The following is a 71,707-nucleotide window of genomic DNA, read 5'->3' as shown; positions in this document are numbered from 1 at the left end:
AATGATCTTTACTCTTTGGAGAGATTAACATAAGGAATTCTAGACCATGTAGGATGACATAGTGAGACCCTGTCTTTTGTGTTTTTTTTTTTTTTTGTTGTTGTTTTGAAACAGGATCCATGTAGCTCTACCTGTCCTGGAACACTCTATGTAGAACAGGCCTTGAACTCACACACAGAGATCTGCTGTTTTAACTTCAGCACAGTAGCTGTGCCTTAATCTACTGCTATTTCAGCCAGCAATTGTGAATCCACAGTTACTGGCCCATTTCTCTGGCCTGGTTGCTCAGACTGCAGCCTGGCAGGAATTCTGTTTCTGTAGGCACCAGCTTTGCCACTGCCACTAACGGTAGCTTTCACTAAATCTCTATCATTCTATTTATTAAAAAGTTTTGAGATTAAAGGCTGGGGTGAAAACCTGCTAGCTCAGAAGGTTGAGGGGCAACCAGCTTACCTTCTCTCCTGTGGGTGTCTCCCAAAGAGTGTGCAACATTCTGCTCCACCAAACAAAACAGTTATGCCACTCCAAATCCCTCCCTACCCCTTCCATGCATCTATCTCTTCCAGATGCTCTCTGATGCTCTATGATCATTTTCTGTCAACTAGTTGCTAACTCAGCCTCCTGACCCAAAATTAATTTTATTTAATGCAAATGCAAACTCTGATTGAATATCCCCCAACAGAGATCTCTCTGCCTGTGCCTCCTGAGGGCTGGTATTAAAGGAGTACACCACTACACTCACCCATCCATGAGACCCTGTCTTTAAAAAATAAAAACTAGAAAACAGTTATGTATAGCTGTCTACAGCAGATCTGAAATAAGACTGGGCCTATCAACAGTCACCCATGGATTGGGGAAGGACTCACAGGTCTCTACCCTCCCTGCTAAATTATTGACTATTGGTGGATCTAGGGGCAGATGCCCTCACATGAACTTAGAAACAAATGGTTAATCAAGGAGCAAGGAGCACCCAGGAACAACCTGTTACCCACAGCTCCACACGTCCTTTCCCAGTCCCTAGGCCCAGCACAATGAAGACCCCAGTGTTCTTACTTGGGGGAGCCAGGTGGATCACATATCCATCACCGACATAGACGGCCCAATGTCTGTATATAGGACGGAAAATCTCAATCAGGTCTCCAGGCTTTGGTTCTGGCTGCAAAACCAAGAACAGGACTATTAGTGATGACGTGAAACCTTGAGAGCAGGGCAGGCTCAGTTAAGGAGGTGCAGCCCCTAGGTCCCATCAATCAGTCCCAGTAGGCAGGCCCATGTGGATGCAGGCCCTGCAAGTATGACGCTGGTTTGCCTCACAAGGCCATGATCCAGGCCTGCAGGAAAGATACCATCCCCCACACCCACCTACATATGCCATGATTAAAAACTGCAAAATGGGAGCTGGAGAGATGTCTCGGCAGTTAAGAGTGCTTACTGCTCTGACAGAGGACCCGGAGTTAGGTTCCCAGCACCCACATGGTGGCTCACAACCATCTGTAACTCCAGTTGCCAGGGTATACTATGTCCTCTTCTGACCTCCACAGATACTGCATGAAGGTGTTACGCTGCATACATGGTGTAGGAGGTCCTTCTGTTTGTGTGTTGCTTTCATTGGTTAATGAATAAAGAAACTGCCTTGGCCTTTTGATAGGGCAGAACTTAGGTAGGTGGGGAAAACAGAACTGAATGCTGGGAGGAAGAAAGCAGAGTGAAGGAGAGAAGCCATGGATCCTCCACCTGAGATGGAAGCTGGTTAGAATTTTACCTGGTAAGCCATTGCCACATGGCGATACACAGATTACTAGAAATGGGTTAAATTAATATATAAGAATTAGCCAATAAGAAACTAGAGCTAATAGGCCAAGCAGTATTTTAATGAATACAATCTGTGTGATTATTTCGGGGCTAAGCTAGACGGGCGGCTGGGATGAACAAGCAGGCTTCTCCTTACAACACATACATCCATGTAAAACACGAATACACATCAAAATAAATCTAAGAAAGAAACCTATAATATGCATGATACTGTAAATCTGATCAAAAGTACATTGCTCAGGTCACAGGCTCTAGTAGGGGACCTACTACCGTTGTTTTGATAAATGGACAGACACACCGTCAAACTTCCTTCCAAATACTTGTGTTTATACACATAGAGGCTCCTTCTGCTGCAGGCAAAAGTCAATGCAGAGACTCATAACTTGGCAAAGTGCTGAGAATAAGCAGCTATTGAGTGCTCAGCTCTGATGGGACATCTACGTCACCACTGACCCACCCACCCAAGGTTCAGGGAATGTGGCAGAAGAACCAGAGGATGGAGAAGAGTGCTGATGTCTTCTGGACGTGACATGGCTGTAGCACCCAGGATCACTACAGCTATGGTCACCTGTATAAGACTTACACAAGAGCAAGAGACCAGACCAGTCAGTATTCCAGCAGTTGGATTCAGCAGGTTACAGAAACCAGAGAGGAGAGACAGAAGAGGCAGAGAGAAGGAACATGAAGGTATGAAGGTGAGAAGGGGTTATGATGGAATGGCCAGATGAAACTGGAGGTGGATTATGATCAAGATACATTGTATACATGTATGCAATTAATTTTTTTTGTGTGTGTGGTTTTTCAAGACAGGGTTTCTCTGTAGCTTTGGTGCCTGTCCTGGAACTAGCTCTTCTAGACCAAGCTGGCCTCGAACTCCCAGAGATCCGCCTGCCTCTGCCTCCCAAGTGCTGGGATTAAAGGCGTGCGCCACCACCACCCGGCCTTAGATTTATTTTTTATGTATGAAGGTACTTTGTCTGCATGTGTGCTTGTAGACCAGAGGGAAGTATCAGATTGTGAGCTGCCATGTGAGTGCTGGGAATTGAACCTGGGTCCTCTGGAAGAACAGCCAGTGCTCTTAAGGGCTGAGCCATCTCTGCAGCCCTGTTATTTCCTATTTTCATGTCTCCATTTTGTGCAGGTGCCATACAAGGGTTCACAGCTACTGTATGATCAAGACATGCATGATGCAGTGGCCAAGTCCTATTCAGAAGACAGTGCCCCAAAACACTCTTCCCCATCCTCTGGCTTTTTCTGTCTTTCCAGCCCTTCTGCCTCGGTATTCCCTGGTTCTGTGAGAGACATAGCTATCCCATTAGGACTGAGCACCAGCAGTCCTTATCCTCCCCGTTTCGACCAGTTCTGCATCTCTTCCTTGACTTAAGGCTGTGAGTGCATCTGCTCTGCCTTCCATTAGGGCAGTGGTTCACTTGTGCTTATCAAAAGGGAACTACACATTTTAAAAGGTGAATTATATAATAAATTTGGGGTTTGAGGCAGGGTCTCACTTAGCCCAGGCTTGCTTGAACTTGCTATGTAGCTGAGGACAACCCTGTACTGGTTTCCTACACCCACCTCCCAAGTGATAGAATTTCTGGTGCGCATCACTGCAGCCGGCCCTCTTCATTCTGGGGTTTTTTTTTGTGTGTGTGTGTGTGTCTTTTTTTTTTTTTTTTTTTTTTTTTGTTTTTCGAGACAGGGTTTCTCTGTAGCTTTGGAGCCTGTCCTGGAACTAGCTCTTGTAGACCAGGCTGGTCTCGAACTCACAGAGATCCACCTGCCTCTGCCTCCTGAGTGCTGGGATTAAAGGCGTGTGCCACCACCACCCGGCTCTCTTCATTCTGTTTTAACTGAAGTTATTATCTTTCCCATATTATTTCCTGGTTAAATTACACATTAATTTTTAAATTTAAAAGTAAAAATTAGCTGAGTGTAGTGCCATACACCTTTAATAGCAGTACTTGGACGGTAGAGTCAGGAGGACCTCCATGAGTTCAAGGTCAGCCGGTCTACAGAATGAGATCCTGTTCCAAAAGCAAACTGAAGCCAGAGAGGAAGCAATAAAGAAGAGCTAGAGTGACTGGGTGGTTAGAGCAGCCACTGCTCCTGCCGATAACCCAGTTCCAGCGAGCAGCACCCGCATCAGGCAGCTCCCAGGTGCCTGTAACTCCAGCTCCAGGACCTGACCTTCTTCTGGGCTCCACAGGCCCTAACCTGCGACTTCACAAGGCTTTGTACACTTTGTCTGCAACAGAGAAAGGGTAGCCTAATCCTAGAGTGTTGCGGACTGGAAGATAGCTCAACCTGTAACCCTGGCCTCGTCAGGCATCTGCACTCGTGCCACAAAGACACACAGACACACATACACAAACACATATATGCACACAGAGACACACTTAAAAATAAAATAAATCTCTTAAAAATAACCTAAAGTGTTTGTTTTCTAACCTTGTACAGAAGAAAAAAAGCCAATCTGATGGACCAGCTTGATTCCATCTTAAAGTTAAGAACTATTTTGTTATAAGGCCAAAATAAGTTCATTTCTGTTTGCTGCAAAATTCAAGTTAACCATGTTTTTAACCTGTTTCTGGAATTTAGTATACTCCCCACCCTGTGAAGTTTGACTCACACCTCAGACACACTCTAGCCTGATAAGATAGATGTTCTGGCTGGGCAGTGGTTGTAAATGCCTTTAATTCCAGCACCTGGGTGGCAGAGGCAGACAGATCTCTGTGAGTTCAAGGCTAGCCTGGTCTACAATTGCTAGGACTACACCGTTAGAAGCTCTGTCTCAAAAAGACAAAAAAAAAAAAAAGTTTTGAGGAACTTTGACAAAATTTAGCCTCCTATAACTAAGCAGGATTATGATCATCCTATCACCAAGGACTGCCTCTGATCCTTCTGTGAGCTGCAGTTGCTCACTTTCAGTGTTGGATGGCCCCCAGAAGCACCTTCAGCTCCCAGGTAGCCTGGGCAGTGTTCCTGGCCACCCAGACCAGATTAGGTGTAGTCTACCCTGGGCAGAGGCAACATCCAATCTGCCCCTATGGACGAAGGTTTGTATGTTCCGAACGGGCAGTGTGGCCAAGCCCTAGTCATAGCAAAGAAGACTCTCTAGAAACCCTTGTCTGCGGACCAAAAGCCCTCCAAAAATCCTGTCCTACAGGCCTCTCAGGAGGACCCTGTCCTTGCCCCATGCCTCCCCTTTATCTCCACTGCCCCCACCTCTCCTGAGCCTATTACCTCCTCCTGCTTCTCCCTCACCTCAGCCTCTCCAGCACTCACCCTACTCATCTACTCCCTCTGTTCCAGCTGCCCCGTGGAGCTACCTTTGGTCCTTTCCCCTCCCATATCTGTCCGGGAGGTCCCAATGGATAGCCAGATTCAGTTTCCTGGCCCTGACCAGCCTACAGCTCGTTTCCACTCCTATCCCCAAGCAGAAGCAACTCCAGATTCAGCTTCCTCGCCCTGGCCAACGGGTGACTTCAGTTTCCATTTCTGTGTGTGAAACAGAAGGACTCCAGTCCCTGTCCTTCCTCTCTGCCAGGCACCTGAAGGATGATACCTATATGTTCCATTTGCTACAACGGATCCTTACAACTGGAAACCAGAATCCTCCTATCAGCAAAGACCCTAATTCTCTGGTTTCCCTGATTAATTCTGTGTTGGTTTTTTTTTTTTTTTTTTAAACCATTTCCTCACCAAGGATGAATGGCTGCCAACAAATTCTCAGCACTCTCTTCGCAAATCCTGCCTAGCAGAAGCAGCTAAGGAGCTGACCAATTAAGCAGTCTTGATAATGATCTGAGAACAGCAGCTATTGACAAAGTTCTGTTCAGGAGACCAGACTGGGATTATGGGACAGAAGGAGACAGGAGGTCACCCTGAGTACCACCAGATTCCTCTGGAGGGCCTGAGGTTGGCAGCTCACAAATCTACTAGTCTGTCTACAGAAGCCGATGTAAAACAGGGCTCGGAAGAAGCATCTGGAAGCATGCCCACTATGTATAAAAACCTCAAGGCGATTAACCTGGCCTTTGTAAGAGAAAAAAACCCAAAAGATTGATGGGTTTGTAGGAAAGAATTGGTCAGAATTATTAGAAATAGCCCCCAATAGAGACATCAAGGAAGATTCTCTAGTGAAAATGAATCGTGCCACTGTGGCAGCACTACAGGCTCCTGGCACTTCCAGCCCTGAATAAGCCACCTACAAGAAAAAGAAAACGCCCTTACGAAAGTCCTGCCAGGAATTGGGACACTGGAAAAATGAATGACCCTGGGGGAAACGGGTCGGCCTTCTCAGCCACAGATAAACAGTCCTGACTCTGGAAGAACTGGGGGTGGGGACTTTCAATTTAGGCCCCCAGAAACCCATGATAACTTTCTCAATTGGAGACCAACCTGTAAATTTCTGGTAGACCCGGGAGCATCACTTTCTGTATTACTGAAACCCCTGAGACCCCTTGATAAAAGGACAATGGAAGAACAGAGAACTACATGGGAAATTTAAAACTATAACTGGACCACCAGATGGACTGTGGTTTTTATTTTCACTCAGTGGAACTAGCAAATCTCTGCTATAAAAGGGCCCACAGGGATCCCAGGAGCCCAACTGAATGCTGTTGTATTCTGCATAGGGAACATGGTTTGGATTATCAGAAAGTCCTCTCAGATGCAGGAACAAGGCTGCCTTTTCCAGAATGGGGCTCAGGAAACCCCTAGCCCTCACAGCACCCTACGCAGCACAGGCAGGGACAGTGACAAAGCTGAGACTATGCACCCACAGGATTTCAGAACAAAGCACTTTTATTTCCCACAAAAGAGGGCTGCAGAGCAGCCGTTTCCCTTAGCCAGCGAATTGAGGAATTCTGGCCTCTGAAATTCATTTTGAAAAACAACCCCAACTACTGTATAAGGACCAAATTAAACATATCCTATATATATGTACATCAGATCACTGAAGAGAACAATATGGATTTATATGGACAGGTATAGAAACAATAATAAAAATTTCTTTCAAAAAAGCAAGCCAAAGCCAGACACGATGGTGCACGCCTTTAATCCCAGTATTTGGGAGGCAGAGGCAGGTGGATCTCTGTGAGTTTGAGGCAAATCTGATCTATGTACTGAGTTCTAGGACAGCCAGAGCTACATTTTTTTTTAAAAGGCAAGTTGAAGGCTGGGGATGTGGCTTCGCTGGTAGGGCACCAGTCTGGCATGTACAAAGCCATGGGTTCATTCCTCAGCACCCCATAAAACCCCGTGCAGTGGTGCCTGCCTGTAACCCCTGCATCTGGGAGGGAAGGCCAGAGGAACAGAAGTTCAAGATCAGCCTCAGTAAATTTGGAGGCCAGCTTGGGCTTCATGAGACCCAATCTCAAAAATGCCCCTCTCATCAAAAAATAAGTTGGAAGATATGACAGGGTTGAGGAAGCCACTCAGGGGAAGGGCACTTGCTTAGCATGCCAAGGTCCTGGGTTTGATTGCCAGAATCACCACCTCCCCCTAAAAGGACTACTATTCTGTTTCTGCTTAAGTGTACATTTTTATATACTTGGAATTAAAATGCATTATATATTATGCATGCTCTGGGGAAAATATGCCAAACTATTGGTTACTCCCTACAATGACTGATAGACATTTGGGGACTCATATTTTATTATTTGATTCTTTGAATATTTTTACTATGAATTATTTTAAAAATAAAATTTTTAAAGAGTTGAGTGTGAGAAAACACATGTGTGTTGCATGTCTGTGTCTGTGAGTGTTCATGTGCCTGTGTGTTCATGTGTGTATGTGTGGTGTATTGTGTGTGCTGTGTGTATCTATATGTATGTGTGTGTGTGTGTGTGTATACAGAGGCCAGATGCCAACATCAGGAGTCATCCTCAGCCAATTTCCACCTTATTTTGAGACAAGGCCTCTCACTGACCCTGAAACTCACTGGTATAGCTAGGCTGGCAGGCCCTTGAGCTCCTAAGGTTCTTCTCTCCCCACCCTACCCCACCCCTAGTGCTGGGACTACAAACATGTACCACGGGCCCCGCTTTTTATATGGATGCTGAGAATCTGAATTTAGGCGTCCAGCACACACAGCAAGAGCTTTGCTGACTATGCCATATCTCCAATCCCAGTATTTAAAAAAGAAAATTTAAGTGAGAAGAAATGCTCACATGTTGAATATTCAGTTTTTAAACTGGAAAATGGAGACACCATCTGTTACCAAACCCTCATGAAATTGTCTTAATTAGGAGTATTAATTTTTATTGATTTTCTAGCTTTTAAAATTGTTTTAATAGTTGGGTAGTGATGCTGTATGCCTTTAATCCCAGCACTTGGGAAGCAGAGGCAGGCAGGTGGATCTCTGTGAGTTCCAGGCCAGCCTGGTCTACAGAGCAAATTCCAGGCAGCCAGGGCTACACAGAGAAACCCTGTCTTGAAAAAAACAAACAAACAAACAAAAAAGTTTAAATAAATATGTACCTACGTTTTGGTTTTGGTTTTGGTGTATAGGAGAGTTAAATGCTTTTCTTTATTTTTATCTTTTATATTTTATAGGTATGCATGTTTTGCCTATGTACCATATACATTTCAGATGCCAGAAGAGGGCATTGGATTCCCTTCAACTGGAATTATAGGCAGTAGTGAGCTTCTATATGGGTGCTGGAACCTGAGTCTTCTGCAAGAACAGCAAGTGCTCTTAGCATCTCAACAGTCTCTCCAGTCCCTATCTTTTTGTTTTGTTTTCTTTGTTGAGACAGGATCTCACTTTGTAGTTCAGGATGATCTCAGATTTACTATATAACTCAGGCTAGCCTCAAACTCATAGTAATCCTCCTGCCTCACCTTCCTGGTGGTACGATTATACCACCTTGAAACTTGACAAAAATCAGTGGGCTATAATCTGGAAAGATGAGTCAACAACACTTGCCATGCAAATCTGGTGGCCTGAGTTCGGTCTCCACAACCCATTATGAAAGGAAAGAACCAGCTCCCATAGGTTGTCTGGTTTCCACACGTGTGCCATAGCACACAGGCTCAGAGAGAGATGGGAGATGCGGGATAAAATAAATGTGAGATTTAAAATATTTACTTATAGTGTGCCCAGTGTAATAAAAGGCTACATCAGCAATACTGTTCCAAGGACAAAAACCATCGTTTCTGGGCCAATGTGAAGTAAACTGCTTGCTTTGAACTGTTTAGAAACTGAAAAGCTGGAACCCCTCCTGGATATCTAACAACTGGGTTTAAACTGTCAGGAGGGATTGTTTTCACCAACAATTCATTTATCCTTTTGTGTTATTTACTCACACTTCCATTTATTTTTTTTCCCCACTCAACCAACCAACGACCATTTAAATGTGCACAGCATTTAAGAACCTTAGCTTCCCGGGTACCAGATTACGGGTGAGGCTCACTATGCCTGACTACTGATGGCTCTGTTTAACTCAAGCTAAATTTAATTTTCAGGAAAGGCACAGTGATTATGCTTAGGACTTTGTGCTTCAAACCATGGCTCAACTGCTTACTGTAGAGCACTGGACAAGTTTACCCAAACTCTCCCTGGGCCTTAATCTCCTCGGCCAAAAACTGAGGACAGTTATACATGGCATCTGATTCAGATTAAATAAGCCAATAACTATAAAACACTGGGTGGAGGAGGAAATAGAAATAGAAATAGAAATGCTCAATAGAAAAAGCATTTGCCACACAAATACAAAGTTTGGCTTGATCCCAAACACCCAGTTTAATTAAAAAAAAAAAGCCAGGGGCCAGGTGTCAGGTTTGGTGGCAGCACACACCTTTGAGCCACTCCTCTGAGTTCAAGTCTAGTCTACAGGGTAAGTTCCAGGCCAACCAAAGCTACAGAGAGACCTTGCTGAAACAGAAAGCCACGTTGGAATGAGTAAAAGCACTAGCTGCTGTACAAATGACCCAAGTTCACCTGGGTGCCGTCCCTCGAAACCAAAAAGCCAGAAAGGGTGGCGTACAGTGAAGCCCAGCACTCCTGCAGCAAGGAGGGGGCAGAGAGGGAGAACATGCCCGAAGCTCATGGCCCAGCTACACTGCATAGTGGCAGAACCAAGAGAGACCCTGCCTCAAAAAGGCAAAAGTGAGAACTAATTCCTAAATGCAATTCTCTGATCTCCACGCAAGCAATTATAACATATAGCCAGCCAGGAAAGCCTACTTGGGATTTCCAGGCAAGCAAGAAATCTGCCCCTCCCCCCAAAAAAGGTAGAGGCTAGAGAGATGCCTCAGTATTAAGAGCACTGGTTGCTCTTTCAGAAGACATGGGTTTGATTCCCAGAACCCACATGGCAACTCACAACCATCGTAACTCAAGTCCCAGGGAATCAGGGGCTCTCCTCTGACTTTTGTGGGCACTGCATGCACACAGCATGCAGACATATAAGCAGTCAGAACACCCATATACTTAAAATAAAAAAATAAACTAAAAATGAAAGAGGGACAGCACCCAAGACTGGCCTCTTGCCTCCCGATGCACGCAGCATATGCACGCTGTTTTATGATCACGACTCAGCACAGAGGGAGTGTTCTGGAATCAGCAGCTTCTGCTGCTGTAATGGGTGGGGGCTGTTAGTCTGTTTTCATCCAGATACAGCGAGGACACCGTGGCTCTTGTGAACGCCAGCCTGAGAGAATTCTCCCTGTTCCCGGAAACCACGTGCCCCAGTGAATGTGAAAATACCTGACCATGTCTTTCACTTTTGATGCCGAGTTAAAGGTCTGGGAGCTTGAGGAACACAAACAAACAAAGCCTGAGTCTTGCCAAGAATGGACTTTTCGTGAGAAGTTGGGGGAGTTTCCAAAGAAAATCTGTGAGAGCTAGGGGCTGATCTGGGATGACTGGAACTCCAGAAAAACACCGGGCACCCTTAGAACCGTTCAAACTTCTGGACTTAATCTCTGGGAACTCTCTGGTTAACCAGGACTGTTAATAGCTACCCAGTACTGCTTGTGTAAGAAATAACTGTGATAGTGGCTGAACGCTGTAAAACCACTTAAACCTACAAGGAAAATGCTAGAGAGCCTGTGCTACAGGCTAGGTGGGGGAGGGGAGGGTGTGCAGAAGAAGTAGGAAGAGCCTGGCAGCCCTGGCTTCCTAGCCCGGGGTTCAGAAAAAAGGTAGATAAGACAGACCTGGCCTGACACAAGCCTCCTAGTTAGTCAAAGAGTGCCAGTGGCAACTCCAGTAGGTGTCCCATCTCAGAAGCCCAAATGCCCCAAGCATCCGGCCCACCCAGGCTCTCCAGCACCAAACCCCAGGCCTATTCTCCTCTAGGGTAAACCTGGCCCCTTTGTGCCTTCCAAACTGCCCCACCCCCAACTCATACACCCCCACCAAACCCTACTGGGGCCTTCACAGGTTACCAGGAATCCTGCTAATGGCCACATTTTATAGATGAGAAAAAAAGTTTCCAAGCTGGGAATGAACTTACCCAAGGCATCAGAGACTGACGAGAAGCCATAGCAGGATTCTACCACAGATCTACCTGGATTCAAGTATCTATTGATAAAATAGGATATGAAAAATAAAAGAACTGAGGGCGGGGGCCGCGGGGAAGGCCTATCAGTCTCTCTTATTGTAGAGCCCGGCTTTACTTTAGTGTGGGAGCGCTCCTCTAAACTGAAACCAGCTTCAAGGTCAAGTAATAGGTAAGTGGGTAGCAGAGGAAACCTCAGGGCCTCCTCCCTCACATCCTGCAGAGGAAGCTGTTCCCTCCTCCACGATCCCAGCCCAGTCTTTTTTTTTTTTTTCTGTTCAGGTTTTGGATTTGATTTCTCATTGTTGGTGGTAGTTTGTTTTGTTTTGTTGTTGATGATAGTACTGGTGGTAGTGGATTTTATTTATTTTTGAGATGGGGGGGGTCTTGTATTGACCAGCCTGGCCTCCAACTCTACATACCACCTCCCCAGTGGTAGAATTACAAGTGCGTGCACGTGTGTGTGTGTGTGTGTGTGTGTGTGTGTGTGTGTGTGTGTGTGACCATGCCCAGTTCGTTAGCTCTCTTAGACAGAATGACTGTAATGAACGGCTGAGCTAGGGGAATGTGTGACCTGCTTCCATGTGTATCCTATTATCTAGACCGGCCCAGCATGCTGAGGGGTGAGAACTGGATCCACTCCACCAGCATCCAGCCTGGCACTTACAGGGCCTCATCAGAGGCTGATGGCCTGGGGAGGGGACACTGTCTATTCCTCCAGTCCCTCCCAACTCTGGGGGTGAACCCTGCAGGATGCAACCCTGTAGGAACAGAAGCCCCCACGTCACTTGAGAAGCATCCTCTTCCCTCCCCTTTCTTTGCACCCAAACCCTAACTCCACAGATTCTCCAGATGTCAAGTTCAGATCAGAAAAGGGTCAGGCCTAGCTTAGTGGCCCTTGCCTTTACTCCCAGTGCCTGGGAGGCAGAGACCTGTGGATCTCTTTCAGTTCTGAGATCATCCTGGTCTACACAGTGGATTCTGGGACAGCCAGAACTACATAGATACTCTGTCTCAAAAAAAGCAAAACAAGATAAGAAAGGAAGCAGGCCGATCAGGGCTCTGGGCTCAGCACTGGAAGGTGCATTCACATCACAGGACTTCGGTTTCAGTTTGAGTTTGAGTACTTCCTGGAAACACACCCAAAGTTCAGCAAAACAGTGGTAGAAGATGAAAGCATCTTTCATCCAAACTTCTTACCTGGCTAGAAAGTTTAGGGCTGAACCTTCATGCCGCCCCCTTCCCCCAAGCCCTGCCGAGGTAGCTGCACAGGTCTCTAGCCATAGTCTGCATTTTTAGTGCGTGTTTGGGTTTTGTTTTTTAAACTTATTTCCTTTATTTTTATCTTATGTAAATGCGTGCTTTGACTGCACGTATGTCTATGCATCATATGTGTACAAGTGCTCTTGGATGCCAGCAAAGGGTGTCAGACCACATGGTACTGGGGTTACAGACAGCTGTTGGCTACTGTGTGTGTGTGCTGGGAATTGAATCCACATCCTCTGGAAAAGCATCCAGTGCACTTAACCACTGAGACCTGTCTTATTTTGTTTGAGTCAGGTCTCCCTACATAGCCCAGGCTAGCCTCCAACTCTGCATCCTCTTGCATCAAGCTCCCAAGTGGTGGGATTGTGGGTGTGAGCCGCCATGCCCGGCTTCACAGCCCTGCTGATGGGATAACTACAAATATTGAGCTGAGTGCAGGGAAAAGAATGATGAGTTTCCCTGCTCAGCCTGAGAGGAGAAGGACCATCAGGAAGATTTAATAATGTCTGTGCAAACCTCCCGTTGGTAAATATTTATTCCTCATTCTCTTAATTAAATAAAAATGCAGGGACGGTGAGATGGCTCATCAAGGAAAGGAGACTGCTGCCAGGCCTGATGACCCAAGTCCACATCCCGGGACCCCAATAGTGAACAAGAGAACTAATTCCTGCAAGCTGTTCTCTGACCTCCACACATTAGCCAAGGCCCATGCATGCCCCCAAAACACATAAATTTAAAAACAGTTTCTGCATGTGCGTAAGTTAACTCAAACCCACACAACAGAAGCACACGTGCGTTCCTAATGTCTCAGCGGTAGTTTATGGTGCTTGGGTCTTAACACCTGAAAGCGCAGCTTGGAACCAGTCTCGTGTGACTGTTCTGGGAACTACTAACTTTTCTTTTTTTTTTTTTTTTTTTTTTTTTTGGTTTTTCGAGACGGGGTTTCTCTGTGGTTTTGGAGCCTGTCCTGGAACTAGCTCTCGTAGACCAGGCTGGTCTCGAACTCACAGAGATCCACCTGCCTCTGCCTCCCGAGTGCTGGGATTAAAGGCATGCGCCACCACCGCCCGGCAGAACTAATAACTTTTAAATGATATTTCACGCAGGGGAACAGAATGAATTCAAGCTTGATTAAAATCCACAACAGGTACTGAACTAGAACACAATCCCAAACTGGGTTGTCTTCAAAAACCTACATTCTGAACCAAGTCAGTAAAGCCCTTGTTAAAGTGAAGAAGACATTTGCCCAGTAAAGATCTCAAGAAAGATGCTGGGGCCGGGATGTGTCTCAGTTGGTAGAGAGCTTGCCTGGCATGCAGGAGAGTTTCAAAAAACCGAGTATGGGGTACACACCTACAATTCCAGCACTTAAGAAGCGGAGGCAGGAGAATCAAAAATCCAAGCTTGTCCTCACTAACAAGTTTGACACCAGCCTGAGTTACCTAAGGCCTTGTCTCAACAAATAAACAACAAACAAAAAAATAAATAAACAAAAAATCAGAAAGAAAGGGGAAGGGGGATGGAGGAAAAAAAGGAACGAAGGAGAAACAAGAGCTGGAATCTGCTGGCGGCAGGGATGGTCATGAAATGAGTCAGCTGAGAAGAGAAAAGCCCACTGCCAAGCGGATTCAGCCTCCGGACTTTCCAGCCCAGGAAACTGTCCACGGTTCCTGGTTTGATAGAAAGACCAAACCTCCAACGTGCTTACCTCTTCTGCCTTCTATTGAGCCTGTTTCTAGCTGGGTGGCTTTCCAACCTGCCCACTTCAGCAACTGCTGCCATCACTCAACAAGTGGCATCTGACCCACAGCTGATACCTGATCCCAGCAGCAGAGAAAAGTGTGGCTTTCACTACAAAGATCCTCTTCAAAACAGCAAATCAGACCCCGAGAAGACAAGAGTCATCATAAAAACACTACTTCATCCCTGCCCCCCTCGCCCCCGTCCACCCCCCACCTCCACCCCCATACTTACTATGGGCGTTGGCATCTTCTTCAGTGATGTGTGGGGCTCAGCTTCAGCTCAGCAGCGGTGTGGATGCCTAAGGCACAGAGGGAGCAGAGCTTATTACGTCTCTAACAAGAAGCAAGGTCCCCAAGCCCTCAGGAGCTTCTCGCAGGGCCCTCTAGGAACAACTCCCAAACTCTTCCAACTTTCTCGCCCACCTCTGCTTTGCTCTGCACTTGCCCTTGAACGGACAAACCCTCGCCAGAGGCCTGGCACTTGTTCTGGCTAGGCATTCGCGCGTCTCTGGCTGCTTTTCTCTGCCCCGGCGGGTGCCAGGTGGGTGGCAGCTACTCGCCTGACTTGTTTATGCCCGCGCAGCCGTTCTCCAGCTCCCAGACAGCTCGCGGGGACCCGCAGAGGCACCTGGGCTTTCTCACCTTTGCTTAGGTCCCAAAAGAAGCGCTCCACCCTCCTCAGGTCACGAGCGTGCAAGCGAGGCCAGCGCAATCAGGATTGGTTTAATGGCTGCAGAGTCCTGGCCGCGCCATGTCACCCCGCCCACCTCCAGTGACAGGCTAATGAGAGCATCGCCAAGGGCCGGCCTGCTGCGTCCTCTGGGGTTCACTTAAATGCCTCCCTCCTGCTTCCTGCCTGGCCACTCTGCTCCTCTGCCCCAGATCCCCCTGCCCCTAACAGTCTTCACACACTCCTCTATCTGTGCCTAACATGTAAGAACATGTCACATTACTTGTTATCTTTGTACACGAATCATACAGAAGGGTTATTTATCTCTTCCACTCGAGAGTGGGACACGTCTGTAATCCTAGCATTTGGGAAGCCAAGGAAGGAGAACTGTCATGAGTTCCAAGTTAGCCTGGGCAACAGTGAGGCCTTGTCTCCAAAATAAAATAATAATAATAATAATAATAATAATAATAATAATAATAATAATAATAATAAAAAATAACTGGACCTAGTGGTTCATGCCTTTGGTTCCTGCACTCAGGGGGCAGAGGTAGGCCTGTCTCTGTGTGCTGGAGACTAGCCTGCTCTACATAGTGAGTTCTAAGGGAAACATAGAGAAACCTTGCCTCAAATATTGAAAATACAACAACAATAATAACAACAAAAGCAGTAATATGGGGCTGAAGAGATAGCTCAGGGGTTAAAGGCACTTGCTGCTCTTGCAGAGGTCCTGGGTTTGGTTCCCAGCACCCACATAGTGGCTCACAACCACAGATAACTCCAGTTCCAGGGCATTTGATACCCTCTTCTGATATCATTGTGCACCAGGCACACACATGATACACATGTATACAAAACACATACTCATTGTTGTGGGGTATTCACCAGAGACAACTGCTCAGATATGGGTTTAAGCCAATAAAAAGTCTATTAGCTGGGCAGTGATCACATTGGGTGTTCAGGATCCCAGTGTAGCACCAAGCCTTTCTCAGGGTGAGCTTTTAAATACAAAAACCATGTCCTGAGCTGGCATACCTCAGTTAACAAGAACAGCTAGCCAGAAGCGGAACTACAGGAGCCAAAAAGCAAGGTTAGTGCATTTAGAGACTTTCCCAGAACTATGGACTCCGATGGACTGGGCCTTTGTTGTAGTTTTGGCAGGTGGTGCTGTCTACCTGCTCAGTTTTGCAGCCTGAACAGCACTTCTCTCAGTTATGCTAAGGTCTTGGAACCTACTAAGTCTTGGACCCTGATGCACCTCAAAAATAAATCTTAAAACAGTTTTTAAAATTAAAAAAGTACACCCTCTGACATTTTGATAGAGGAACTTGAAATGTGCAAGCTCTTTTGGTTTCCTTTTCAGTGTTCAGAGATACTTTATTAGTTTCTCTAATCAAAGCTATGTGAATAAAACCATAAGTGTTTCATACAGTGCATCACCCTAGCACAGATGAAAAAGCAAAATAAACATTTTGGACCAATACTGTAGGAGGAGGGGCCACTTGTTCATCCTGGCTGCCCTGCTAGCTTAGCCCCGAAATAATCACACAGAAACTGTATTAATTAAATCACTGCTTAGCCCATTAGCTATAACTTCTTATTGGCTAACTCTTGGGTGACTGTCCAGGTAGCAAGATGTCTCTGTCAATTCTAGAGTTTTGGAAGTTGCTTACAATGTACTTCCTGTTTACTTAGGTAATATTATATCTTTCTGGAGACTTTGATGGAGTTGAAGAATTTATAGTTAGAGCTATAGCTTTTCTTAGTTATGATAAAAGATAAAGTAGATATAAATATTGTAACTGAAATTCTTGCTTGATACCTGTTTTGTAATATGTAATTTTACTATGTTAAAGTTAAAGCCTTCCTTTTTATTTAAACAGAAAAGGGAAGGTGATGTAGGAGTCCCCTCTGTGTGCTGTGATTAGCATTAATGAATAAAGAAACTGCCTTGGCCTAGTTGATAAGACAGAACTTAGGTAGGTGGAGAAGACGGAACTGAATGCTGGGAGGAAGAAGGGCAGAGTTGGGAGATTCCATGAACCTGCCACTGGAGATAGATGTGCTAGAACTTTGCTGGTAGGCCGCGACCTCATGGTGACACACAGATTAAAAGAAATGGGTTAAATTAAGATGTAAGAGTTAGCCAATACGAAGTTAGAGCTAATTGGCCAAGCAGTGATTTAATTAATACAGTTTCTGTGTGGTTATTTTGGGGCTAAGCAGCTGGGCAGCAGGGATAAACAAGAGGTCCCTGCTGCTACACAATATGACTGTTAACTTCTTATAATGTTCTTTTCTGCTTCTTAAAAACAGGAGATGAGGCTCAGATAGTGATATGTCCCTTTAAACCCAGCACTCAGGAGGTAGAGGTATGAACTCTCTGTGAGTTCAAGGCCACTCAGGGTTACATAGTGAGACCTCGTCTCAAAAATAAAATAAAACAGTAACAAAGCAGGAAGTGAAATTCCCATATGACAGCTACCCTCACTGTATCAGAAAGAATCCATCTCCCAGAGGCCCTGGATTCCATTCCCAGCACCACCCCCAAAAGATAGTAATAACTCGCCTTTTCAGTCTTCCTACTGAATTTAAGCACTTCTTTGTCTACAGTATAGGAATAACTGAGTCTTCCCTAGATGCTTCTTGGGGTCTTTGTCTCCTCCCCTTCCTCCTCTTCTTCACACTTCCTATTTCTTTCTGGAAGTGATACTTCAGGCCTCATGGACACCCCACAAATCCACAAGTCTTCATTTCTCCATGCAAACTCCTATGATTCACAAAACTCCACAAATCCATAAACCTTCATTTCTCCAAGCAAACTCCTATGACACACAAAACTTGAGTCTGAGAAATCTGTATGCCTTTTCTCCTGTTCATTTATTTCATGCCCGTTTATTTCTGAAAGCCAGCCAGGACCAGAGGGTAGAGTTGTTTCATTGCTTCTCCCTACACATCTATGTGAAACTTAAAGCCAGCCAAAGGCAAGGGTTTGGTGGCATACAGCTGCAAACTGAGGCAGAAGATCACTAGAACCTGGAAGTTCAGCCCAGCCTGGTCAACATAGCATGGCAGTGGCAGGGACAACAGAAATCGTAGGTCTAGCAGAAAAGACATTTAACTCTAGTCATGTGTCCCCAGATGTCTGCATCTATATTCCCAATGGCATACGGTATTTTACGAGTGAATGGATGGCCAAGCAGAGCCCCTTGCTCTGTGATGGGCCTGGACTCCACAGAAGTAAAATTTACTCTTCTTTTTTTAACGGGCTCATCCTTTTATTGGACATGTGAACAAAAGAGGTTTAATCAAAAAGACCAAAGCCCATGTTGTCATCAGCCTCCTCAGATTCTTCCTTCTCTGCTTCCCCTTCCTTCTCCTCGGCTGGGGCAGCAGCAATAGAGAGGGCAGGACCTGCTGCTGAGGCTCCAGCTGCTGGAGCAGGGCCACCAGCCCCTACATTGCAGATGAGGCTCCAGTGTTGATATTGGTCAGTAAACAAGCCAGACCAGAAAGGTTCAACATTGGTACCAGCTGCTTTAATGAGGACATTAATATTATCCTCCATGGCCGTCACCTCGTGGTTGTACAGCAGGCGGGTGGAATGGACACAGGTGGGCTCAGAGATGGAGACTATGTTTCTGACTGCCGGCATGGTGCTAGTCGCAGGAAGAAGTGAGGGCCCCACCACAACTGAGCCTTTGAAGTGAGGCTCGTCAGACCGAACCCTAGCCTTGCCCTTGCTACTTTAAGAGAATGCAGTGTGTAGCTTCCTCTGAGCCTCATTCTGTTCATCTATAAAATGGGTTGCTGATGCTATTAGGCAATGTATAAGAATATATTTCCTAAGGAAGAGCTCATTAACCTGCCGAGCACTGTCTGCCACGTGGTAAGTCCTCGATCAGGATGTGTGAGTCACACAGAGGCACACGATCATTCACATCACAGGATACTCACCTGCTTCTTGATAAGGAGAGTCAGCATTAATAAACGCCATTGTTTTATGCGCTCTGTTCCTCAATCAACCCACTGCTGAGAATATTGGGCTAGTGACCGTAAGGTCATCTTAACCCAGGATGTGGCTGGTAAGAGGATGGCTCATCAGGTAAAAAATATTTGCCACCGGGGCTGGAGAGATGGCTCAGCGGTTAAGAGCACTGGCTGCTCTTCCAGAGGTCCTGAGTTCAATTCCTAGCAACCACATGGTGGTTTACAACCATCTGGAATGAGACCTAGTGCCCTCTTCTGGTGTGCAGGCATACATGCAGGCAGAACACTGTATACATAATAAATAAATCTTTAAAAAAAATAAAGAAAAACCCACATTTTAAAAAAAAATATTTGCCACCTTAGCCTCAACCTGTGTTAGGTCCCAGGACATGGACGGTGAGGGAGAAGTGAACTCCTGCAAGTTCTCACCGGCACATATGCACCATGGCATGCGAGTTCTCTTTTATGCACATGCTCACGCTAGCGCGCGCTCTCTCTCTCAGCTGTAATAAAATAAATAAAACAAATAAACTAAACATGGAAGATACTTTGTGCAGTAATAGTTCTTGGAGTAGAAGGCAGCATTAGGCAAGCTATAGCCCTATCACTGTTTTCCCCAACCCAGGAGCATTTTTGGAAGCCCCTGTTGGCTTCTGCTTCTACACGGGCCCAGCTGTAACCTCCAGTGCCCATCTTTCCTAATACTGTGCCAGACACAAACAAAACAAATTGAATGGCAATAGTCTAGTCAGAGAGCTTCGAATTCTTACTTTTCACCCCATTCTGTAATATTCAGCAAGAAGCTGTTCCTTGGTGCTGGCACTGGCACTAGATGGCCCTCACCATTTCGAAACTGGGCAACAAATACGGGAAAGGTCTATTTGGCTCACAACTCTGGAAACTGCTCAGCATCTGGTGAGGTCCTTGGGCCGCACCAAAACATGACAGCAGCATTGCCCAACATTACACTGCATAGATCACAGAACCAGGATGCTTTCTTGATGGAGCCTCTCCTCCCACTACATACTAACGACAAAGGGTTTGGTCCATCCGTGAGGGCTCTGCCCAGTCATCTCCCAACAGTCCACCTTTTAAATGCTGTCGATGCCTAGCACTGGGAATTCAGTTTCCAGCACACAAACTCTGGGGAACATTTAAACCGTAGCGCCTAACAAGGTAGACAAGACTCAATTTGTCCCTTGCCTGTAGTTTCCAGTCTTTTCTGCAAACCCATTCTGCTTCTGGATAAGAGGGTAGCAATACTACTTTTAAAGAATTTGCCATCTTTTCACTATGCCTGAGTGGAAAGAGGAAAGCTTTGAAGAGGATGCACAGACCCCATGAGGAACTGAGCAGGTGGAGAAGAGGCCACTGTAGGTAGGATGGGGCAGGGGTAAGCAGGGGCTGGCTGTGATACACAAGGACCAGAGAGCAGAGGCTCCTGGATAACACAAGGGAACGTGTTGCTTAACAGCCAGTCAGAGCAGGCCTTCTCCCCAGGGAATGGATCCTTTAGCCAACTGAACACAGGGTTTCCACATGTGTCCAGGTTGCTGTGGTAACGCTTGGTGAATATGCCAGTTCTAAGTTTGTCAGGATTTCATGAAAGACAACAGCGAAGTGTTTCTTCCAAACCCCCTCCCCCTGAGACCCCCAAAGTACTGCTGTAGAGACCAGAGGATCAATCCTGGGTGAAATGCCCTGAAGCACACCTCCTGCATCGATGTGGAGCATAAACATCTCTGCCCACTACCCTCAAAAGAGCATTCCAGAACCTTTCCCCTAGGCAGTGTACCAGGCTTAAGTGTCTCAATCTGCTGAGTGTGGGTAACTCGGGAGAGAAGTGGGTTCTTGCATTGGGCTGGCCGACAGTCTTTCCTTTGGTGACCCTGGTAGGAGCTGCCTGCAGATTATCATCTGTGACCTAAGTCTGACTTTCCTGAGCCGTAGCCCTGGGCCAGCGCTGACTACAAAGGGCATGACTCCAGCCATACCATCCAAAAGCCTTCTCTGGAATGGAGATAAACATGTTTTTAATAGACAGGAGTTTTAAAAAAAAATTAAAGACTCTTTCCTCTGGTGACATTTAAGTGGGATGACATAAGGCTAGAGCCATTTGAGACTGCTCGCCTCCCCAAAGGCCCACGGAAAAACCATCTGGCACAGCAGATAATGTGTTGCACACTGATAAGAGCCCTGTGGAGGTTTTTCCTCCAATGCCTAGTGTGGGTTTTACACTTGGGCACCCACTGAAGCTGGACTTGTCTTAGACGCAGCTACCAGGTAAGTTAAAGCAAGTGTCAGCATTGAAGAGAAGCCACAACTGGGCCCACACTCCTTACCTTGGTCCTAATGATAAGGGCAACAGTAATAGCCTGCAAGTATTGGATTTTTGTTTTTACTCCACCCCTTTCTGTCCCTCCCCCGCCAACCTGTGAAGAACCTCCTACTCGCCTAGAATAGCACTGATACAATCAGTAATCAGGGATGGAAGGTAGAATGAGGGCTGAGCCCGCCCAGTGGATTCCAAAGTATAGAACAAATCTTTGGGGGCTGGAGATGGCTCTGTGGTTAAAAACACTGGCTGTTCATCCAGGAGTCCTGAGTTCAATTCCCAGCACCCACATAGCAGCTCACAACTGTCTATAACAGAATCCAATGCCCTCTTTTGGTGTGCACATGGGCATGAAGACAAAGCACTCATATACATTAAATAAATAAACCTCTAAAAGAAAAATCATAGCTCAGTTGGTAGAGTGTTATCGGGGAGCCCTCCAAAGATGACCTTTCAGACACAGTATACAACCAAGTGAAAGTCTTTATTCCAGCTGGAACTACTCTCAGTTATTCAAGACCCACCAAGTATTTAGAGGAAGTGGTTTTTAAAGGCAAAAACCACATCAGTTACCACATCTAATAGCTGCAGGTGGAGGTTTTATGCAAGCAAGCAGTTTATCAGAAGCTAATTGGTTAGTGGGGGGCAGGTGCAGAAATGGACAGTCTAACAGAAGCTAAGTTAGTTGGGGCATCCTGATCTCAGATTCCTAAAATAGAGTTGTGTAATTTTTTTCAGGGCATTGTCCATCAAGGAGCCCAAATTCTATTAAACCTAAAATGGCCTAAGCAAGAATGCAAGATGGAGGAGGCTTTGCACTGTTTTGCTCTGTCACATTGTCACTGGTTTTATGGGCATGAGTCAAGTACACTGTTGACTCCTCCTGTTCTAGGAGGGCATAATTGGTCCAAAGGACCAGTAGTTTATCTGAGCTTATTCTTTGTTTGATGTAGTTAGCCATGCAGTTGAGGATGCAGAGTCCCATCATTAGCCCGATCAGGATAAGAATCAATGGTTGGCTATTGCTGACATTAAGGTGGTCAGCCATGAGGACCAGGTAAGCAGAGGCTCATACTAATTATTTGATCTATGTATCCTTTCTTCCCTTTCTTTAAGGTTTTCCCTGACCATGGCAAGGTATTCCCTAGTTACCACTGACTAGTTGACATACAAACAGCAAGTTTCTCCTAAGCGATGCAGTCTTGTTTCATAAAAAATGTCTAGCCCCCAGTCAGCTTGGCTCTCCAGCCTGGAAACAGAATTTTCCAAATGGCCTAGGCCTAAATCTACCTGGAAAGTGAGGTTTCTAAAGTTTTGGTTTCTGACAACCAAGGTCGAGGTGCCAATGGCAGTTGTACCAACTAATCCCGCCCCTACTAGGTTGGAAACCAGAAAGGGGCAAGTTCAACCTTTGTTAACATTGAATCTAGACCACTATGGCCCCTCCTCTAATCCCCATTATAGGCATCTACCTGGAATATAGCGCAGACAAATACACATAGAATGGGGGTGTGGTTTTGAGTAGGGCAGGCACATTTAGTCTCTGGGTTAGAACGAGTTTGGAGATGGGAGATGGCAGGATTCCCTTCACCATTGGGTCAATGGCCTGGCAAGTTCCTGCTAAGCTTGCAGGGACTTGGAATCGGAGTGATTAGGCATTTCTGCAGGGAATGTGTTGGGGAGGATGGGAGATGATCTCCCAAACATCATTTCAAAAGGACTAAGCCCCTCCCTGTAAGGAGCACATAGGCAATGCACATACAAGTGGAATGGCTTAGAAATGTCATGGGAAAGCATCTGTTTATTTTCCTCTAGGTTGTAGCCTAGGTATATGACCTCCATGCTGCCTTTGGACTTGAGAGCATAGTCGTACGCTTCATCGCAGGCTCCCACGATCTCTCATGGGCCATGGTACAAAGAGGTTTCTCCCAGCCATGGCCTGTAGGCTTGAGAGCACAGCCACAGGCCTAAGGGTACAGCTGCATGCTACTTACTTCTGCTTCCCAGAGTTGGAGAGGTAAGCATGACTCTCCTGGGTATCTCTGCCCATATAGGAAGTGTCACTATTAGGAGGTATGGCTTTGTGTGTAACTGTGGGGGTGGGCTTTGAGGTCTCCTGTGCTCAAGTTACACCCAGGGACACAGATCACTTCCTATTGCCAGATGTAGAACTCAGCCAGGTGGTGGTAGTCATGCACACCGTTAATGCCAGCACTTAGGAGGCAGAGGCAGATGGACCTCTGTGAGCTTGAAGTCAGCCTGGTCTACAGTACAAATTCTAGGTCAGCCACAGCCAGGGCTGTTACAAAGAGAAACTCTGTGGGCCAGGGGTAGGAAACAAGATGTAGAACTCTCAGTTCCTTCTCCAGCACCATGTCTGGCCGCAGACCACCATGATGGTAGCGGACCTCTGTAACTGTAAGGCATCCCAACTAAATGTTTCATAAGAGTTGCCATGGATGGTGTCTCTTCTCAGCAACAAAACATGGTCAGAGAGGATTTTCCTGGGCCCTAGAACATCTCAAGTTGCACACTCTCTAGGAGTCCTCTCTAGCTGGTGTGCTCTTCACCAATCTTGGGATCCCAAGGGCCCTAAAGTGTCAGGATCCAGTCTCTGGAGATCTTGCTGAGGGACTCCATGTTATAAGGAGCCCATTAGAGATGACCACTCAGACAAAGTTTATATCAAATTGAAAGTCTTTATTCCAGCCAGCAGGTACTACACAAGTATTAGGGACCCAATGCAGTATTTAGAGCTAGGGATTTTTAAAGGCAGAAACCACATCATGGCATCTCCCTTAGCAGCTAACAGGGAGGTTTTGCACAAGCAGGCAATTTGCCAGAAGCTAAGTTAGCTAGGGCATTTTGACCTGAGATTCCTAGAATAAAGTTGGGTTATCTTACATAGATTCTTTATCAAGTTCCAATTCTAGCTAAACACAAATATAAGATGGAGGAACCTCTGTACTGTTTTTTTTTTTTTTTTTTGTTTTTTGAGACAGGGTTTCTCTGTGGTTTTGGAGCCTGTCCTGGAACTAGCTCTTGTAGACCAGGCTGGTCTCGAACTCACAGAGATCCGCCTGCTTCTGCCTCCCAAGTGCTGGGATTAAAGGCGTGCGCCACCCCCCCCCTTAGGTTTTTTTTTTTTTTTTTTTTGGCCTCTGTACTGTCTTTTCTTCTATTACAATAGTACACTTCTAAAAAGTCTGACATCCTCATTCCATTCCCAACACAAATTAGGCATGGCACAAGGCAGGTCAAAGCAGAATCAAGCTTATCCTCAGAAACATATTAAATTTAAGGCCAACCTGGGTAACTGTTGACCTTCATTGACCTATGCCACCCTGTCTTCAAAAGCCAGGATTTGAGGACCTTAATGGTGAGAACTACAGTCTAACACTGCAGACTACTTCAATTTCAGTGTACATGAGCATAACAAAGCAGTGATCCAAGTCATTTGGGTTCAGAAAAACATGTAAATAAATAAACGCCAGTAAGCACATACTATTAACAGAGCAGCCCTTTCCTAGAACTTCTCAGAATAGACCAATTTAAAAACAACTGTCTGCCATGTGCTATAGATTCTATCTGGGAAAGCATAAAAACAAAGTAGAAGGCCATATCCAGATTCAGGGTACACTGAGGACAGCACTCAGCATATCCTTTCACCAGACTGGGCTCCACAGCTATGTTCCATCCAACAGGAACAAACATGTCTTAAAAATTGATTGCAAATGTTTGTCACAGGCAGTATGAAATCGTGCCTAAGAACAATCCAGGGAACAAAATGCATTTGAGGTAAAGGGTCCTCTGCCTTTTTTCCTGGCGTTTCACTTCCTCTAGGCATTGTTCATCATGTATTATGACTATGTTGAAAGGCAATATGAGAGTTTGTCTCAAAGGGAACAGAGGGAGGGAGGGAGAACCCAGGAGATGGTGGAGCATACTTTTTAAGTTCAGCATTCAGGAGGCAGAGACAGGCAGATCTTTGTGAGTTTGAGGACAGCCTGGTCTACAGAGGGAATTCCAGGACAGCCAGGGCTACACAGAGAAATCCTGTCTTGGAAGGGGGGGAGCCCAGTGTAGTGGCATAACTCTTATCCCAGCACTCTTAAGGTCTTACTTAAGGCAGAGGCTGGTGGATCTGTAAGTTCAAAGCCAGTCCAGACTACATACTGAGCTCCAGACCAGCCACGGCTACATAGTGACCTTTCTCAGGACTGAAGAAACTCAGTACTACTTCCCCACTGCCTCCCTGGTCATCAGTGGAGAGAAAATATTTCAACACAGATCTCCCTCTATCCACCCCACTGTGAGATTCTATTTAACTACAGTTGGCTCTGGCTCCAAGCAGCCAACTAGAAGATACTGTAAACCTCAAGACTACACACTGCTGACTTTCAAGCAGCTGAAATAGCCTTTCCAGCTCACTGCTAACTAAGAATCACTGTGGTGGGAGGGCTAAGTGAGCTGACCTGCCATTGCCCCTACCTCTGACCAGGTCACCAATTCCCCTTGCCAAGCCCCTTCTGTCCTACGGGTCTTCCACAAGAAAGAATAGTAACAACAAACACAGGTAACATGGCATTGTGCTCTTTAATCCATTAAATGAATCGTACAACCCAGAAAAGAAACGGAAATGTGCCTTTAACACAGAACAGCATCATTGCTTCCCATTGCATTTCAAAAATCTGTATTGTTTTAAAGCCATTCAAAGGCAAGGATCTAGCAAAAGTTCTTATAACAATTCATTTTTAAAGTAAAATTCAGGATACCTTGTGTATGTTCAAGATTAAACTCTTAAGGCTTACATCCATAACACCTTTGATGACCTAAACTAAAGAGGTTTGGGCATCAATGTGACCTTCCCTTGGTCTCAACATTAAACTTGCACTCTGGCACATAAAATTCTTTCCCATAGGAAGCCTTTCTGTTGATAAGGGCTGTGATGCTCCTGCTGTGGGGTGCACAAGTGACTACTTTCATACTTATAATCCCATCCTTTGTTCATTACTGGTATTAGTACTTCAGGGTTTTCTGTGTATAAAAGATTTCAGGATTCAAAAGGAGACAGCCTCATCTCTGTGAGTTCAAGGCCAGCCTGGTCTATACAGTAAATTCCAGAACAACCAGGGATACTATTGAGTCCCTTTCTCAAAACAAAACAACAAAAAATTAAGGGATTCAAGTTGCAGTGCCCAACTTGACTTCTTCAGAGTATGAGAGGGAATACTATCAACATTTGTTTAAAAAAAATCCTAATCACCTGTTAGCGTGTGAGGGCAGGTACATAAGAGAAGGCACTGACAGCTTTAAAAAGCTTGGACAATCCTCTAATTAAGGCACCCTGATCATTCTAAACATAGTAAACTCTCGATGAGCAGACCTGGCAGCAGACCTCAGGCATCTGCTCGAAATGCAAAGGGCACTTCCCATCTGGGTACTCCCATTCCTAGATCAGTTTATTCTCCCTCATTTATCCCCCCACCCACCAGTCACTTACTGGTATTTGTAAGAGATGGATCTCAGGCACAGACAAAACCACGGCAACAATCCCTAGATACAAAGCAGAGTCTGTTTCTTTCAACACACCCCACAGATTAATCTAAAGCATGAAAAGGTAGATGAGAACTAGTGTCCAAGATAGAGCTACAGTCAGTTCCTGAGGAAAACAACTGTATCCCACTACAACCAACCACATTGGACAGGGAATATTTTGCTAAATGAGGCTTGCTTATGGCCTTGTCCCTGACAAAAACAGTATTGGCTCCACATGCTAGGTAGAAGAATACAAAGATGTTGGTCACGTGATGGAAAAACCAACTCATCATTACATTTCAAAAAAAGACACCAACAAAATAGATCTTTTGATACTTCCCTGTTACTTTTTGGGGGGAAATTTTTTAGGGGTCGGGGGTTTAGGCCGAAATTAACCTACTGAATTTTTATCTCATTTACATATCCTAGGTACCAGTGTGTGACCTCCTAAAGAAACTTCAAAGAAAACACAACGCTTGTGCCTATGCACTTGTCTGCCTTAAGCGAGTGAGAGAAAGCAAATTAAACACAAACATTCACAGCAACTTGACTCAGGATAAAGCAAGTATCAAACATAAACATCTGGCTGGAGCTGCACAGAAAAAGGAAGAGTGGAGGGAGAGAAGAAAAGAAATAAAAGAGAAGTTACAAGCATCCATGAAACAGATTTTTGGTACTCTTCAAAAGGGATATATGACATTTATCAGCAAGCGATAAATCATGAGAGAGACTTCTCAGAAGAAGAATCAAAGGCGCGATTCTATCCATTTGATGGTAGGAGGCAGACTGAAGTGTTTGACTCGGTGGATAGAGCAAATGCCTGCCATACACACAGCCCTGGGGCCCCCAAAACAAAACCAAGGATATCTTGGCAACATTTAGTTTCTTCTAAAGTGAATTATTTTTAATGAAAATCTCCATTATGTTCATAGGAATGTGTTCCACATATTGACAGGAGTGTAGAAATTAACATCACACACACAGAAAGCGTGGTCTGACCAGGGGACACTAGTCTGAGTCCTCCTATACCATGTCCCTGACCCACAAACAAAAGGCTGGAGGTGCTAACAGAATCCTTCACCACTTATGAATATCCTCAGGACTATTTCTAGCCATTCATTAAAGACATTCTGTATTGAAAAACTGTGATAGAAAGTCAACAATTTAAAGTTAGAAAAGAGGCCAAGGAAAACAGCTAAGAACCCTCAAAGAAAACTTTTTTTTTTTGGTTTTTGAGACAGGGTTTCTCTGTAGCTTTGGAGCCTGTCCTGGAACTAGCTCTTGTAGACCAGGTTGCTCAGACTCACAGAGATCCACCTCCCTCTACCTCCCACGTGCTGGGATTAAAGGCGCGTGCCACCACCGCCTGGCTCAAAGAAAACTTCATAAACATGTTCCAGAAGCAGAGTGAGTTAATTAACGGAACATTCACCTTAAACTCATACACAGATGTAATATAGAAGTATTACAGAAATCTTTCTCACATCATCTTTTCTCACCATTTAGAGTAGAGCTGGGCAGTCGGGTGATGGTGGTGCACGCCTTTAGTCCCTGCACTCAGGAGGCAGAGGAAGGTGGATCTCTATGAGTTAGAGGCCAGAGCTAGTTCCAGGGACAGGCTCCAAAGCTACACAGAGCAACCCTGTCTCAAAAAAAAAAAAAAAAAAATCAAAACAAACAAAAAGTGTAGAACAGAGATAGGCATGGGGACACGCCTATAAGCTCAGTACTATAAGCTGAGGCAGCAGACCTTAGGTACAAGGCCAGTCTAAACTACAAAGAAAGTTATAGGCTAACCTGGATTATATAACAAGACCCAATCTCAGCACTGGGAACCCATCATTCAGTACAAGCTTTCACATAGGGGACACTACCTGAAAACCCTGCACGCTGCAGGACTGAACTTCCAACCCCTTCCAAGGTCAGCCATCACTCACAAGCAGTGAACAGCTTCAAAACAAGCTGGAATTGTTCCCAGATGGCACAGCGAAAGGAAAAATTACTATGAACTTCAGGACAAGATAATAGAAAAATCTTAATATTAATTCAGGATTTGTTAAATGTTTGATTGGAAAACTTAGAAGAAAATTCTGATATGGAAATTAAATGCAAGACGTCCTTTTTTTCTACCTTCCATTCATATTTCATGTGCATAAATTTACACTAGCTTTGGCCAAAACCATTCTATCTCCTTCCCAAAACAAAATTTCAAATTACCTTAAAAAAAATTATGATTTCTATACCTGTGGGCATGTTTTAAGGCTTAAATCCACAGTAATTCACCACTACAAAATCAAAGAAAAAAAAAACCTAATAGATAAAACTTTAACACATAATCGAGGTAAAAGTAAAAAAGGAAATTTTAGAGTCTGAGCAACTATCCTTCTTAAGTCAGTTATTAACAGTTTAGCTTTGATATTATGAACATTAGACAGTTCACAGAATAAAAAGCAGTTTGGGGTCAAGCACAGTGGCACACAGAGGCACAAGGATCTCTATGAGTTCAAGGCTGGCCTGGTCTGTATTAAAAACTCCAGGCCAGTTAGTGCAACACAGTCAGACACCACCTCCACCACCAAAAAAATAAAATAAAAAAAGGTTGACTACAATTTTAAACTAAAGTTTGATCTAAAGTAAGAACTTTAGATCAGATTATTTGGTATTACCACTAAGCAACATGAAACTGAACATTAATTAAAAGAAGTAATATTTGGTAATGTCTTTTCTCCACTAAAAACAACTATTTTTAAAAGTAACACATACATACATAAATATGCAGTGAATCTGACCAAGACAAATTCAAACTACAATTTAACATGAAGTATCTCACTCATACCTTTTATTATGAACCACTGGCTTTTAAAGGACTGTTTACCTCTTTTCTAGGAAGAAGCTACAGGAATAAAAGTAAAAAAGCAAGTTCAACAAAACTGCCAGCCTATGTAAAAGACCTTATATTCTCCAACACAAATTATTAAATGATTTAATTTTTCCATGTTGCATAGCAAAGATAATTCATATAAATAAGGTTTCTGAAGGATGGATGGTAGCACAGGTCTATATTCAAGCTACTCAAAAAAGCTAGAGAGGGAGGAAGAAGATGGAAAGCTCACAGCCAACCTGGAAACAAAGTAATTTAAAGACCTGAAACTACACAGTCAAGCAGGCTAGGGGACAGCTCCAGGCTAGGGCAATTGTCTGTCTAGCATGTCAGGCACTAGGTTCAATCAGCAGTACTGGGAGAAATTGTTTAAGTGTAATAAGTATTATTTCAGTTGGCCTTTAGTTCTGAGCCTTTTTCAAGTTGTGTAAACATTTGAAAAATAAATTTTCAAAGGTACAAAACTAAAATTCAAAAGAGAACTTGATCCAAAACCACATTTCCTGAGGCTGTCCTCCATTCCTCAGTCTTCACGGCTGCAGAGGCATGGTCTGGTCTTAAAAGGCACTATGTGGCACATCATTTCCATGTTTTCCTTTTAGCCCCCACCCCCACCCCTTAAAGTGCACAAAGCAGAGAAGAGAGTAGCCTTGGGCTTGTAACAGCAAGAAAAAGAACTGCTTCCAAGACAAGTGGAACGGGAAACCACAGGAGAGGTCGGTTCATTTATTACAGTGCCCTGTCTCAGCTCTTCCAGGATGCTCTCAGATCGGCCATTCCTCTGGAACTGGACCCATGGTGGCATTAGCAGAAATCCAGGGGCTGACTGGGCTCTTGTTGGGTCTTGCCGTTAAGATGCTATTGAGCTTTTTTATCTGTAGGTGGCCTCCCAACGATGGCATCCCTCACTGCAGCCTGAGTAGAATTGCCAATATGAGAAGAAGCCTGCAAAAGTCCATTTAGTTAATCTATTAGTTAATAAACTACAACACAGCATAAAAAAATAAGTCCTAGGTGATAACTTCTAATAGCTTTCCTCACAGCTGTGAATGAGACCGCAGTGGTGAGAGGAAACATGGCCACAGCTGATCCTAAGAGCCAGTGGAGCATCTGCTCCTCTGCTGAGGCGGAGGCTTCCCCAGCTTCATACTGTTGACCTAACTGATCTGTTTATGCCAAAGAAAGAAACAAACTTGTACTAAAAACACACAAAATGACTGGCTGCAGTGGTGCACACCTGCAACACAATCTCAGCACTCACAAGGTTGAGAGTATATGTTTCAGGCCATTCTGCATAACACAGGGAGCCCGAGGCCAGCCTAGACTACGGAAAGACCCTGCCTCAAAAATAATGTATGGAAACTGGAGCTCAGCCAGGAGTAGCATATAGGATATGCATATACCCTTAGCAGTTGTAGCACTTAAGATCTCTTTAGAGGCGCAGAATCAGTTCATTCTCTTCTACGTTATTAAGTCTGAAACCAGCCTAGGCAACATAAAACTATCTCAAACAAACAAAAAACCAAAACCCTAAATGGACTAGCAAGATGGCTCATCAGGTAAATACTTGCTGCTCAACCTTAACTACCTGAGTTAATTCCCAGAACCCATATAAAGGTGAATGGCAAAAATTGACTCTTCAAAGTTGTCCTCTGACTTCCACATCCTGTGCTCTGAGTCTCATACACCCACATTCACATATCATATGCAACACAACACACATAATATTAACAAATTTAAATAAACTTTAAAGACTTTAAAAATAAAAAACCCTAGAGATTACATCAATCTCAAAAACGATTTGCAGCTGAGCGATGGTGGTACACACCTTTAACTCCAGCACTCTGGAGGCAGAGGCAGGTGGATCTCTGTGAGTTCAAGGCCAGTCTGTAGATCACTACAGCCAGCCAGAGCTGTTACACAAAAAACCCTGTCTCAAACCCGGCCCCCAAAATATTTGCATTTTGGAGACATAAATGATGGTATATATGAAGATGCCATAAAGAACCCCACTATTTTATATGTTAACCAAAACAATTAAAAATAAAAATAAAACTGCCCTAGGAGGAACAAAGTAGATCAAAGACTTTTTTTTGCATTAAAGGGTTATTTTTAGGCATTAAAACAAAGTATCAGGACTAAATATTAATATACTAAAAAAAAATTAAATATAAAGCCCACCCATTAGAAAATGGGCGTAACCCTTTTTAACTATGAAATTCTTCCAAACTTTACAACATCAGAACAATCACCACAGACCCCCAGCTTCAGCCAGCATCACTCACCTGCTCTAACACATATGCTGCACCAGAGTCAATAGCTCCACCCAGCTCACGATACTGACCAGAATACCTGATGTACCCCCAGGTAAGGAGTGCTATCAACAGCAGTCCAACCATACAGTTGAACAGCTGGGCCACAACCTCAAGCCCAATGAAGCCAGTGAAGCCCGAGGCTATGTACAATGCTGCTATGCCTGTGAACAGAACTGCAGGGGTTCGGAAGGTGCTGAAGACGTTCTTGCTGCCATTGTGCTTGCAGAAATTCTCATACAGTTCCTTGATTTCCTCCTCAAGCTCCTGCTGGTATCGGAAGCTGAAATCCTTCCCGCCCATCTTTTTGGTCTTCTTAAAGTGGTCCAGAGCAAGTTGTCTGAATTCTTGGTGCTTCTCTTCTAAAATGTCTGGAGACAAATAAGGTTTCTCTCCCCCACAAACCTAAAAATTACAAAAACACATGATGAAAAGTCTTGTACATGCCAAATAAAAAAAGTAAAAAGACACAGTAAAGACTAGAATGCTCTTAAGGCTTTAGAAAAAAAAGCTTGGAAGTTAACTTCAGAAAATATTCAAGGGAGACTGAGGACATAAATCACATTGTAGAGTATTTGAGTATTTGCCTAGTATCTGTATGCACAGACCCTGGGGGTTCAATCTCAATACCATAAATATCAGTATGGTGGTGCACATGTATTATTCCAACACTCCAGAGGTGGCTACAGGAGGATCAGAAAGTTCAAAGTCATCCTCAGCTAGAGGATGTGGCCCACCTAGATTACATGAGATTCTCCTTCAATAAGAAGTCAAAAAAGGGACTGGAGAGATGGCTCAGTGGTTAAGAACATTGACTGTTCTTCCAGAGGACCTAGGTTCAATTCCTACACCCACATGGCAGCTCGTAAGTGTCTGTAACTCTAGTTCCAGGGGACCCAACACTCTCACACAAACATACAAGCAGGCAAAAACACCAATGCAAATATTTTTTTTAAGTCAGAAAAGACAAATAGCCAAGGCCAAAGCCAGAAATACTAGTATACATTTATAATCCCAACACTCAGGACGCAGAGGCAAGAGATGGAGCTGGAGCTGGTCTACATAACAAACTCCAGGCCAGAGATACATAGTAAGCCTTGCATAAAAATATGATAGCCAATTTTAAAACAAAAACAAAAACAGGGTTAACACTAATCAGAAAGAACAAAGATACTCTTGAGAAAGCTTGGTCAGAAATGGTTAATAACCAGACACTGGCAGGCTGGAGAGATGGCTCAGCAGCTAAGAACTCTTGCTGCTCTTGCATACAATCAAGAGTTCAGTTCCCAGCACTCACATGAGAAAGCTCACAACCTATAACTAGAGCTCAGGGGATCTAATACCCACCTCTGGCCTACTCAGCTATCTACAGATACAAATATACACATTAATAAATAATAAATCTTAACAGAAAAGAAATAACAATCATGATGGCACACATTTACAATCCAAGCCTTAGGAAACTTGTCACGAGAGGATTGTCATGAGTTTGAGACCAACCTGAACTACATATCAAGACCCATCTCAGAAAAACAAAAATAACTAGAAGATTCCAATTACATAGACTCTTCTAATTCAAAATAAAAGAAAAATTAAATTAAAAAAAGTAATAATTAGAACATCCCAATTACCAGGATGACCTGAAAAATAGCTTTGTGTCTCAACATCTTAAGACACATTAGGCAGGGGACTGGAGAAAGAGCTCCAGTAGTTAAAAGAGGGCTTTCCCAGACAACCAGATTACATTTCCAACACTTATGTTAAGCCATTCACAACCACCTGAAACTTTAGCTTCAGAGGATCCAACACCATCTTCCATGAATACTCTCACATTTGTGGCATACATTCACAAGATCATAAGTGAAGACAAACCTTTAAGGCACATTGCTGTGCCATAGCATTAGTAAGGTAAAGGCAGTACAATCACACATTTAAAGCAGCCTTCACTACACAGTGATTTTCAGGCCAGCCTATTTACATAAAAACTTATCTCAAGCAAAAGGGATACATTGAGTAGGATAAAGTTTGGGCCTCTGAGGTCAACAGTCATGCTCAGGAGATAGACACTCCAGGGGAAAAGGTGTTACCAACATACCTCCTCCATGTTGCTGTAATAAATGTCTTTGGCAGAGGCTGCAGCTGCCAAATTATTGGCTTCAGCAGTAGCCTTTTAAGAAAGAAAAGTATGAACTATAAATACTTCTTGAAACATTTTCCCAGAAATAAAGCAAAAACATCTCTCTTCCTATTCCCATTCTTCCTTTTTTAGCAACCTGTCATTATTTACATTTCCATATAACTCAACTTTCCATATAACAGACTTTAGTCAATTTTTGTGCCAAAACATCTATCCTGATAATCTTTAGCATAACCCAAACCTCCAAAACCCAAGAATATATCATTTCCTTTACTTCAATTTCTAACAATGGCATACTTTGTTTTTGTTTTTTTTTTAAAGTATTTTATTTTATTTTTTAAATTGACAAATTTTCATATGAGCCAACAAATGGTAAAGGCATCCACTTCTTTTTTTTTAATATTTATTTATTTATTTGTTATGTATACAATATTCTGTCTGTGTGTATGTCTCCAGGCCAGAAGAGGGCACCAGACCTCATTACAGATGGTTGTTAGCCACCATGTGGTTGCTGGGAATTGAACTCAGGACCTTTGGAAGAGCAGGCAATGCTCTTAACCACTGAGCCATCTCTCCAGCCCACAGTGGCATACTTTGAACTGGAGATGAAGCTCGGTGGTAGAGCACTTACCTAACCTATAAGGTATAAGGCACCTGGGTTTAATCCCAAGAGCCTCGAAAAGAGATAAAAAAACAAGGGAGCCAGGCGGTGGTGGTGCACGCCTTTAATCCCAGCACTCAGGAGGCAGAGGCAGGCGGATCTCTGTGAGTTCGAGGCCAGCCTGGTCTACAAGAACTAGCTCCAGGACAGGCTCCAAAGCTACAGAGAAACCGTGTCTCAAAAAAACAAAACACACAAGGGGAAATTTTTCATTACACTATCAATCACAAGGTCCAACAATTTGGTGAAACCATTTTCCTACTAAAGAAATGAGTATATAACAATAAATACCCACATATTCAGCATCAGGGCAAGAAGCTATTTCTGTTTTAAGCAAATGACCAATGAATCCCAAGGACAAGAGCCAGAAGTTCTACCAAAGTAAAACACCAATGACTTGAAGCTATTTGTCCAACACAGCAACTATGCTTCAGCTGGGTATAGCAAAGCAGTGTTCCCCAAGTCTGCCATGAAAGGAGAGCAGCCCCAAATGCATTAACTGCTCTACAGAGAACACAGCTGAAGCAGAGGATACCCACACTTGCTGCAAAATGTGCTCTTAGAAGTCAAGGTAAGGCTACAAAAGAAAAGGAGTAGTCTCACTCTTGTCTTCAACTCTGAGCTGTGTCTTATCGGGGTCAATTCCAGCAATTAAAATAAGTCATTTAGTATACAAAAGAATTTATTACCTGAAGCATGGATTTTGGGTGAGGCAGATCTTCTCCTTGGTAAATTTTAATATATGCCTTAAAATAGAAACATAGAAGTAATCACAAAACACAATTCTAAAGTATTTTGCTCATGTTTTAAAATGGTGAGACCACACAACTGCATTTTCCTAAAATCCCTAGATCAACAATCAAGAATTAGCAGAAGCACGACACACTTCTGAGTGCATGTTAGCATTTTTAGTTATCTGAAAATTCTCTCAAGCAGCACAAGCCTACCAAGGCCAGGATTCCAATCAGGCCCCCATGCACAATGGTCTCACCAGGACCTGTGGGCAGAGACCATCACCTGGAGATAGCTGCACCCCACTTACACGCATCGCCTACTCACAGCAATCTCCTAACCACCTCCTGTTCACACCATCTTCCTTGAAGACACAGTAATGACTAAGAGAGTACAAAGAATATCATTTGGTTCTTATGACCATACTGCCACCCAGTGGCCCACTCCTCGAAGGACACTAACGTCGTAAAATGCCTCTGACCATCTCCCCAAGAAAACTACTAACATCAAAATCAATTTTACAAAACAAAACAAAAAAATCCTAAACTTAGAACTAAAATTTATATTTACCTTAAAATATTCCAACAGTCCTCGGCAAGTGACTTTTGAGCCATTGATCTCCTTTTCCATTAACTTAGATGGGTTTAGTACATATGGTATCAGTGCCTGCAACTGCTCTTTGAATTCACTTGCAATATCTATATACAAAAACATAAAAGAAAGAAACAGGAAGCCAAAATGAGTACAAAACAAAAACCTTGCAGAAAGGGGGTGAATAATGTGGGATTCCCCTCTGTATGCTATGAATATGTTTTATTACCATTGGTTAATAAAGAAGCGGCTTTGACCTATTATGGTAGGGTAGAATATAGGTAGGCAGAAAAACAAAACTGAACGCAGGCAGATGCCATGTAGCGCCAAAGGAGAAAGACTCCAGAAACCTTACTTGTAAGCCACAGCCTCGTGGCAATATATCGATTAATAGAAATGGGCTAACTTAAGATATAAGAGCTAGGAATACGCCTGGACCACTGGTCAACAGTGTTGTGTGATTGCAGCCTCCATTACAGGTGAAGACTATGTTTGCTATCCTTGGCTGCGGCCAGGCTGCTATCCTAGTGTACTTTTGTGCTCTCTCTTCCTGTCACATGTAAGTCCTTTCCAGTTCAGAACAGAATAAGGAGAATATCCTTATCTAGCCAGGCAATGCTGATGCACACCTTTAAACCCAGCACTTGTGAGTTCAAGGCCAGCCTGGACTACAGAGTGAGTTTCAAGACAGCCAAAGGTATACAGAGAAAAAAAATCGTTATCTTGGGTTTCAATTCTGGGATATTTGGTCTATTCCCTCGATTTTTTTTTTCTTTAAATATTTATTTATTTATTATGTATACAATATTCTATCTGTGTGCATGTCTGCAGACCAGAAGAGGGCACCAGACCTCATTACAGATGGTTGTGAGCCACCATGTGGTTGCCGGGAATTGAACTCATGACCTTTGGAAGAGCAGGCAATGCTCTTAACCACTGAGCCATCTCTCCAGCCCCTATTCCCTCAATTTTTAAGAAATTTCTTGGCCTGAGGGACAGAAAACTGACTATGAACCCAGCAGGTCTGGTTTCAAACTGCAATCCTCTTGCTTTTGCCTCCCAAGAAAGCATAACTTCTTAAAGAATTAAAAAAGGAACCAGGTGGTGGTGCTGTACACCTTTAATCCCAGCACACAAGAGGCAGAGGCAGGCAGAGCTCTGTGAATTCCAGGCCAGCCTGGTCTACAGAGTGAGTTCCAGAATAGCCAGGGATACACAGAGAAATCCTGTATCAAAAAAACAAAAACAAAACAAAGAATTAAATAAGGTTCAAAAACAAAGTAACTACTACACTTGCCCCATGCCCTTTCTGCACCCCACACTATCCCTTAAAATAAACAGGAAGTCATTATTTATTCCTTTGCCTCATTTTTGTTAAGATTTTGTCTTAAAAGATGCAGCTATTATTGCCTGGTGCTGTGACTCACACCTATAATCCCAGCAGAAGCAGGTGGAAGAGGATCAGGGGCTTAAGGCCAGCTTGGGCTATATAATGAATTTGAGACTTAAATGAGCTATAAATTGTCTCCCCCAAGAAAGTTGCTGGATGGTGGTGACACACGCCTTTAATCCCAGCATTACTGTGGCAGAAGCAGGTGGATCTCTGAGTTCAAGGCCAACCTGGTCTACAGAGCGAGTTCCAGGACCACCAGGGCTACACAGAGAAACCCCTTCTCAAAAAAAAAAAAAAAAAAAAAAAAAACAACTACACTCAAAGAGTGCCTCCTGCTATTTACTTCTAAGTATCTCATCAGTAGCTCCCAGGCCACCTTAATGTAAAAAGACTATTATGTCAGAAAACTGACTCTTTGTAGGTTGCACAAGGTTCTCAAAGCAGGTTCAGGGGATTTATCAAGCAGAGGTGCCCTTTCCTCAAAGTAAGAATAAACAGATCTGACTATGAAGATGTAGGAGAATTAATTATCAGAAATATCATTTATATAAATCTAATATCTTTATGAGGTTCCAACAGTCAAATGAAAATAAAGTTTTGCCCATTATCAAGATACTCTTCAGCACTCCATTAATTGTTGACAGAGACTGCACTTTCGTTTCCCAGCCACCCAGACCCAAATAATCACACAAAACTATATTAATTACAATACTGTTTGGCCAATGGCTCATGTGTATTCCTAGCTCTTACATCTTAAATTAACACATTTCTATTAATCTATGTATCACCACAATGCTGTGGCTTACAGGTAATGTTCTCGCATCTTTCTCCTTCGGCAGTAACATGGTGTCTCCTTGACTTTGCCTACTCTCTCTATCCTGTTCAGATTTTCAGCCTGGCTTTACTCTGCTAAGCCATTAGCCAAAACAGCTTTATTCACCAACCAATAAAAGCAACACATACACAGAAGGACACCCCACATCAATAAACCTAATTATAATATGAAAAAATGAACCCATTAAGTTTTAAGAAATAAAAAGGTAGGATGAATCATTAAGCTCATACTTAAGGGGTTAGAGAGGGCTCAACAGTTAAGAGAACTGGCTCCTCTTCTCCAGTTCCAGAGGACCCAACATCCTCTTCTAGCCTCTGCAGGAACTGCACTCATATAGTGCACAGACATATGTGCAAGCAAAACATGTAAACACATAAAAGTAAAAATAAAAAAATCTAAAAATCTGTACTTTAAATCCTATTCTGAAGAAAGTATAAAGTAGTGGACACACTATACTGTTCTACAGAAACTTACTTGCTTACATATGTTAAACTATAGACCTTTACAAAAAATGACATTTCATTAAGTACCTTTTAATTCTTTGGGGAATTTTTTTTTAAAAAAATGTGTGTGCGCATACAAGTGCATACCTGTTTGTGTGTAAGTCAGAAGACAACTTGTGGTAGTCATTCTCATTCTACCACGTGAGTCTAGGCTTGGAGGCCTTTATTTCCTGAGCTATCTCTCTGATCCTCTTTTTAAACGTGATAACATATTATCTATTTTTAACCATTTTATGCTTTCAACTTTCATTATACTGAAGGACTATTTAAAAAAACAAAGATTATTTCATGGACCCAAAAGGATGCAGACACCAAGATTTAAAGATCTCGGACTACTTATGCCTATTAAGGCAATTCCAAAATAACAACTTTCATATCATAGAAGAACTGTCTCAAGCTAGTCGGTCCAGTCACTCATGATGTCAAAAAAGACTAAGCCCTAGTGTCTGGTTAAGGAAACACATAAATAGCTTCTGTAGCGATCTCCCCGCTCCAGGGAATAGTTTTCTTTATGCTGATGACATAGTCATCCTCCATATAATGAAACAATGCCTCAAAAAAGCAGTTGACCCTCTACCAAAAGACACAGCAGCTTAGCTTCTATGACACCACAGCTTAGTTCCTTTTGACCTGAGATTACTACAATCATCATACTTGGCAGCAGGTGCCTTTCCCTTCTGAGTCACCCCCACACGGGTTCTACTTACAATCACAATGAAGTCCACCACGTGTGGTGCCAGATATGGTGGCACACAGCTACAACACTAGAACCTGGGAGGTTTAAGGCCATCCCTGGCTACCTAGAATGTTAGAGGCCAGCTTGGACTCTGTGTCTCCAAAATTTTTTTAAAAATTGTGTGACTTTCAGGTCAGTGCTAGCCAAATAGTTATAAGTCATCTTTTTTCAGGTTAGCACTTATTCTTCACTGAAGCTGCTCAATAAAGCCAGGCTTAGAGGTATATGCTGGAAATCCCAGCACTAGGAAGCTGAGGTAAACAACTGAATTCAAGGTCAGCACGGACTACGTAACCAGTTCTAGGCCATCCAAGGACACAGTAAGAAATAATTTTTAAAAATATGGTTCTATCTTGAATGAGGGAACCAAATGGTTCCTAGTCATGAGACTGGAGATTGATTGCTTACACTAAATTTGCTGCTCCGTTTCATAAACATAAACAGTGTGAAACCACATACTTCCTGTTTAGTGACTAAACCATCCGCAAACTCTGTGTAGACAATGGAGTAAACATTTCTCCCCCTCCTAAGAAAGAAACCACTTTTTGGATCTTAAGTTCTCCTTATTAGAGAGAAGAGTACCAAAATGCTATTACCACAAGCTGAGCTGCGGCTTAGTTAAAAATGAAGAAGGTTCAAATACAGTATGGAGAAGATGAAGTCATTTTTATTCCAGTACTTGACAAAATACCCCAGTGAAGTTCAAATCTACCATTATACAAAAATAGGTCTCTCCAAGTGAGGTTATGTCTTCTCTACCAGGAGCAAATATATTAGGTAGAAACATGTAACATGTAAGAAAAGTGCTAGCAGCAGCATTATCATTTGAAAACCTTAATGTCTTCACCCATCTGATAAATACAGTTTATAGTTTAATCATTTAAATTAGCACTCCACAAATATACAAGTAATTTCATGATTATTTTGTGTATTTTATATACACAAACTCTGGTTTATCTTTATGTATTGGCAAGGATTTGTACACAACCATAAGTGTGTTTGTATTGGTTGTTTTATTGAATATACACAATAAGAAAGCATAAAAAAAAAGTGCCTCTTCCCCAAACACACACCCATCTGTAATCTCAGAATGTGACCTTACTTGGAAGGTGTCCCAGCAAACGTGATTCACTAAAATAAGGACTTAATATGGCTCTGAGGGGGGCCTTAAATTTATTGATGGGCTGGTAGGAAGAAGACGATACGAAGACAGCCATACGACAACAAAGAAATTCGAGGCACAACCATTGTCAAAGAATGTCAAGGATTGCCAGCACCTCCCAAGGGCCAGGAAAAAGGCATGGCAGAGGTTCTCCTCAGAGCCCCTGTAAGGAAGCAGCCACCACTCTACATGTCTGGCTTCCTGAACTGTAAAGGAACACATCTCTGTTGTTTTGAGCAGCCCACCTTGTAGTACCTTGTTAAAGTCAAGCATAGGAATGCAAACAATGTGCATCCCAGTAACAACACACCATCAAGTCACAGTCACACAACTTTTAAAAACTGTCTACTTTCTAAATAAAAATGTTAAAATGAAACTGAGTTTCAAAACTGAAGGCTTTGAAATATTAAAATGCCTTAAGATAGGAAAGGCCATTTTTCTATGCGTATACCTGGTAACCTGAGCTCCCCATGAGACAAGGCACAAAGTCACTCTGATCCATCCTCCTGAACTAGGTGTGGTAGAACACATCTGGAATCCCACCATTCAAGGAGTGGAAACAGGGGAATTGCTACAAGTTCAAAGCCAGGGTGGTCTACATATCAACTCCCAGGTAAGGCAAGGCTAAATAACAACAAACAAAAATCCAACAGCTTAGACTTTATAAAAATTCAGATAATCACGAAGCACCATAACACTGAAAGAACATTTCCAGCTGGGCACAGCAGTGTATATCTTAATCTCAGCAGTCAGAAGGCAGAGACAGGAAGAAAAGTACAAAGTTACTCTTGGCTACTAACTGAGTTTGATACCAGCCTGGGCTACATGAGATCCTGCCCTTTCAAAAAATAAAAAGGGAAAAAAAATATATATATATATATAATCACTATTTGCGTGTGCATACACACACACACACACACACACACACACACACACGCTGGAGAAATGGCTTAGTCGTTAGGCATAAGGATCCAGGTTCAGGTCTCAAAATCCACATGGAGGCACACAACAATCAATAACTCCAGTTCCAGAGGATCCAGAACACTTTTCTGAGCACTGCAGGCACCAGGCACACACATGGTGCACAAACAAACAAGCAGGCAAAATACTCATACACACAGAATAAATCTAAGAAAAAATGTTAAGTATCCATTTTTAGTTTATGTGTGTGTGGCTGCATGTACATATGTTATGTGTACTATGTCCATGCCAGTACCCAGCCAGGTCAGAAGAAGGCAGCAGATCCTCTGAAACTGAAGTTACAGACAGTTGTAAACTATCTGATGCAGGATGGGGGGGGGGGGGGGGCACGAACAGACAACAGACCCAAAGAGCACTCTTAACTACTGACATCTCTTTAGCCTTATGTCTGTACATTTTGACAGACAAATATATTATTCTTCTTAAATTAACTAAATAAAAAAATGAAAACTATGTATTTCATGTACACTGAGACTATTTTTAAAAGGCAAGTTGCCCTGGTAACTCAACAAATAAATATTCTCTAAAGACTTCCTTCAAACAACAATGAACGACTATTCCCATGGTACGGGCTTTAAGGCACCAGAATCAGGACGTGAACCTCTGCCCCACTGCTTTTAGCTGAGAACTTTGAGTGAGTTGCTTAACTTTCCTTGTTTTCACCAGCTTGAGATAAAAGAAATGATGTAACTTCATGGAATTACTGTGAACTTAGTTTGAAAGCACTTGGCACAACACTGGGAACACAAAGGGACTGTAAAGCTGGCAGCTACTATTATCAGAGTTTTAGGGAAAATTAAGAGACTCTGATCAGCCTATAAACAAACTGCTTAGCAAGTATAAACTGTGGGCCAGCCATCAGGTGACTCAAGGCCTCCAGGGATAAGGAACAAAATAAGATAATGGTACCCAAGCATCCTGGTTCTCTAACCCACCAAAAACTCAGCAATTCTGACATTAGCCCATGACCCAGCATCAGCTTTTGCTACAAACACAAGTAAGTTTAAACAGTAACTTGGCTGTCTATCGTGTACTTTTCCTGAGGAAGATAATTGTACTTGAAAAATACTGGATGTCTTGACTTTGTCTTCCTTTATTCAGCACTTTGATCTCTTGTAAGGTGGGAACCATAATATATCTCTTGGAAAGATCCCTGAAGAACATCATCTTATTTCCAGTTTGTGAAACAGGCAAAATCCTTCTGATGGTCACAGTAAGTCAGGAGCAAAATCTGAGTTAGACTAATGTTACTCTCTCTATGAAACCACATTTGTTATCATAACCATCCATTTGACTTATAATTGACACTGTTCATTATGGAATTCCAAAGATCAAATCATATGTACAGTAACAATGTCTGTAACACACCTTTCAATTTCCCATCAAAGTCAGGGCTTGTGGCCACCTGGAGCCCTGGATGTGGTAAGAGAAAACAGGTAACATCCGAGAAACATGAGTGAATATGATTTCGAACGTTCTGAATTTCTTCATGTTGATGTTCCTTCACCTGCCAAGGAAAATCAACAGATACCAGCTAAAAATAATTTGGTATTTGTCACTAGCAGCCACTAACATAAAGACAAAGGAAAGAAAACTTCCTGACTAACAGATCAGAGTGACCAATGGGAAGAGCCAGAACCCCCAAAGCAGTAAGTGTATGACCGTGCACTTTGTTCCCATAGCTAACAGAGAGCAGTTACTAAAGACTTGATTTTAAAGGGCATTGCACAACATTTAAGAAGAAGAGAAGCCTTGTTGGCCAGAAGGAGGATCCAATAAGCTAAGAGTGACTGACAAAAGTCTCCTGTGCTTCGGTTTTAGGAAACAGGCTAGGCTGGTTTATATATATATATGTACATATGCCAAAGCAAATAATAATGAATAAGAACAGAACTACAATTATAAACATGACATTCTAAAGGCACAAATAGAACCTGATCCAAATAACAACTGGAAATTATAATTATAATGGCCTTTTGCTCAGAGTTCCTCTATAGTACCTATATATCATATGCCCAGGCCCTTCAACTTTACCATGAAAAAAATACTGGGGCCAGAAAGATGGCTCAGCAAGGAAAGGTACTTGTCATCAAGTCTGCTGACCTAAGCCCGGTCCCTGAGACCCACAGGTGAAGAGAGAACTAACTCCTTCACATGAATACTGTAGTGCTCTCCTCTCTATCACACTTGCAAATATATACATGCAATTTTAAAATTTTAAACAAAATATATACTGGTTTATAATAATTATAAACCTTTTACAGAGTATCATTTTCAATAATATGCTTTAAACATAATAGTCAAATGGTGTAGGAGGTCTTCTGTTCATGTGTTGCTTTCATTGGTTAATGAATAAAGAAACTGCATTTTTGTGCCTAAAAGGGCAGAACTTAGGTAGGCGGAGAAGGCAGAACTGAATGCTGAGAAGGGTAGAGTAAGAGAAGTCATGGATCCTCTGCCTGAGATGGACACCAGTTAGAATCTCTGGTAAGCCACGGGCACGAGGCGATACACAGATTAATGGAAATGGGTTAAACTAATATTTAAGAGTTAGCCAATAAGAAGTTAGAGCTAATGGCCAAGCAGTGTTTTAATTAATACAGTTTCTGTGTGGTTATTTCGGGTGTAAGCTAGCCGGGTGGCCGGGACAAACAAGCGACCTGCTCCCTCCAACAGTCAAAAGCAAATGAGTAAGTTACTACTTTTAAGTAATTATTCAGATCTCCCACTTACCTGTAAACGCTTATCCAAAAATGCCATTCCTCCTTGCAGTCCATAGCTATATTCATAAGGAAAACTCCAGTCTCGAACCAAAAACATCAGAGTCTATTATGGAAGAAAAGAACAGAATTATAACTCTGTACAAGTGCATATTCAAGATTAATTAGCTATTACTGTAATACTTTAGCAGAAAGATTAGCAGAATCTTCTTCAAAGGGCATGCTGAAGGAGACCAGCCTGAGCTAAGTAACAAGAGTCAGTCTTTAAAAAAAAAAAAAATAACAGCAAAACAAACTGTAGTTTATAGGTTATATTAAAAACAGACACATCTGCTGAACTGTGAACTAAACTGTGACTCTATAGTGCTTTACCTGGAAGGGTTTTTGGAAAATTTCATCCATTGCCAGACGTCCATATTCTGTGAAGAGCTTTAGAAGAGAAGAGTTAGTGGCTTGAAACTACTTTAAAATAGTTTTATAGTATTCTTTTGCAAAAATATTTGGGAGCTGGGCTGGTAAGACGGTTCAGTAGTTAAGAGCACTTATTCTTCCAGAGGACCTGGGTTTGATTCCTAGCACCCATATAGAGGCTCACAATCATTTATAACTCCAGTTCCAGGGCTATAACACTCTTCTGACCTCCATGGGCACCAGGCACATTCATACATGTAGGCAAAAACACTTATACACATAAATCTAAAAAAATGTAAATATTAATTTAGCTGGATGTGGTAGCCTTTAATCACCGTGAGCACTCCGACCACAGGGCAGGGGCATTACCATTTTGCGCACTGTTATCTCCAACAGCAAAAGTCCTGTTAGTACAGTAAATATCTACACCATTCAAATGGCAATGAATTCACTCAGATTAGGATTCCTGTATATATTTACCTGTTTCTTCATGAAGCCACAGTTAAGTATAATAAAAATGAAGCTTAACTGTCAAATTCACAGAACAAAGAGAACATGAAAGAATGTGACAGTACAAAGAACTTGTCACAAACAGGATGGGCAAAAAGAAACAGAGGACAAATGTCCAGTTCCAGCATTTTATGCCCTGCTAACAAATGGGAGGAAGCAAAAGGCCCAAGAAACAAAACATTCTCTTAGCAGAACTCTTAAAGAGCTGAAAAATGAAAAGGTGGGACTGACAACTAAAGAAATGTTTAGAAATCTGACCCTAGGTCCTACCCTCTACCAGAGAAATACAAGAGTAGTGTATGCAATCTTAACAAAAGTTTAGTCCGAGAAAATCATTCAGTGGGTAAAAGTCTGAGGACTCCAACCCAAATTCGAGCCCCAGAACCCACACAAAAAGTCAGATGTGGTAGTTTGCATCTATAATCCCAGCACTCATACAGCAAAATGGGATGGAGAGTCAGAACAAACTCCCAAAGCTCACAGGCCAGTTAGCTTAAGACACAGCAGCAAAAATGACAAGATAGAGTCTGTCTCAACAAGGAGGAACGTGAATATGGACTCCCAAATTAAGTTACACGTGTGTACCATGGCATGTAAACACACATGCACATACATACATACATACATTTTTTAAAAATCTAGACTTTAACATCAAACTTTGTAATGGAGTGTTGTTGGACATTGACCTAAGGTATACACATGATACGCAGTTGCTTTTCCACTTAACTACATCTCCAGCCTCCCTTATTTAACGTATTCATTTTGTGTGTGTGTGACCCCCTTTATGTGGATCAAAGGACAACTTTGTAGAATTGGTTCTCTGTTTCTACCCTGTGGGATTCAGGGATTGAATTTGTGACGTCAGGCCTACATGCAAACACCTTTACCCAGTGAACCATCTCACTGGCCCATCCCCACCCAACACTTTATTTTCAGCAATTCTGTAGAAAATATACCATTGAGTTTGCAGAGTATTTTGACAGTAGTCTTCAAAGTAGAATGAACGAACCACTATGCCTGTCCATTCATGTCTCTTTCACAGACCTGTGAAGGTAGCCAGATGGTGGTGGTGTACGCCTTTAATCCCAGCATTTGGGAGGCAGAGGCAGGTGGATCTCTCTGAGTTCGAGGCCAGCCTGGTCTACAAGAGCTAGTTCCACTCTAATCACAGCACTTGGGAGGGTAGAAGCAGGAAAATCACAAGTCCAAGACCATCTGGTCTCAAGACAAGGAAGACAAAAGAAAGACAGGTACAGAGTGGAAAATTACTACAACCAAAACCTCTGCCCTTAGTTCTAAATTTTCTGTTTTAAATGCTTCATTCACTTTCTTCCAGGGTTTTCATTCATTGTGGAGTTTTGTTTAACTTTTTTGTATTTATTTATTTGTGCACACACACACACACACCAATGCATATGTAGAGGTTAGAGGACAACTTTAAGGAGTTGGTTTTCTCTTACCAACATGTGGGTTCTAGGGATTTAACACTTCTACTGAGTCATCTCACCAGATCTCACCAGATCCATTTGTTTGTGACAGAGTTTCTCTGTGTAACAGCCTTGGCTGACCTAAAACTTGCTCTGTAGACCAGGCTGGCCTCAAAATCAGAAATCCACCTGCCTCTGCCTCTTGAGTGCTGGAATTAAAGGCATATGCCACCACCGCCCAGCTTATTCTTAAATTCTTTAAAATGATAATCATGATATTAAAGGCTGGCTGTAGTGGCACATGGCCTTAATCCCAGCTCTTTTGGAGGTTTAGGCAGGTGGATCTCTGTGAGTTCCAGGCCAGCCGGGGATACATAGCGAGATTCTATCTCAAAAAACAAAAAACAAAGAAAATTATGAGGAATATATATAGCTGTTTGCTTTTATTTCTTCTGTTTTTATATGTGTATGTTTTTGCTGTGTGTATAATATGTGTGTTATATGCATATGTACATGCTCATGTGTGTATATATGTGTGTGTGTTTGTGAGGTGCGTATGCATGCTAGTGCATGTGTATGGGAGACCAGAGGATGTCAGGTTTCTTTATACCATTCAACCTTAGTTTATGAAACACGATCTCTTACAGAACCTGGAACTATGCAGTTGTCTAGACTGGCCAGTGAACTCTAGATATTGTCCTATCTCCCTCTCCAACACTGGGGTTAGCATGCTGGAACTCACTGTGTAGACCAGCTTGGCCTCAAGCTTAGAGATAAAAGGTGTGAGCCACCACCCCTGGCTGTTCATTTTATGTGAGTGCTGGGGTCTCAAACTCAGGTCCTCATGCTTGCACAGCAGGAGCTTCAATGACTGAGCCTCTTTCCAGCACCACCCACCCACCCACTGCTATTTTCTCACATCCCTCCTCCTCCCTGGTCTCTTTCCTGTCCTCAGACAGTTCCCCCCTTCTGCTTTCATGTGTAGATTCCACAGGATAAAAAACACTTGATACTTCATCTTTCAGCCACTATTCCCATTACCCTTTCTTATTACCTGTAGCTGCTGAAGATCATCTTCCTGAATGTTCTGGGACAAATTGTAAATCTAGAAAACAAAATTCAGATTGATAGCATACTGGCTTACTTCAAACAAGTCCCCAATTAGCTTAGAATACTGGATGGATGGAGCTTTGTACAATTCAAGATTTGCATTTAAGCATATGAGGGCTATTTTTATATATAGCAGTATTATCAGTCTTTTAGGAAAAATAAGAACATAAGACTAAAATCCAAAAATTCCTTCTTTATAGTTTAAAACAGGTTAAGAGGTTTGAGATTTTTCTTGAAATGCTTTGTGTATATACTTATAAAAAAAAACTCATTTTGAGCTTAAAAGTTTAAGTTATGCATGTAGCTTATGTTGCCTAAATTTTAACAACTTGACACAATCCTGAAGTCACCTGAGAATCAGAAACCTCAACTAATTAACTTCCTCAAACAGACTGTCCTATGGCCATGATTAGAAGAGATTTTCTTCCTTTCTTTTCGAGATTTATTTTTTAATTTGTATGGTACTTTGTACAGGTATATGCACCACATGTATGCCTAGTGCCATGGATCCCTTGGAACTGGAGTTACACACAGTTATGAGCTGCCAAGTAGGTGCTGGGAATTGAACTCGGGTCCTCTAGAGGAGTAGACAGTGCTCTTAACTGCTGAGCCAGGAAGGATTCTCTTGATTGGTGACTGATATGGGAGGGTCCAGCCCACAGCAGGTGTTACCATCCCTAGTTAGGTAGGTCTGAAATTATACATATAAAAACTAGCTAAGCATGAGCAGGAAAAAGCCAATAAGCAGCATTCTCTTTAGATCCTGTCTCCAGATCTCCAAATGCCTGCCTTGAGCTCCTGCTGTCTTCTCTCAATGATGGATCGTGACCTAGAAGTGTAACCCAAATAAACCTTTTCTTCCCAAGTTGATTTTAATCAGAGTGGTTTATCACAATCACAGAGGAGCAAACTAGAACACAATCTAAAAAGAACTCTCGTATACAACACAAGACCTGTATTAACAGAAACAACTGACAGACTAGAGAGCTAGTGTAGAATAGTCAAGGTATTGTCAAGGTTGACCCAGCATTGTCAAAGTCCTAGGTTCAATCCCCAAAAGAAGGGAGGACGGAAGGGAAAGGGGAAGATGGGCAAAGGAAGGGAGCAGAGGAGGGGAGCTTACCTGAACAGAACTAGTCATGGTGCTTAGAGCAAAGATCGTAGCACAATCTTTCACAGTTGATTGGCTGTCAAATGCCCCCTGGGTATCCATCAGAACAACTGCAACCTTGAACAGGAAAGGAAAAGCAAAAAAATTAAAATGAAGAAAAGGAGAATGCAAAGAATAAAAGTGCACAGTTACCTGCTATCCCACCCTATAATCCCAGCACTTGAGAAGCTGAAACAAGAGGATAGTCATTATGCTCAAGATCAGTCTGGACAACATAAGGAGTTAGAGGCCAGCCTGGGTTATAGAATGAGATACCATCTTAAAAAAATAAAAAAGAAAAAAAATTTTAAGTAATATTTACATGAGCTACCCAACCCCTGCTTGTAGGTTCTATCAGAAAAATGCAATTAGGTGCCTTGCTAGGTGTCAGTATCTGCTCTGACCTGGTGAAATGCTACAAAACACAAGTACATGCAGCAACATAAAGATAAAATTATCCCACCAAAGAAAAATGTCAATGTCATAGCCAGCCACTTCTCACTATTCACCAGGCATTTCATGTTTTAATTTTTTTTTGTTTTGATTTTTTTTCTTTTTTTTTTTAAATTTATTTATTAAATATTTCTGTCTCTTCCCCACCTCCGCCTCCCCTTTCCCTCCCCCTCCCCCAATCATGTCCCCCTCCCTCGTCAGCCCAAAGAGCAAACAGTGCTCTCCGTCCCGTGGGAAGTCCAAGGAAAACCCTCCTCCATCCAGGTCTCGTAAGGTGAGCACATGTTTTAATATTTTTAATTAAATTATAAAATATTTGTTTATTGGGAATGTAAACTGGAATAACCACTATGAAAAGCACTGGCTTAAAAATTAAAAATAAAACAAATATGGTCCAGCTAACACTACTCACAGTCATACCAGAAGACTATGCTACCACAAATGTATCCATTGCTTCTCTATTCGCAGTAACAAAAGGAAATCAATTCATTTCGCAGTAAGAAATTCACCCCAGATAAGTAAATAAAAAATGCAGCACATGTAAACAAAAGAATTTTACAGCCTTAAAGAAAAACGTAACTCCCAATAAAGTGTACAGGAATGAAAAATAGTATATCGAGCAAGGTGACTCAGGCTCAGAAAAACAAACACCATGTTTTCTTTCATATGCAGATCCCAGTTTCTAATTTTTTAGGTAAGCCATAAATAATTATGTGGGTGAATGTGTAAAAGCCAAAAAGAAAAAAGGGAGGCTTTAATAGAGATGGGATTAAACCAGGAGTTGATGGTGAATACCTTTAATCCCAGCACTTGAGAGGCAGAGGCAGGCAGATCTCTGAGTTCAAGGTCAGCCTGGTCTAGAGCGTTCCAGGACAGCCAAGGCTGTTACACAGAGAAACCCTGTCTCAAAAAATAAATTAATTAATAAATTAAAAAAAAAAAAACACAGAGAAAGAGAGAGAGAGAGATGGGGTTACTAGAAAACATGTGATTTGAAAGTGGAAGGGAGAATACTGGGGCTGAAAAAAATTGTACGGAAACCCACTACTTTGTAAGCTAATTTATAATGATAAATAAGTCAGGGACTAGAGAGATGATCCAGTAGTTAAGCGCACTTGCTACTCTTCCAGAGGACCCAGGATCGATATGGTTGCTAACAACTGTCTATAATTCCAGGTACAGAGGATTTGATGTCCCCTTCTAGCCTTCATGAATATAATTTATATACATGGTACAGACATAGACATGGGCAAAACACCCACACACATAAAATAAAAAATTTTGTAAACTTTGGATTTGATTTAAATAGGTATTACTCCAAAGAAGTACAAATGGCTCTTAAGTACAGTACCTGAAAAATGTTCAATACCATTAGTCATTAGTAAAATACAAATTATAGTAGGTAATACAAAACCACGATGACTTACTACTTCATACATGCTATTCTGGATATTAAACACACACACACAGAGACATACACACACATACGCACGCACGCACGCGGAGCTAGACAGGAGATGGCTCCAGTCAGTTAAGTGCTTATCTTGTAAAATGAGTTTGTACTCCTCAGAACCCATATGAAAATCCTGCACTTCATGGTGTGCACTTATAATCCCAACACTAGGGAAGAAGACACAGGATCCCTGCAGCTCACTAACCAACAGTCTAGCCTAATTATTACTATATACAAACTAATACATGATAACTATATACCTAATTATAACTCCATGCCAATGAGAAACTGTCTCAAAAGAGAAAAATAACATTCTTAAGGATGACACCAAAGGCTAAGGCTCTCCTCTGGCCTCAATATATGTTTGTACACAAACACACATAATATATATTCACCAACACAGGAATACACACCCACAAATAGAGAGAGAGAGAGGTCTCAAGACAAAGGTAGTGGGGGTTACAAGGTTATCAAATAAGTTACTACACATATAAAGGATAAATAAGCCAAGCATATTGGTGCACACCTGTAATCCCAGGAATCAGGAGGCTAAGGTATCAAATTGGAAGCCAGTTTTGACTAAATATGATCTCATGCAAAAGGAAGAAAAATTAGTATCAGGGGCTGGAAAGAAATAGAAACTAGCGCCTCCTGTATTGTTAGTTATGCACACAGGTTGGTTAGAAGGTATTAGGCATCTTTTTTTAAAGTTAGTCACAGGGATTGGAGGTGGTTCAGTGGTTAGGGGCACTAGCTGCCCTTTCAGAGGACCTGAGTTTGATTCCCAGCCTCCACATATAGGGCTCACAACTGTTCAAAACACTGGTTCAGGAGATCTAATGCCCTCTTCTGGCTCCTGTAGGCACTGCACACACATGGTATACAGAAATAAATGCATGCAGAAATACCAATACATTAAAAAAAATAATAAAGTAAGTTAAAAAAATAATCAAGTTAGTCACAGAGTTGCCATGTGACACTGAAACACACACAGCATTTTCCCCAAGAAGCTCTTGCTGACGACTCAGTCCTCGGGTGCTGAATCTAACATTAAGAGGTGACTTCACTGTGAGGGCACTCACCCCATTAATGGTGACGCACTGATGAGTTCATATTGAATGAGGAAGTAAGTGACTCTGAGGCAAATGCCTGCCCTGGCCCCTCCTGTCTGTCTCCAGCTTCCTGTCCACGTGCGTGCTTTGCTCTGCCACGTGCTTCCCACCATGGTAGTCAACCCTGCCTCATCACAAGCCTCCTGACATGCTCAGCTTAGCCTCAGGTCCACAGCAATGAACAGCTGAGGATTACAATTTCTGAAGCTGTGACCAAAATAAACCTTTCCTCCCTTAAGTTGTGTATCTCAGGTATTTGTTACAGACACAAAAAGCAAACATATGGATATATACAAGAGCTTCGATCTTAGAAAAACTTGCACATAGATGTTTAAAGCAGGTATTTATTTATTTATTTATTTAAGACAGGGTTTCTCTGTAGCTTTGGAGCCTGTCCTGGAGCTAGCTCTTGTAGACCAGGCTGGCCTCGAACTCACAAAAATCTGCCTGCCTCTGCCTCCCGAGTGCAGAGATGAGATTAAAGGTGTTTGCCACCACCGCCCGGCAGCAGGTAGTATTTTTATAAGTTTTTAGATGTGTTTATTTTATTGTTTTGTATATATGACTATTTTGTTTGTATGTATGTTTGTGCACCACATATGTTGTATCCATTAAGGTTGAAAGAAGGTATTGGGACTATAATTACAGATGATTGTAAAATATCATGTGGGGGCTGGGAATTGAACCCAGGTCCTCTAAAAGAGCAGCAACAAATGCTCTTGAGCCACTGAGCCAACTCTCCAACTCTGGGTATTTTGCTTATTTTGAGAGAAGTTAATCTAGATAGGATCTCACACTGTAACCCAAGCTACCCTGAAACTCGTGTCTCAGCCTCCCAAGTACTAAGATTACGGGCATGTACAGGCAGCATTATTTATAATATACAAAAGGTATAAGCAGCCCAAATATTCACAACTGATGAATTAAAAAAAGAATGCTATTTTCATACAATGGAATATTGTTCAGTCATGAAAGGTAATAAAGAACTATTGAATACTCTAAGAGAATTAAGCTGAATGAATAAGGGCAGACCCAAAAAAATCATTTCACTTGTATCATATGCTCAGAACAGACAGCTCCATAGAGATGCTAGAGATGTAACTGAGAGCTAGAACATTTGCCTGACATACACACAACACTATGTTCAATCCCCAATACCAGAAAAGGAAGGCAGGGAAGAGAGAAGACAGAAAAGGAGAGAAAGGAAGGTGAATGCAAACACACCTAGTTCTCCATCCAGCTGTGCTTCCTAACAGCTCAGGCAATAGTGAATTAGAGACAAGGAGCTGGAAGGAGCTGGAAATGGAGAGTGACTGTTACCAATACCAGAGGCTCCTCTGAGGCAATGAAATGTTCTAGAGTCAGATGGGGCTGATAACTGTTTAGCTTTATGTATACACTAAAAACCACTGAATCAGGATGAATTCTGAATCAGTTTGATATCCCAATTGAACAAAAGTTTACTGTCACACATGTCTGCTAGTTAGAAAAATAAGACTAAAGAGGAAACAAGGGGGGCTGGAGAGATGGCTCAGTGGTTAAGCGCATTGCCTGCTCTTCCAAAGGTCCTGAGTTCAGTTCCCAGCAACCACATGGTGGCTCACAACCATCTGTGGAGAGGTCTGGCGCCCTCTTCTGGCCTTCAGGCATATACACAGACAGAATGTTGGATACATAATAAATATTAAAAAAAAAAAAAAAAGAGGAAACAAGGGGACATATTGGAAGCTCTCTGAAGAACAGAAGCTACATGTGTACTCATCACTGAGAGGAATGGTCTCACAGCACACAGTAGCACAGTAAACTTCCAAATCACTTTGTTGCTTTTGAAACAGTATCCCACACTTTATAGCCCATATTGGCCTCAAATTGTGCCAATCTTCCTACCTCAGCCTCTCGAGTGTAGGGATTATATTGCATGGCATAAGTCACCATGCCTTGCTCTTTTATGTACATATTAAGAAGCCCAAGCTGGCCTAAGTGGTTGCCATCCCACCTTAGCCACCAGTGCTGAGACTATAGGTACCAACAGCACATACAGCTCTAACCATAGTTTTCTTTTGTTTTACAATACTTTTTTTTTTAACAGCAGAGTGTCTTTCTCATTAAAGGAATTCAAAGATGGAAGGGAGGTTTGAGTGAGTAATGTTTTACAAAGCAAACATTTTTATTATAAAATATATACTGACACCTCCCTAAATCAAGCTTTCTACTTAGTAAAGGATGAGTAAACTGTAGGATCTACTGTCAAAAGCTCAACAGAAAAGCAATAAAAGGATCAAAATTATTCTCTAATTGGATTAACACAGAATATGTTAAAGTTCTCATCTAGAGCTAACCAAGCATGGCAGTATGCACCCACATCCTATCTCAAGAAAAAATAAATGTAAGTTCTCATTTGGTTATTCTGTTGTAACATCTAAGTCTTTTTCTTTATTTCTTCCTTCCTTTCCTTCTCTCCTTTTTATTTTTAACATCCTTACCTTTTTCCCACCTGGCTTCTCCACTGTGAAAACTTCACTCCAAATCTGAATCCCAGTGGTTTCTGGGTCAGAGCCTCCTCGCCATGAAAATCCTGTCAGTGGTTCTTCTGGGTCACCCAACCAATTTGAATGACCACCTTCTTTCTACAGGAAAAACAAGATGTTCCATCACATTTTGGTTTTGCTTTCTGAGGCACTGGGGATAAAATACAGGGCCTCCTCACACATGCTAGGCAGGCACTTTACCATTAGACTACATACTCAGACCCCTCACCAAATCTTAAGCAATTTTAGCTCATGAGCTTATTTTGCTCACTTTGTACTTTGAAATAAGCTAATTCTTTCTTACCTGAGAATACAGGTATCGCAGCATAAAGTCCAGAATGAAGGATTTGCCTTTTCTAAAGGCACCAGCCACTGATACTACCACCACATCAAGATCTCGGATGTGGTCCTGCAGGAGGATGCTGGCCAAGGCTCTCTCTTCTAGCTCAAAAGAATGTTGCTCTTTGTGAACCAAAACAACCTGCACTGGACCAGGTTGTCCACTTTCCATGGCATCACCTGTGCTCATTTAGAGACCAAAAGAAATTAAGTTATACACACACACCATGAAGAGAACAAAAGCTTTAACAAGACACATCTATAATAACCATGAAGCTGGAGTATACAGGGATACTAACAGAACTCCATTAACACTAATAAATATACAAACACACACACACACACACACAAATGAATATAACATTTTTTAATTAAAAGGTCCCAGAGTTGGGAGATGGTGGCACACACCTTTAATCCCAGCAGAGGCAGAGGCAGGCAGATCTTTGTGAGTTCAAGGCCAGCCTGGTCTACAAGAGCTAGTTCCAGGTCAGGCTCCAAAGCTGCAGAAAAACCCTGTCTCGAAATACCAAAAAAAAAGGAAGCAAGCAAGAAAGCAAGCATGGGTATTCCTCCATGGCTATGCATCAGCTCTGCCTCCAGGTTCTTGCCCTGCTTGAGTTTCTGCCCTGACTTCGATGATAAACTATGACATGCAAGCTTACGCCAAATAAACCTTTTCCTCCTAAGTTCCTTTGGTCATAGTGTTTCATTATAGAAACAGTAACTGGGGCTGGAGAGATGGCTCAGCAGTTAAGAGCACTGGCTGTTCTTCCAGAGGATCCAGGTTCAGTTCCCAGCACCCACATGGTAATCCACAACTGTCTATAACTCCTGTTTCAGGAGGTCTATGCCCTCACAGACATACATACAGGCAAAATACCAATATACATAAAATAAAAATAATAAATTATAAAAAAACAACAGAAACAATAACCCTAAGATACCTATGTATACAATTCTGCCTAATTTGCACTAACACTCTGGGTAAAGGCTCTCCAGTTATGACCTATCAGAAGGAGGAGCACTCACACCCCTGTAAGAAGTCCTTCACCTGTGTTCTATGGGGAAGCCCAAAAAACTCACTGGTTCCCCAGGATGTATGTACTTTGACAGAATTGTGCCTTGGTTTGTGCTTGAGCAATTAGGAAAAGAGGTAGACAGAGAGTGTTTATGAGATAGAATTTTAATGTGTCATTGTTGTCTAATTCATGCCCTTCCCCTATGTAAGTTTTAGCAGGACATTAACCACCCAAAAGAAACACATTTCCAAACCAATTTGTGATCATGTTACACATGAAAGTTTTGATCAATAGACTATGACTGAAAAAAAGAAAAAAAAAAAGCAACTTCCAGATTAAGCATTTTCCCCTTCTGACTGGAGAAATGGAAGTGAGTCACCGAGGGCCAAGCACAGGAAGGCAACACCCTAAGGCACTGGCACAACAAGCGAAGCAGGGCCTGAGCTTTGTGCAGAAGTGCCCTGCCAGTTCACTTTTATGGGAGAGAAAGATGTCTATCTTGTTTCACTTAGTAACATAGCAACTTTCACATACAACCAAACCAAGTAACCAATACAAGTCTCCCAAGATCTTATTACTAAGTTTATACACTGGAACTTTCAATTTCATCTATTATTCTATTACAGCTTGATTGAACAATGAGAATGACACATGGCAAACACAGTAATTCTCAAATGAGTGGATGTATGCAGTATAACACAGTCTAAAGCGGTGATCCTAAGGATGCTGGTGGGACTATCAGCCAAAAGTCATAAAAGATAAGTACAGGCTACAGGCAAGATGAAATAATCCAATGACAAAAAGGTTAACCACAAGGAACTGCACTTCAAGAATAGCTAGACACTGCTGGGGACATAGGGAAGAAAAGGAAAGCTGTTACTCATCTGTTCCTCTCTTGGTTTCTACAACACATTAAGCAAGAGTAAAGGAAAACAGGTTATATTAGTGTGGGAGCTGGGGTAATGCTGCATGTCCCTTCATCAGGAATATAAGTAGTCATTAACAAACAACGTGGCTGAAAGGGACCTTGTTCACTAACAGTGTCTCTTTGATTTGGGCCATGAAAATGAAAAAATCATTTTGAAATGTATGCATCACCAACAAATAAATTTATAGATATTAGGCACACCATTTTTTACCATACTATCACCATCCTGCTTCCCTAAAGACAAGAGGGTTTATTACTGATTTCCCAAGCAAAACCGTCATTTTCACTCATCCCAGATAAAGGGTCTTTGCTGATTTATGTTGGACTCCTTAAGCAAAACCTTAGGGTCTGAGTCTATCTCAGCAGTGGTGTATGTATTTCTCTAGGGAACTTAGGGTAAATAGCACTGAACAGAGAGAAAAAAAATGTTTCCTAGAGGACATTGGGAAAAAATAAAACATGAAACCTTAGGGTCTTGTCCCTTACAAGCATGTCTTTTCCCTTTTCAGCCTAGCCTAGTCTTTGTCTCTGACTGTTCCTTTGACTACATCATTACCTCATCCCTTGGGGCTCAAGTCCTGTACTTCTTTACATATTAAGAATATCATAGCCAGAAGTATTGGCACACACCTTTAATCCCAGCACTCAGGAGGCAGAAGCAATCATATCTCTAAGTTCAAGACCAGCCTGGCCAGTGAGTTCCAGGACAATCAGGGCTACACAGAGAAACCCTATTTTGAAAAACCAAAAACTAGCCAGGCAGTGGTGGTGCAAGCCTTTAGTTTCAGTACTCAGAAGGCAGAGGCAGGTAGATCTCTGTGAGTTTGAGGACAGCCTGGTCTAGAGACCTAGTTCTAGGACAGTCAAGGTTACACAAAGAAACCCTGGCTACACATAGAAACCCTGTCCTGAAAAGAACAAGAGAGAGAGAGAGAATATGTCATGAAGACAGCCACCTTAAACACTATCAAAATTGCAAGGTATAGGGATGCAGCTCAGTGCGGAGGCCTGCCTAGTATGCACAAAGCCCCGTGTTCCAACCCTAGCAACACAAAAATACAAAATCAAACATCGATGGACTGGCAGCTCAAAAGTGTTTCCATCCTGTAAGTCAAAACCTTCCACTATTCCCCATACTGTCTTGCTTGAAAATTTTATTCTCACTGGTATTTCTACAGGGAGGAAGCTCGGGCTCAAGTCCTATCTTGTCCTGCCTTAATCCCACAATTTCAAGTAGATGACCTATGCAGCCATTTATCCCATGGCCTGAAATCCTTCTTGCTCTTTACTCAGACTTCAACACTCACCTCACCTTGTCTGGATCGCCACCCCACCCTCTTGAGTACTTAGTTTTAATTTTCTGTTTCATTTATTATTTGTGTGTGTATGTGTGCATGTACATATGTGCTTGCACTGGTGCTTGGGTTCATGTGTAGACATGAGAGGAAAACTTGTAAGGCTTAGTTCTCTTTCCACCAGGTAGGTCCCAAGGACTTAACTCAAGATAACAGGCTTAGCAGCAAGCACTTTTACCTGAGAGTGATCTTACCTGCCCTGCTTTACATAGTATGATAAAATGAATAAAATTAGGCTTTAGCATCAAGACAGAGCAAGGCATGAATTTTGGCTTTATCCACATCCAAAACATAAGTTCTATGAAGGCAGGAATTTTTGTATTTTGTTCAATGCTATATCCTTCAAGTTCTCAGATCAAACCCCACAAGCAGCAGCCAACAAAAAATTGTGGCATAGCCAGGTGGTGGTGGCATACGCCTTTAATCCCAGCACTTAGGAGGCAAAGGGCAGGAGGATCTCTGTGAGTTTGAGGCCAGCCTGGTCTACAAGAGCTGTTCCAGGACAGGCTCCAAAACTACAGAGAAACCCTGTCTTGAAAAAAAAACAAAAACAAAAAACTGTGGCATAAACAAAACCTATGACTTTGTCTCAATATAACTCTAGAAAACATAAAGCCACTCCAGTCTCCATTTGTAAACCTAATACCTAGCTGAACAGAGGAAGAGTCAGAAGAACTGTGGATTCAAACCCAAACTAGGCTACAGTAACAATTCAAATTCAGTATGGCCTATATAGGGAGATGCTATCTCAAAAACAAAAGCAAAACAAAACAATCTTCTGGATAGTGGTAGTGTTTGCCTTTGGGGCAGAAGCAGGAAGATCTCTGTGAGTTCTAAGCCAGCTGGTCTACAGAACCCAGGACAGCCTGGGTTATACAGAGAAACCCTGTCTTAAAAAATAAAAAAAAAATCTAAAGACTAAAATATAGCACCTGACAATATAAGGTGCTCAATAAACAGTTTCCCTTCCCACGTTGTTTCCATTGAGATATGCACAAAGTATTACTCCATTCATTACAATATTGTCATACTATAATTAAGAGTTACCAGCCAAGGGATGGTTAACACATACCTGCAAATTCCAAAACTCAAAAAACATAGGCAAGGAATCAAGCATTTTAGGCCAGCTTCAGAAACAAAGGAAGACAAAAGGTACCCTGGACAACATGAGAGCCTCACAAATAAAAGATACAGCAACCAGATTGGGAACTATTGCCTGGTAATCCTAGAACAAGGGAGAACTGAAAATTTGAGGTAAGCCTAGGCTATATTAAGAGCCTGTCTCACCCGCCTCTCTTGTAGAGGGTAAAAAAGAAAGGCAAATTAAAGCTTCAAGACACATCCTAGTACCCTTTCAGGTCCTTTGGCAGCTCCCTGCAGAAGTTCTTTTCTTTCCTCTCCCTTAGTGACTGTTTTTATACCAATGCTTTTCTGTAACTTCTTGTGGTTCTTACTCTCTCAACAAACTTTTCTGAGAGGGATAGGTCTCAAAATCACAAGGCAGCCAAGGCTGACCTTGAACTCCTAACCCCTCTGCCTCCCAAGTCTAAGTTTACAGGATAACCAAAGTGGCCAGCTTAATGAGCTCTTTATTCTATAATTCCAACTCCATACTCAATTTTTAAACTTTTTCTACCCTGTATTTTGACGTTCTAACTCCCCTACTCTCTAACCTATACTGAGGAGACATGTACAAAAGGCTCAGTACAGAGTCACTAGATGTTCAACTCATATGAAACGGTTATGTGGAAACACACTGACCTGAAAAGTCAGGAGACAAGTCCTTATTCCAGTTCTGCCACTTAGCCTATGTGATTTGGCAGGTTTGCCTCCAGTCTCCTTTCAAAATCCCCCATGGTAATTTTACAAGTCTACACTTAGTATTTCCAAATGGGTCCTCTCAATTACTCCATCTCTCCCCCAGGTCCTCTGCATTTCCCTGCTTTATCTCCCTATATGCAATATAGTATCAAGTCTCCTTTCTAAAACTGAAGTTTCTGCTTCAGCAAAGGTTATTTGGAGGTATTTTTATTTCAGCTTTTTATTTTTACAGTCTTGTCCAGGCTCACCTCAAACTCTCAAATGCTGTAATTAGTGCTGGGATTAAAGGCAAAGGTTGTCACTCTAATGAGGCAGTGAGCAAAGAAGAAAAGCCTACCATAACAATAAGGAAGCACTAGAATTTTGGCCCCGGTTCTGCAATGAATAAACCATTTCAACACCTCTATCTGCACTATTTGTTTAGCTCTAAAATTCAACCACTGTTTTTTTGTTTTTTTGGTGCATGGGCATGCATGAATGTGTGTATAGAGACAGAGTCTCACACCTTAGCTCAAGCTAGCCAAGAACTCATGGCAATCCTCCTGCTTTAGCCTCCTATATGTTGAGATTATAGGCATGAGCCACCACACCTGGTTTACCTCTCAAGAATCTCAAATTCTTGGTGATGACATTTAGTCTCAGGGGTAAACTCCTCTCCCTTTAAAGAAGCAGCTATTTACAAAGTACACATCTACATATTGAGACAATACATAATGTAAGATTATAAGCACTTACACAAATGTAGACAACAGATGTGAGAAGACAGGGTTTCTCTGTAGTTTTGGAGCTGTCCTGGAACTTGCTCTTGTAGACCAGGCTGGCCTCAAACTCACAGAGATCCACCTGCCTCTGCCTCCCAAGTGCTAGGATTAAAGGCATGCGCCACCACTTCCCGGCTGAGACTTTTTAAAAATATACAAAAATCTAGCCTACCTATAGTTATATCCATATCCACAGAAGACTTCAGTCTATATATTGAGGTTTAGGGAGCTCACATCACCTATATGCTTCATGACAACAGAAACAGTTATCAGTGTTGTCTAATTACTGCTGCAAATTGCTCATGATAGCTACCAGTCATTTATCACGTTGAAAATCTTGAGTAATGACAAAGCAGTTTAACAACTTATGTGGACACTACCACCTTTTTCCTAATTACTTATGAACTACTGACTTATCCTTTACTTCTGGCACAATACATCTAATCCACACTCACCAAGAGGTTTAATAGGCCTATCAAACAATCTCTCTAGTAAACCACATTCATATATTCTCTGCACTAAAATGACAACCACTCACACTGAATGAAAAAGTAATTTAAATAGCCAGGGGGGGGGGTGGCTCACGCCTTTAATTCAAGCACTTGGGAGGCAGAGACAGGTGGATTTCTGTGAATTTGAGGTCAGCCTGATCTACACAGCAAGTTCCAGTACACAGCGAGTTCCAGACCAGTCCAGACTACATAGTAATACCCTGTTTCAAAAATGGGGTAGAAGGGCTGGGAAGCCAGGGAATGTAGCTCAGTTTTGTAGCACACGCTTAGGATGAACAAGGCCCTGGATTCAATACCTAAACCAACAAAAAGCAATAGGGCACTGGGCCTAGTGGCAAACACCTTTGATCTCAAGTGGATCTCTGTGAGCTCAAAGCCAGCCTGTCTACATAGCGAGTTTCAGGACAACCAGGGGTACATAATTGAGAGCCTTGTCTCTAAAACAACAACAGCAAACAGTATGGCACAGTTTAAAAAGCATTAACATAGGTTGATTACTAATCATGGCTAGCTTTTCAATCTTACAAAAGGATACATAAAACCTAGTAAGCTCAACTATAAGAACATTACTGGCTCAGTGGTAGGGCTCTGGATTTGACCTCAAGCATCACAAATACACAGAAAATATACACATACAACCAGTAAGGTTTTTTGGTCTGAGACAGAATATCATGGAGCAGAACTGTAGAGATGGCTCAGAAGTTAAGAGCAGTAGCTGTACTTCCAGAGGACCTAAGTTCAATTCCCAGCACCCACGTGGCAACTCACAACTGTCTCCAATTCCAGGGTATCTGACACCTTCACACCAATGCACATAAAATAAATTTAAATCGTTCCTCACATGGTGAGCCCTCCAACCACAAAAAAGAAAAAAAAAAATGTAGCCCAGGCTGACCTTGAACTTCTGATTCCCCTGTATCTACTTCCTGAATATTGGAGTCACTGGCCCAATTTTATGGGATTCTGGGACACAAATCAGGGCTCCATTCATGCTAGACAAGTATTCTACCAACTATGGTACATGCTCAGTCCCATAGCAGGTGATTCTCAAATACTTAATAGCATAAATACTTAATACCTGAAGCCAGGTAGTGGTGGCACACATCTTTAATCCCAGCACTTGAGAGACAAAGGCAGGTGGATCTCTGAATTCAAGGCCTGGTCTACAAACTGAGTTCCAGGACAGACAGGACTGTTACATAGAGAAACTCTGTCTCTAAAAACAAAACAAAACAAACAACAAAAAAAGAACGTCATCTGGGCTGGAGAGATGGCTCAGTGGTTAAGAGCACAGCTTGCTCTTCCAAAGGTCCTGAGTTCAATTCCCAGCAACCACATGGTGGCTCACAACCATCTGTAATGAGATCTGGTGCCCTCTTCTGGCCTGCAGGTGTACATTCAGACAGAATACTGTATACACAATAAATAAAGTCTTTAAAAAAAATATATTCTAAAAAAAAGAAAAAAAAGAAAAAAAAAAGAACGTCATCTGAATAGTAATGTATTCAATGAAACTGGTTAATAGAAAGCAGTTTGCTACTTCAAAAAAAATCTTAATTTAATGAATTAAATAATACAGATTAAGATTTGGCAACCTTGGCACTACTGACATTAGTGACCAGTTAGCCATTTGTGGAGAGAAGGGGTTCTAGGGATTATGTGATATTTAGCAGCATTCTTGGTCTGTACCCACTACATACTCATGGTATCAGTAGTGCCAGAAGGATTGACATATAGACATTTTTAAAAGATACATGGACACAGCAGGGCCGTGGTGGTGGACACCTTTAATACCAGCACTCGGGAAGCAGAATCAGGCAGGTGAGTTCAAGGCCAGCCTGATCACAGAGAGTTCGAGGACTGGTTCCAAAACTACAGAGAAACCCTGTCTCAAAACACCAAGCAAACAAACTAACAAACAAAAAGACACACGGTAGCAAAAAGTCATCTTCTGTTAAGAACCACTAAGGAACTGGAAAAATGGCTTAGCAGTTAAGACCCTTGCTGAGCCAGCAGTGGTGGTGAGTGCCTTTAATCCCAGCAACTGGGAGGCAGAGGCAGGTAGATTTCTGTTGAGTTTGAGGCCAGTCGGGTCTAGACTGAGTTCCAGAACAGGCTCCAAAGTTACAGAGAAACCCTGTCTTGAAAAACAAAAATAACACAAAACAAAAAAGACCCTTTTTGATCTTGCAGAAGACAGTGGTTTGGCTCCCAGGACCCATACAGTAGCTCACAACTGTCAATAACTCTATTTCCAGGGTATCTAATTCCTTCTTCTGTTGTAGGGAAACCGCTAGATAGTTCACAGCCACTTAGCCCCCAAAATAATCACATAGAAACTGTATTATTTAAGTCGCTGTTTGTCCCATTAGCTCTAACTTCTTATTGGCTAACTCTTACATATTAATTTAACCCATTTCTATTAATCTGTATCAATGTGGCTGTGGCTTACATGGCTTCTCCCTAATTCCTCCTCTGTCGCCGCCTCCCCCCCACCCCGTGCTTAGCTCTGTTCCCCTATACTTCTGCTATAGGCCCAAAGCAGTTCCTTTATTAACCAATGATATTTACAGCATACAGAGGGGAATCCCACATTCTTCTCATTTCTGCAGGCACCAGGCATGCACATGGTGCACATGCATACATACAGGCAAAATCTTAAGAAGAAAAAAACTTAAAAGTAAATAAACAGGGCTGGAGAGATGGCTCAGAGGTTAAGAGCACTGGCTGTTCTTCCAGAGGTCCTGAGTTCAATTCCCAGCAACCATATGGTGGCTCATAGCCATCTGTAATTCAATGAGGTTGTTTCTTCTGGCCTGCAGACAGAATACTGTATACATAATAAATAAATTTTTAAGAAAAAAATAAACAACTGAAAATAAAAGAACTACTGGACTAGAACCATCCTCAGTCCTCATCCTCACTGTACAGAGACTTCTGAAAAGCACAGGAACCAAAGTTATAGACACATTTTACTGAGCAGATTATATGACTCATGGTAGAGTTATGACCTGAGTTTTCCAGTCCTCTTCTGGAATAACATTCTCTAAAGGGAAGAGCAACACACTGAAGGAGGCATACCATTTCCACGCCTTGCCTTTGCTGGCAGTCCTTAGAGTTCCTGACTCACAAAGCAGAGAAAACATCACAGACAAGGGAAGTATGCTAAGTTTAAAGCCCTCTCCTAACTCTGTAACTACTTGACGTAGTTCTTTCAGTGCTTCTACCGCGCACTATAACTTAAGGTGGTAAATGTACCAGCAGATACACAGAAAAGGTTGTGTGAAACTACTCACACCCAACTGTGCTGGCTGGTTGTGTGTCAACTTGGCACAAGCTAGGGAAGGAGTCTCAGTTGAGGAAATACCGCCAGAAGGTCCAGCTGTAAGGCATTTTCTCAATTAGTGATCAATGGGGAAGTGCCACCCTGGGCTGGTGGTCCTGGATTCTATAAGAAAGCAAGCTGACAAACCAGTAAGCAACCCCCCCCCCCCATGCTCTGTGCATCAGCTCCTACCTCCAGGATCCTTCAGTGATGGACAGCAATGCTGAAGTGTAAGTAAAATAAACTCTTTCCTCCCCAGCTTGTTCTTTGGTCAAGGCGTCTTGTTGCAGCAAAAGAAACCCTGACTAAGACATCAACCAAGAAGAATACTGGGGGAAATGTATATTCTAATTAAAGGGTTTAGGAGGAAATTTTTTTCCAATTCATTCACTATAGATAATATTTGTGCTTTCAGCACAAGATGCTAAACAAAACTATTTTATCTATGGACAGGAAAGTCAGTGTTACATGGATTTATGACAACTAACCAGTATTTAGGATTCAGAAACTAGGCTGCCAACAGGGCTCAGCACGTAAAGCTGATTCTTCAAAAGTCTGCTGACCTGAGTTCCATCACGGGAACCCAGAAGAGAACTAAATGTACAAAGTTGTCCTCTGACGTCCACACAGAGGCCATGGCAGAAACACCCATACACATCCATCATGCACACACATGCAATAATAATAATCATTTTTAATTTAAAAAAAAGATTCAGGTAGTCAGGAGGTGGTACACACCTTTAATCACAGCAGTTGGGAGGCAGATGCAGGCAGATCTCTGAGTTTGAGACCAGCCTGGACTACAAAGCAAGTTCCAGGACAGCCTGGGCTGTTACAAAAAAATAAAATAAAATAAAAAACAAAAAAAAATCTTTCTCAAAAAACCCCAGCTAAGAATGTTTTATGTGCATATATGTGTGCCTTCCCAAGTTTATGGGCAGAACATCCATGCAGGAACCCAGGGAGACAAGAAGGTGGTGATTGATCAAAGCCCTGAAGGAAAATGTACAAACAGTTGTGAAGAGTACAGACTGGACGTGGTGCTGGGAACCAAATGTGTCCTCTGCAAAAGCGGTAATTCCTCTTAGCTACTAAGCCATCATCTCTTTAGCTCCAGGGGAAAAAACAACTTTCTTAACAGGATTAATTCAATAGTGATTATACTTGCCTCTTTCCCAAACACAGGAAATCTAACCTGAAGGTTTTAATTAGTATCAAAATATAGTTAAATAATGTTTCTTGTTTTGTTTTAGTTTGGTTTGGTCTTTTTGTTGTTTTCCTCTGCCTTTTATTTTTGATTTTGGTTTTTTGAGAGACAGAGTTTCTCTGTGTAGCCCTGGCTGGCCTGGAACTTGATCTGTAGATCAGGCTGGCCTCAAACGCTTTTTTAATCTACTCATTTAACCCAAGCATATATATGCAGGCTTTAAGTCTCTAGGCCACAATTCTAAAACAACTGAAATTTGTTTTTTGGGGTTTTTTTTTTTTTTTGGTTTTTTTGTTTGTTTGTTTGTTTTGGTTTTTCGAGACAGGGTTTCTTTGTGGTTTTGGAGCCTGTCCTGGAAATAGCTCTTGTAGACCAGGCTGGCCTCAAATTCACAGAGATCCGCCACCACCAGTTAAAATTCAAATTAAATTGCAGTTGTTACCACTTCTGAACACGAGACCATAAAGAACTTTTAACACCATCTGGTGCAATGGGACATGTCTGCAATCACATGAGGTAGAAGCACATCAAAAGTTTAAGGTCGGCTGCCAGGCGGTAGCGGCACATGCCTTGATTCCCAGCAAGGAGGCAGAAGCAGGCAGATCTCTGTGAGTTTGAGGCCACCCTGGTCTACAAAGCGAGTTCCAGGACAGCCAGAGTTGTTACACAGAGAAACTATCTCAAAAAAAAAAAAAAAAGAAAATTTAAGGTCAGCCTCAACTGGTTACATGAGGTACTGTCTCAAAATAACAGACAAAAGATTAACAGACATGCTGATTATTATGGCTAAATTCTTTTTTATTATTTCATTTATTTATTTAATGTGTGTTCACATGTACAGTGCATATATGGAGGTCAGAGAACAGCGTGTAGAATCAGCTCTCTCCTTGTACAAGCAGAATGGGTCCCAGGCAGGGCTGAACATCATATTTCTGTCATATTATTCTCTATTATTTGTTTGATTGATTGAGACAAAACCTCCAACTCGAAATTCTCCTGCCTCAACCTCCAGAGTGTTAAATCATAGGTATGTACCATCAGGATCAGCTCCATTATTTTGTTTTAATTAGTAATTATAATTTTTATTTAGAAAACCATTTTTTTATTATTTTTATTTTTTTTGGGGGGGGTTGGAAGTTTGAGGAAAGGTCTCATGTAACCCAGACTGACCTTCAAATTCAATTCACTTCGTAGCCCAGCATGATCCTGACTCCTCACAGTCAGCCTCCAGCTCTCAAGGGCTAGGTTTACAGGCACGGATTATGCCAACTCAAAAAACCAACAATTTTTAAAACCCCATTTTGAACAGCACTAGGAACTAGGATTAAAACACAAACAACACAAAAGTGCAAGGACCTGAGTTCAATCCCTAGTGTCACAAAACAAAATAGACCTTATTAACTAAACACTAAAATTAACTCTGGCACACAATTACACCTGCCTCTGTTTTTCTTATTGTTCTAACCACTGCAAATAAAACGTTCTTTCACTCATGTTAAAGCCGTACAAAAATTGACTTTCCGCTTTGTATGGAGGCTAAATACCTGGCACTGATAACAAGTCCAGAGTTTTGAAGTCTACTTCTCCAAAGCAAAACTTCAAACCACTTCGTTTTTAGTCCGTTAGTTTTCCTTCACCTTTCACAAAACATTCCACTTCATGTTCAAATTTGAAGACAAGAGATTTGCTAAAAGAATCTGCAAACACAACTATTGACTCTCGCCACACACATCCCCCCCCTCTTAGATTTCGCAACTGAAACTTGCAATCATTTCAGGAGTGTACCCATCAAACAAGAATAGTGCCAGGCAAAGTGACAGGCGAAATCGCATCCCTATAGTTTTGGTGGGACTATCTGGCTTTCATTGAGTACTTTTACTACCTCGTTTTATGTCTTCGGAAAAGCCAAAGGAAAACCCAAACTTAACTCAAAAAACTTGCAAAACAAAACAACCAATTTAGGCCAGTTCTTTTATCTCCTAACGTGGAGATTAGCGCGGGTGGAAAACGAACTTTACTATTGCTCGTCAGCGCCTCAAGGTCGTTCCGCGGGGGGGGGGGGGGGGGGGGGGGGGGGGGGGGGGGGGGGGGGGGGGGGGGGGGGGGGGGGGGGGTACACGTTTCAATTCCAAGGCCACACCGCAGCAGTCCAAAACTTTAGGACTGAACAATAAAGCATCCACCGTGGCGCCGATCCCCGCCCGTTAAGACTGACAGGCTCCGGGCTCAGGCTTCCCGGCACCGGCGAGCACCGCCGCCCGGCACGCCCTGCCGTGCACAGGGCGGAGCTCGACGGGTCAGAGCACCGGGTGGCCCGCGTGAGGCCCCCGCCCGTTCCAGGAGCCCCCGCGCCCCGAACTCGGAACTGAGGCACCCCGCGGAGCAGCCCCCATCGCCGCACGAGAAAAGGCGGCGGCAGGGACGGGTTGTCACCTCGGAGCCGGAGCACTGGGAGGCGGCGTGGGTGATCACGGAGCGGGTCCAGGGAAAAGTGGACGCCTCACCTGCTCCTCTCGACGCCGCCGCTGCCGTTCGCTGAGGGGACAACATGGAGCCTCCGCCTTCAGCAGAAGTAGCAGAGGCGCAAGGACGAGCGGACGGAGGAAGCCCTGGGGGAGAGAAACAGGCGGGGCCTGGACTCCGGGAGCGACCGAGAGGGAGGAGCGAGAGCCTACAGCTGGGGGAGAAAAGCCCGACGGACGGCGCAGGGCGTGGCGAGGGCGGGAAAGCGCACGCGGCCGAGTCCCGCCACAGTTCGGTGCGCATGCGTCCGTGCGCGGATCACGACGCGGGTACCTGTGACAGCGTACTGGAATCTGGGGTCCATCGGGAATTGTAGTCCGGAGTTCTCTGGGCCCGGCCCCGCTGTCCCGAGTCTTCGCCCTCTTATGGGGCGACGAGGAAACGGGGCAGGGGGCGGGGCCGAGCGGGTCGTCTTACCGCTGAACTACAACTCCCAGCAGGCCTTGTAAATGGAGGGGCATGAGCAGGGCTCTCAGGAGACCCTACGGGGGCCCTAAGGCGGAAACCAGGGCCGGGCTTCGGCTCCCGGTTCCCGCCGGGAGCCCTCACCCGGCCAGTGTGATGGGATCTGGTGTTCCTCGCTGTCCAGGACTACAGGTGGTGTAAGAAAGCCACAACCTGGGATGACGTGAGTCTGATGATTTTGACTTCACAAGGACAGACCATCGTGACTTCATTACTATCAGTATCATCATCACCCCCAGTTCCTGTCCTCGACAAGTCTTTAGTGAATCATCACCAATACTGAAATAAGACTTTACTAAATTAGTCTCCGTGTGGCACACTGGTAATCTCAGATCTCAGGAGATCAGGGGAGGTGGATGAAGTACCTGCCAGGACTACAGAATGAATTCTTTTCAAAAAGCTAGAAAGTCTGCTAGAGTTTCTCAGTTCTAAGCCATGACCCACCTTTTATGAACTTTAGGCTTATAGGACCTTGTTTCAAAGTTGCTTTGTAAAACGAACTTGTTGGAAAATGCTTAATGCTTTAATTCATGCTTGACTTGTGATTGTGAAAATACAATTTGCCTATGCCCGGCAGTGGTGGCCTGTAATCCTAGCACTCGGGAGGTAGCTGCAGCTGGATCTCTGTGAGTTCAAGACCAGCCTGGTCTACAAAGCAAGTTTCTGGACAGCCAGAGCTGTTACACGCAGAACCCGTCTCAGAAAGAAAGGAAGGAAGGAAGGAAAATACAATCTGACGCAATTGAAGAATACTGTTTTCTGAGTTCTAACAAATCCTAACAGATGGAGGTAGATGTCCATCTTCTCCCCAGCCACCACTACCTGTCCTCACCATTGCCTTTTGTTCAGCAAATATTTCTACTTTCTTCCTTCTGCCTACCCAGAACTTCTCTCCAATTACCTCTAGACCCTGCCAAGCCTTTTGGCTATTTTCACTTTCTATGTAATTAAGCCAGAGGTGATGACGTCTGCCTTAGCCTACCTAAAGAAGTCCTGTTTACAGTTCTTTAGCCCTGCACTTTTTGATCCCACACACACCCCAACTCTCAAGACTGGGATGTTCCCTTCCAGCTTTAAGATTGAAACCCAGATTAGGCCTTCTAGGCTGCTGTGTAGTTGTTTCTTCTAAGACAGACATGACCATTGCTGTCCTGAATCAGCAGCTGTGATCACCCACAGGAAACTCATGGGACCAAGCCTATTAATATCCCCTCATGACGGGGAGGTCCATATTCAGGAGCCTTCATGAGCTCCTCAGAGACCCCACTGCTCCCCAGGCTGTACAGGAGATGGAAAGTTGACTGGAAAGAGGGACTCTTCCTTTACTGTAGCTGCCCGTAAGTGGCCCAAGGAGCTCCTCAATGGTGCAGGTCTTAGTGAGTCATCCATGCTGCAGATGAGACTCTTAATTTGTATAGTTGCCCGTAAATTGCCCAAGAGACTTCCTGGTGATGTAACTGCCTTTGAGTCAGTCACCCATGCACCTATAAGTAGCCCCAATAAACTCAATGGTTCACCAAGCTGGACTTGGATGGAATTCTTTCCTTGGTCTGTCAGCGCCCCTCCCCCCAGGATGAATAGGCCTTTCTTTCCATCTCCCAAGAAAAAAGTCACACAGCATAGGCCAACCTGGGCCAGCAAGAAAGCAGAAGCAAGCATCAGGGGAAGAGATTAGTTCAGAAGACAGGACCTACAGGACATGACACAAATCCATTATGTTACATGTCGCATAGAAGAGCCAGAGGTCAATAACTGGGTCAAAATTGCAAGCATTATTGTGAAAGAATATAAAATTATCCACACATGCTATCATTCTCCATTTACGTTTCCTAAGCTGTCTTCTTTTAATGATCGTGTATGTGTGTAATTGTAGGCACACATGTGCTACAGTGCACATGTAAGTCAGATGACAACTTTTCAGAAGTTGATTCTCCTACATTAAGATTTGTTTGTAATTATTATATGCCTGTATGTGCACATGAGTGTGAGGGCCCATAGAGGCCAGAGGTATTGGGTACCTGATGTGGGATTCCCCTCTGTATGCTGTGAATACCATTCGTGAATAAAGAAACTGCCTTGGCCTGTTGATAGGACAGAACTTAGGTAGGCAGAGAAGACAGAACTGAATGCTGGGAGAAAGGAAGCAGAGTCAAAGAGAAGCCATGTAGCCCTGCTAGAGATAGACACGGGAACTTTTCCTGGTAAGCCACAGTCTTATGGTAATACATAGATTAAGAGAAATGGGTTAAATTAATATGTAAGAGCCAATAAGAAGCTAGAGCTAATGGGCCAAGCAGTGATCTAATTAATACAGTTTCTGTGTGATTATTTTCGGGGCTGGGCAGCTGGGAACCAACAAGCAGCCTCCTCCAACAGGTACCCTGGAGTTGGAGTTGTAGGTGTTTGTAAGCCACCTGACATGGGTGCTGGGAACCAAACTTGGGTCCTCTGCAAGAACAGCATGCTCTCTAACTGCTGAGCCATCTTTCCAGCCTCCACCTTGTTTCTGAGGCAGGGTCTCTCCTTTCTGGAGCTCACTGCCTCTGAAAGCTTCCAGAAGACTGCCCTAGCTTAACTCTCCTCTTGCTGTAGGAATGCTGAGAAAGCCACTATAGCTTTTTTTAATGTGGGTTTGGGGATCAAAGTTGAGTTGCCAAGCAGACAGAGTAAGTGCTTTTAACTACCAAGCCATCTTGCTAACTCCTATACTACATTTCTACCAGTGCCTTCTTCGTGGTTTACTTTTTGTTCCCCTTGGTTTTTTTAAAGATTTATTTATTTATTATGCATAC

The 71,707-nt window shown here is 42.8% G+C and overlaps 3 protein-coding genes across 9 annotated transcripts in view; all 3 read right to left on the bottom strand.

The window, feature by feature from the left end:
* LOC126498664 (phospholipase A and acyltransferase 3) overlaps nt 1–15,121 on the bottom strand; it is a 21,996-nt gene extending 6,875 nt beyond the window's left edge. Inside the window, exons 1-4 of one of the 5 annotated variants that reach the window (XM_050137534.1) lie at nt 14,972–15,038; nt 14,562–14,628; nt 11,277–11,344; nt 1,054–1,156 (exon numbers count right to left, since the gene is read on the bottom strand). In XM_050137534.1, the coding sequence (XP_049993491.1) occupies nt 1,054–1,156; nt 11,277–11,306 (133 nt within the window). In that variant the 5' untranslated portion in view covers nt 11,307–11,344; nt 14,562–14,628; nt 14,972–15,038. Of the gene's footprint in view, nt 1–1,053; nt 1,157–11,276; nt 11,345–14,295; nt 14,405–14,561; nt 14,629–14,752 lie in introns of those variants that run through there. The other 4 variants (XM_050137535.1, XM_050137536.1, XM_050137537.1 and 1 more) reach the window with 4 other exon arrangements.
* Nucleotides 15,122–16,641: 1,520 nt separating this feature from the next.
* Nucleotides 16,642–19,301, bottom strand: LOC126498726 (60S acidic ribosomal protein P1-like). Its single transcript, XM_050137622.1, has one exon. It carries the CDS (start codon nt 18,652–18,654, stop codon nt 18,304–18,306), a length of 351 nt encoding a protein of 116 aa, XP_049993579.1. The 5' UTR covers nt 18,655–19,301; the 3' UTR covers nt 16,642–18,303.
* Nucleotides 19,302–25,901: 6,600 nt separating this feature from the next.
* On the bottom strand, nt 25,902–68,663 carry Atl3 (atlastin GTPase 3). 3 transcript variants are annotated; one of them, XR_007590789.1, is made up of 14 exons: nt 68,432–68,663; nt 54,965–55,179; nt 54,616–54,759; nt 49,088–49,192; nt 47,909–47,959; nt 44,879–44,935; nt 44,520–44,612; nt 43,155–43,293; nt 36,156–36,283; nt 35,543–35,599; nt 34,151–34,222; nt 32,029–32,460; nt 28,745–30,688; nt 25,902–28,654 (listed from the first exon to the last, which is right to left on the bottom strand). XR_007590789.1 is itself a non-coding variant. In XM_050136574.1 (13 exons), the coding sequence occupies exons 1-13, from the start codon at nt 68,475–68,477 to the stop codon at nt 30,602–30,604; spliced, it is 1,626 nt and encodes a 541-aa protein (XP_049992531.1). In that variant the 5' UTR covers nt 68,478–68,663; the 3' UTR covers nt 25,902–30,601. The 3 variants fall into 3 exon arrangements, 2 of the variants coding, with proteins under 2 accessions (XP_049992531.1, XP_049992532.1); XM_050136574.1 differs by having other exon boundaries at nt 25,902–30,688; XM_050136575.1 differs by lacking the exon at nt 68,432–68,663 and adding an exon at nt 68,361–68,382 and having other exon boundaries at nt 25,902–30,688.
* Nucleotides 68,664–71,707: the final 3,044 nt, after the last annotated feature.

The sequence above is a fragment of the Alexandromys fortis genome, unplaced genomic scaffold (assembly GCF_014885135.2).
Source record: "Alexandromys fortis isolate MF-2015 unplaced genomic scaffold, M_Fortis_MF-2015_v1.1 scaffold_3, whole genome shotgun sequence".
Classification (NCBI taxonomy): Eukaryota; Metazoa; Chordata; class Mammalia; order Rodentia; family Cricetidae; genus Alexandromys; species Alexandromys fortis.
The sequence above is the reverse complement of the archived record's forward strand: the minus strand, read 5'-3'. Positions and strand labels throughout refer to the sequence as shown.

Bases quoted from the DNA above. Each gene is read 5' to 3' on its own strand.
- Atl3 (XM_050136574.1), bottom strand. From the start codon at position 68,477: ATGTTGTCCCCTCAGCGAACGGCAGCGGCGGCGTCGAGAGGAGCAG. The intron at 54,760-54,964 runs GTAAGAAAGAAT...TTTTTCCTGTAG, and splicing joins TGCGATACCTGTATTCTCAG to AAAGAAGGTGGTCATTCAAA. The intron at 49,193-54,615 runs GTAAGGATGTTA...TTCCTGTTCAAG, and splicing joins AGAAGCCAGGTGGGAAAAAG to GTTGCAGTTGTTCTGATGGA.
- LOC126498726 (XM_050137622.1), bottom strand. From the start codon at position 18,654: ATGCCGGCAGTCAGAAACATAGTCTCCATCTCTGAGCCCACCTGTGTC.